Source organism: Saccostrea echinata, unplaced genomic scaffold (genome assembly GCF_033153115.1).
Source record: "Saccostrea echinata isolate AGI-Se365-2 ecotype Australia unplaced genomic scaffold, CSIRO_AGI_Sech_v1 ptg000001l, whole genome shotgun sequence".
Lineage (NCBI taxonomy): Eukaryota > Metazoa > Mollusca > Bivalvia > Ostreida > Ostreidae > Saccostrea > Saccostrea echinata.
Window position 1 is genome coordinate 46,671,864 of NW_026889750.1, and position 72,089 is coordinate 46,743,952.

Genomic DNA, 72,089 nt, shown 5'->3' on the forward strand with positions numbered 1-72,089 from the left:
ATATATCTTTGATCATACAGACAGAAAAGTAACATGCTAATTGCAATAGCTCTTAACAAAAATAATTACCTGAGTCCTAAAGTCAATGGATCAATTTCTTCCATATTCATAGTTCTTTTGATTATTTTGGACTGCATTACACTCAAAATGAAGGAACTTCCACTAACTATTACATTTTCAATAAGAGGATTGGGCACACTATTACATGTACATGGCTTTCAAATTTCAGTAGAAATCGAAAATCCTCAACAGAGACTTACTAAAGATTCCAATGGGAATGTCTTTATAGACAGAAAAGTGCAATTCTCCATATCTCAACAAAAAATTCAAAATGTTCCTATTTTTCAGAATAATTCTATGGTCGATACAATGTCCTTGTCAGCAAATACAAATCATCTTTGAGTCAAATGCTGACTGACGTTTTTCATACTAATTGTTAGGCCATTATTTACACATTGAATTGTCGACGGAGTTTCCCGTCGGCGGGTGTGGCCAGTCGGCAGGGATGATCACTCCTCCATGACACCTGATTCCACCTCTTATGTTTTGGAGGTCCGTGATTTCTCTGCTCCTATTTTGTACTGTTTAATGGACTTTTGAGCTTGAAAACTGTTCGTTATCTCCATATATTTCATTTGAACTATTTATAAAATTGTACCTAAACTATGTATTACTTTTTCACAATGATTACCTGAAAAATTTTGATCCAAATTAACTGATCCAAACTTCAAAATATTTCGACACTCTATACCACATCTTTGAAGTAAAAGTAAGAAAGCGTTTTCCATCATTTTTTTTTCAGAAATGATGATCTATGATGTATTTATGGAAGATTTGATTTCTCTTTAAGATTCTAAAAAAAAAAAAAATCAAATTTCACATCCATAATAAACAAAGACCGATGAGGTATAATATGATAATCAAAAGGCAATACCTTAAACTTAATGAAATATGGAGATAACGAACAGTATTCAAGCTCAAAGTCCAGTAAAACAATGCAAATCGGGATCAGAGCAAACACGGGCCTCCAAAAACATCAGAGGTGGGATCAGGTGCCATGGAGGAGTGAGCATACCCTGCCGACCGGTCACACCCGCCGTGTGCTCCTTGACATGATCAGTAAATAAAGGAGAAATCCATCGACAATTCAGTGTGTAAATCATGGCCTAACAATTAGTATGAAAAACATCAGTCAGCATATGACTTAATGATAGATTGTATTTGATGACAAGGTCATTGTATCGACCATAGAACTTACGAAATGATGACTTCAAACGAAACTGTTGATATTCTTGTTTCATCAACTTGTTTGTCAGTAACTTAACTTAGAAATTGTTCAAACGTAGAGCATGCTATTGCGTATCGAATCAACTAAGAGATATACACCCCACATGCAGGTGATAAGAGTTTATTGCTGCATAAGTAAGGGAAGTTGACGATTGAAAAGGTAAAGTCATCATGTTATCATAAAGCTTTGTTGTTAGATTTCCATTAACGTTTTTTTCTAGTAAAATATCTAAATTTGAAACAGATGTGTCAGACTCTGTGATATCTTTTATTTCAAGCTCACTCAGATATATCGTGTCAACATTTGAATGGAAATAACTATTGTTAATTGATAAAACGCTGTTGATATATCTAAATGCCGAGTTGAAGGCCACAGTAAGAGATTTATTTTTCTCATGTATAAGATTTTGAATAAATTCTGCTTCAAATGAATACAAAAATAGGTCTGTTAACAAAGTGACGCAATTGGTACCCATGGGAATACCAACAGGTTGTTAGAAGACCTGGTCTCCAAAAAACCACATAGAAACTCAAACATCTTTTTAATATCAACTTCAGATTACTTGTGTAAACAATCAAAATGTTTTTAACGCAATAATTTTGCAAATTACCAATGACAAGGTAAGTAAATTTACGAGTTCCAATTTTATTGAAAAAGCGGCTGTCAATGATGTCAAAAAGCCTGGACTTTAATTTGTCGTGGGAAATGGTTGTATAAAGTGTTGAAAAATCGTAAGTTTTTATGTTATTGATTTTGGTAAAATTTTGTGATTTCAAATTTTCCAAGAGTTCATTGGAGTTTTAAAGTATCCGCATCTGATTTACACCACTTCTCGAATATATTGTTGCACAGTATTCCTGAAGATTCTCCTTCACTTCTATTGATACTTTAGTGAGGAGTCAAGAAAGAGGCTTGGTAGAACATTTACTGGAACCAGCTATACATCCTAGTTTGTAAGAATTTTTATGAAGTTTCGGAATCCAATATAAATATTGTAATTCAAACTCATTTTGTTTTTTGATAATATAAAAAAATATTCATATTTGACACATGATTTTGAAGAATTTCCTCCTTAGAAAGGAGCTATTGGTATAAGTTGGATTGCCACTTGTAGAATGAAATCCCTGTTGTTCTAAAATGCGATCAAAATAATAAGCCTTACAAACAAAGACAATGTTGTTACCTGCTTTTTCAGCTGGGACCAGAACATACTGATCGTGAAGTCTAATTTCTTTTTTCTGAATTATTAAACATAGAAGGATAAATTCTTTTCATACGCTTAATGCCAGATTTTAACATACATGTACATCGATGCATATAATCCATTCTGATAAAGTGTCAAGGTCTTCTTTTTCATATCTGGCCCATCGCCTGGCATTAAGGAAATAGACATAGATTTTGTCCATTTTATTGTGTAATGAAATAAATGAATGGCTGGAATTTAAATATAGCAATCGTATTCCATTTTATTTTGAAAGATTTTCGAGGATATAACCTGATACGTTTCACTCAGACATTTTTCCACGAAGTGGTTTATCAAACATGTAAATTATGGCTTATACTTTAATTTCCAAAGCTAAAATTCATTTATAAATGGAATTCACATATGCCTTTTGACTTTGGAATGAATTCTTTTCATTTGTTGATTTCTTTTCAAATGTTAAAATTTTTAAAAATCTCAAACATGGCATATTTTGGGTTGCAGTGTTTTCCATAAAGATGTTATGGTCGACATGTTTATATGTTGTATGAAAAAGTGAAATTAACAAACACTTAACAGTGAATTGTCTAAAAAATCCTTCATCTTATCGTTTCTTAAATTTTTGAATATGAAAAATATGCAAGAACGCCAAGGGACAAATATTAAAAATAAATTAAGATTAAAAATCTTTCACATTCTAAATTATATTAAATAATTTCTATTTGAGTACGTATATAGCAGAAAGTTTTTGTATACATTTAGAATTAAGAAGAAGAAAAAAAAATTATATGAAAACATCTTTTATGTATAACTTTAGAAAAATTATCTGTTTTCCTCAAAAACAAGGAATGCCTGTAATGTCAATCGTCTAATTTCTTGCTTATCAAACTGTTTTGATACAGGTCAATTGAAGGAATGATGTTAAAAAACCCAAACAATTTCAATGTACAAACACCTTGGGTTTTCTGTGTTTGTGGGTGTTGTCCTAAAATGATTATTTGAACAAATATGTCATGTCTTTTCATTGACACCAAACAAACTGGTCTAGTACAAATAAACAAGAGAGGCTTTAAGAAAATTAAAGATTTTTTTTTATCATTTTTTCACGTTAGTATAACGTGCTCGAAGTTCCCTTTGGTAATAAAAGACGCCAGTCTGATAATTCAATTCATTGAATCTCCCCTTTTTGAATGTGTGTATGAATTTTAAATGTATTTTTACTGAACCCTTTCCTTGCTCTGTTTAATGTTTTATTGTTAATCAATTTGGTTTCTACAATAAAGACTGAGATATGTTCATTCCATAGACTTCATTGAATTCAAGGTGTATTTACTTTATTATTATTCCATTTGATGTTTTATTTCACTGCATTATTGACTTCATTCTAAAAATTACTTGAAACATGAAAAGACTATAATTCTTTGAAAATTATTCCTTTTATTTATGAAATCACGAACAGTATTAAATCAGAGTATTTATTGTCTGAAATAATGATATTCCATACATTGGTAAATGATAAAATGCATTCCATGTGAAGGTGCCTGCGAGCTTGAAATCAGAAAAAAATTTTCACCCAACATTTAGTGATAAAATGACGAAATCAAAATATTTAAGATTGTTCATTCTCCATTTGTTAATTATCATATTTAGTAACTATGACATATACAGGATATACAAATTGCTGTGAAAATGTGACGTTTAATATTTTCTAAAATATTAATGAATTAAAAGTGCTTGTTCTTTTTAATGCTAAGGTCAAATGAAAATTGTGTTAATCAGTTTCCCTTTTTAGAAAATTGAAATACTCATAAATTGTAGCATTATGTGTTGTGAAGAAAGAAAACCAAATGACAGAAATACATTATTTAAAGCACATTAAATTTAAAGACTCTTAAACTAACATAGCAGCTCTAAGTGAAGAAATGGTTATGTGTATCGGTATCGATCCTCTAAAAAAAAATCCTATGTCCAAATAGGTGTTTCTCACTTTCATTCTCAATGACCATGTAGTGAATTGCGCCGCCGCAAACATTCCATCGGCATCGAAAGCAAGAATTTCGACTTGCCTAGATGGCCAAGCGGTCTAACGTGCTGTTCCTGCACGTTTAGAGGACAGATTCCGTATGTCGAGAGTTCAACCCTGGGCCAGAACGGGAGTGAGTATCCTTATGAAGTGAATTACTCTGTGCTTTCCATATTAATACTTCTTCACTTAAGGTAGCTGACTTAGTATAAGTGTTATTGCAAACTAAATATGCTCAGATATATATATATATATATATATATATATATATATATATATATATATATATATATATATATATATATATATATATATATATATATATATATATATATATATATATATATATATATATATATATATAGCATAGCCCCTCGAATGTGGACTGACACATACTTCATGCTATTTTTTAAATCATTATTTCATACGATCATAAGAAAGGGCACATGGCCTGTGTGACTGGTCGACAGGGAATGCTTACTCCGCTGAGGTACCTGATCCCATCTCTGATGTTTCAGAGGTTCATATTTGCTCTGCTCATATATTATTTCATTAAACTTTTGAGCATGATCACTGTTGGTTATCTTCACATTTCATTAAGGATAGATTTGATAAATTATCTCTAAAACAAGATCACTGTTGGTTATCTTCACATTTCATTAAGGGGTAGATTTGATAAATTATCTCTAAAACAAGATCATTATTGGTTATCTTCACATTTCATTAAGGGTAGATTTGATAAATTATCTCTAAAACAAGATCACTGTTGGTTATCTTCACATTTCATTAAGGATAGATTTGATAAATTATCTCTAAAACAAGATCACTATTGGTTATCTTCACATTTCATTAAGGATAGATTTGATAAATTATCTCTAAAACAAGATCACTATTGGTTATCTTCACATTTCATTAAGGATAGATTTGATAAATTATCTCTAAAACAAGATCATTATTGGTTATCTTCACATTTCATTAAGGATAGATTTGATAAATTATCTCTAAAACAAGATTACTATTGGTTATCTTCACATTTCATTAAGGATAGATTTGATAAATTATCTCTAAAACAAGATCATTATTGGTTATCTTCACATTTCATTAAGGGTAGATTTGATAAATTATCTCTAAAACAAGATCACTATTGGTTATCTTCACATTTCATTAAGGGGTAGATTTGATAAATTATCTCTAAAACAAGATCATTATTGGTTATCTTCACATTTCATTAAGGGTAGATTTGATAAATTATCTCTAAAACAAGATCACTGTTGGTTATCTTCACATTTCATTAAGGGTAGATTTGATAAATTATCTCTAAAACAAGATCACTATTGGTTATCTTCACATTTCATTAAGGGTAGATTTGATAAATTATCTCTAAAACAAGATCACTATTGGTTATCTTCACATTTCATTAAGGGTAGATTTGATAAATTATCTCTAAAACAAGATCACTATTGGTTATCTTCACATTTCATTAAGGGTAGATTTGATAAATTATCTCTAAAACAAGATCACTGTTGGTTATCTTCACATTTCATTAAGGGTAGATTTGATAAATTATCTCTAAAACAAGATCACTATTGGTTATCTTCACATTTCATTAAGGGGTAGATTTGATAAATTATCTCTAAAACAAGATCACTATTGGTTATCTTCACATTTCATTAAGGGTAGATTTGATAAATTATCTCTAAAACAAGATCACTATTGGTTATCTTCACATTTCATTAAGGGTAGATTTGATAAATTATCTCTAAAACAAGATCACTATTGGTTATCTTCACATTTCATTAAGGGGTAGATTTGATAAATTATCTCTAAAACCTGAACTTCATCAGAAAGCTTTACCACAGAGACATGAGTTGTGAATCTTGTTTAGAGTCTTTAAAAGTATCCCTAACAACGGTTGTTATATACCGAAAATTTTAAAATTCCAAAAGAGAAAGAAGTTTACCATATTTTATTCGTATTTATGGTTTATTGCTTTTGGCAGTTATATCGATCAGTCTAATCAATAGGAATGTTTTTGTTCTTTGATGTCATGGGATTATTTGTAGTTATTGTGTTTTAGCAATGATGTTAGATATTAATTTTCCATTGAAACTGGCTTGTCAGAGAAAACAATTAAATCTTTCACGAGCATTTAAATCTTTCGTGAGCAGAAATATCATTGTTTTAAATTAAATCCATGTCCGCCATGCAGAAAGTTTAGTTTTCCTGCATGAATCAGTGATCGATGAAATGCACTTCAGCAGATTCATTCTAAAACACAAGGACAATGGCCACAGCCTTCCTTTCTTTGATGCAACAAATCAAAATACTTTACCATTCATACAATAAGGTCTTTTTTCTGGCATAGATTGTGTTATATCTATGTCAAAGATTCAAAGCTGTATATATCAAAATTGTAGGCCATTACAGTTATCTAACTAAAATCATCTGCAGCAACTCATCATAATGTATCAACCAGATCGGTTTCTGATGTGCTCTAATGACACTTAAACACATGTGAGACCTCGTGTAAGTTCGAAAAAATTATGGACTTCATCCACTTGTTAGAACGGTTTACCCATGAACCTTCATTTCAATGAAACTCTTAAAAGTACAAAGACAAATCTCAAAATTTAACCTAAAATAATTCACATTGTACATAATTATAGTTGCTCGATAATGTACTGAGTAATATCAAAATGCAAAAGCACATCCTTACTCTAGATCAAGCTATGCAGTCGATACAGCGCTCGCTCCGTGATCGGAAGGTCGCGGGTTCAAACCCCTTCTGCGATAGACCTAAGTCGATAATAAGTAAGTAGTAAATGTTCCTTAGTCAAGCCTTCGGCACTTTGAAGTGAAAGCTGCAGGTCTTTCGGATGAGACCTTTAAAAAGAGGCCCTGTTTCACAGTAGGCGATTACACGATAAAGATCCGTAACTTTCAATGGCCCTGAGTGCCGAGTAAAGGCCTTCATCGGTATATGGTGACGTGTATATTTGTAAGAAATACAAGAGGTGGACTTCAACATTAAATATGGTTGAATACAAGATTGAACCTTTTTGTGATAAGAATATAACTTATATTAACTGCGTCAATTTCTTTGTTGGCATATTGAAGTTTAAGGAACAAACGGGTTGTTTGAGCAGTATTTTCTTCCGTAAAACGTGGTGGATTAAAAAGTCTATGATTTGCAATATCTATAATCACAGATCCGAGCCTGTATTCTGGTGTTGAGAAATCCAAATATGGACTTTCCTTGTCTTTTTCAAGTAGACTAATTAAAACGCTAAAAAGAACAGAGTAAAGTTTAGTGCGAATGTGTTGAAGACCCAACTGTTTATTTATATAATGGAGTAGTGAATAAAAGGAGACGTTGTGTATAATACCATTGTCGATGACTGCGCTTACATCTTTCTGTATTGCTGAAAAGTCGCAGCATACTCACAATGCTACACTGAGGACTTGAAAAATTCTCAACACTATTGACATTTTAATTGTTACCGTATGGAAAGGCCGTGTTAGATTTCTAATCCAGTATTCTTCTCGGTGTCTACGGAAAGGTGTACTCAATGATGGGCTATCAATTTGATTGTAAATCTTTTTTAGAAGTAAATCACTCTGTGTTGCTGACTGACTTTTTCATACTAATTGTAAGGCCATTATTTACACACTGAATTGTCGACGGATTTTTCCGTTATTTCCCGATTATGACAAGGAGCACACGGCGGGTGTGACCGGTCGACAGGGGATGCTCACTCCTCCATAACATCTGATCCCACCTCTGATGCTTTGGAGGTCCCTGTTTGCTCTGCTCCAACTTTGTATTGTTTAATGGACTTTTGAGCTTGAACACTGTTCGTTATCTCCATATATTTCATTGTATTTGCTGACAAGGTCGTTATATCGACCATAGAACTTGTGAAATGACAACTTTAAACAAAACTGTTGACATTCTTGTTTCATCAACTTGTTTGTCAATAGCTTGCCTCGTTTTAGAAATTGTTCGTATGTAGAGCATGCTATTGCGTATTAAATCAACTGGGAGACATTAACTTCGTATGCAGGTGGTAAGGGTATATCGCTACATAAGTAAGAGAAGTTGACGATAGAAAAGTTGAAGTCATCACGTTTAAACTCAAGCATCTTTTAATATCAAATTCAGAGTACTTGTGTGTACAATCGGAATGTTTTTTAACAAAATAAATTTGCAATTGACCAAAGACAAGGTAAGTATATTTACGAGTTCCATTTTTATTGAAAAAGCAGCTGTCGATATATCTAAATGTCGAGTTGAAGGTCGCAGCAAGTGTCCATCCTGTAAAATGAATATTTTATTGATATTAAGTTTGTTTTGTATTAACAATGATTTTGACTTTTTGTGACATTTTTCAATGTTGTATAGCATTACCTTGTGAACATTGCAAGGGTTTCATAGGAGTTTTAATTTGAGTCAAATTAGGTACATGCATTTAATATTGTATCAAAAAAATATGACATAAAGGGTAAAATTGAGATCGGGCTATAGTTTCCTGGGTCCGACTTGTCGACCTTTTTGTAAATGGGTAAATTTTGCAACCTTTTTTTTTTGAGAAGGGAAGGAGCCATAAATTATGCTAGAATCTATAAGATTTGTTTAATGGTTTGAGTACCTTACTAGCTGAAAGTCTGGGTAGCCTAGGTCCAAGAAAGTCCGTGTAGGTAGATCTGTTTTTGTCAAGACTCTTCAACTTCAAAAACAAGTCAATTAAGTATACATTTTCTACATTAATCAAAGGAGTTTCAGTCTAGTTGTTCTCAAAGCTTTGATTCATTGTATCTTCATTTTTTTCCGATTCAGAACTTGTGTTCGAAAGATTAGTTAACAATTTACTAAGGATATATGCAAAATTCTCATTTAAAGCATTTGCGATATCCTGTAAATCATTCATGTCTAGGTGGTTGTTTGTGTTTGGGAAAGGAGATGAAATTTTGTCAATTTGGAGATTAGTAAGAGATTACTAAAGTGACTCTACATTTCCTGTGTGATAGAACTAATTATTGTTGTCCTATAATATGCAGATTTTGCATCATTTATCAAGGTGTGACTTTGTTTCTCACGAATCTAAACTTGTCCACATCTTCTTGTTTATGGAAATCATTTCAAAAATTCCGAGCGTCGTTTTTTTTCTGGAGTTAAATATTTAGTTCGACATTCTGATTTCACACTATTGTTTTAATTATCATATGCTTAATAAGAATAGAATTGAGAATTTCGTAAAAATAGGCTATTACATGTATATCATAAGGATCATGTAGTAGTAGTAGTATTTTAAAAAATCATCAGAATCTGCATTACTTCAATCATGCAAAAAATCATTTTCCTATTATCAAATTCTTTAAAGATCATCGATAATTGAAAATAGTATATATATATATATTTTTAATCCCAGCACGGTTAATCAGATCCCAAGTTTTCGTGAATAGAAATAAGATTTTATTAAAGTTATATGAATAAAACAGAAATAAAAAAAAAAAAAGAAACAGAAGGAAAAAAAGAAAGAAAACATATAAACATTTTTAAAAAGTGGTTGTAATCTTACCTACAAAACCAAAATAGAGCAAAATAAAGTTTATGATTTTTTCGCTTATATATGATTTAATTTAAAAAATAAACGAAAATACTCTAATTGCTAAGAGCTAAAATTATTAAATATATTAATGTAGTGTTTAATTGGATTACTTATAGAAGATCATTTTATCTCTATAAACTGTGTTATTTGCCAAAACTAATTATCACCTTCTTTCATTACTTATTCAAAAAAGCTTAAAAGCAAGAAACAGCCCTTTCGTGCCCAACCCAAGCAACATAGCTACTGCTACTCCTACAACAATCTTGGATCATGCAATAAAATCAACTGCCCCCACCAGCATGTCTGTCAGTACTGTGCGGGAAAGCACCCTCGTCAACGATGCTACAACCGATCAAAACAAGGCTTTTCAAAACAAAACACTAATAAACCCAGTAGCACATCCAACAAACCAGCACCTTTGTCCAAGTGAAAAAGATATAAGTATCATTACACCAATTAAGGTTGATAAATTGGCTAGTTATCTTGAGGGTTATGATTCCACGTTAACCTCATTTCTCATTCAAGGATTTACCTTCGGTTTTAAAATCCCATACCAAGGTCAGCGTGCATTTCGGATTTCCAAGAACCTCTCGTCTCTTAAGGGTAATGAAAAAATTCTTGATAGTAAACTCACCAGTGAATTGCGAGCTAACCGTGTAGCTGGACCTTATTCGAACCCACCATTCCCAAACATTCAGATATCACCCTTAGGATTGGTGCCCAAAAAAGCAGCAGGGGAATTTCGATTAATCCATCATTTATCTTACCCAGAGGGAAATTCAATAAACCATAACATTCCTAAAGAGTTCTGTTCAGTTCAATACCAGTCAGTAGAAACAGCCATTACCATAATTAAACAATTGGGGAGGGGTGCCTTGTTAGCCAAAACAGACCTTGAGAATGCTTATAAACAAATTTCTATTCATCCGGATGATTTCGAACTGCTGGGCTTCATGGTGGACAACAAGTATTACTTCGATAAAACCTTGCCTTTTGGCCTCAGTTATGCTTGTAACCTCTTCGAAAAATTCAGCTCAGCCCTTCAATGGATTCTTGAAACAAAATTTTCTGTTTTGCATTGTGTACACATTTTGGATGAATCCTTTTCATAAGTTCACCTAACTCCTCAAAGTGTTACAGTGCTCTCCTAGCTTTTTATCAACTAGCAAAAGACATCGGTCTGCCTATCAAATCCGAAAAAAACTGTTTATCCAACCACAACCCTCACATTCCTAGGTCTCGAATTAGATACGCTGAAGTTGGAAATACGATTACCTCAAGACAAATTAACACAATTAAAGGCAGAAATCAAAAAATTCCAAACAAAGCATTCCGCAACGTTGAAAGAATTGCAGTCTTTGATTGGTATGCTTAATTTCGCGTGCAATGTTGTACCTCCCGGCCGCACTTTCTTAAGACGTCTCATAGATCTAACAATTGGCCTCAAAAAACCTTACCATCACCGTCGGCTCAATTTACAAGCACAGGCTGACCTGCGTGCCTGGGGTGTGTTCTTAGAACACTTCAATGGCAAAGCCTTTTTCCCATCTGGCATAACTCATTCGTCATCTTCACTGTATTTTTTCACTGATGCAAGTAATGTAGGATTCGGATGCACTTTTGGTACAAAGTGGTTTTACTATGAATTCACTCCAGAGTGGTTGAAATACCATATCTCAATAAGGGAATTTCTACCCATTGTTATTGCATTAGAGATATGGGCCCCCCTTTTGGAAAACTGTACTGTGGTTTTACATTCAGACAATATAGCCGTGGTGCATGTTATAAACAAAAATACTTCAAAAGACCCCCATCTTATGCAATTAATGAGACGTCTTATGATCCTCTCATTGAAACACAATATCCATTTTCAGGCCAAACACATTCCAGGAATATCTAATACAGCTGCTGACTTACTTTCTCGCTTGCAGGTGAAAGAATTCCGAGGCCGCTTCCCACATATGGACAGCAGGCCAACTCCAGTTCCGGCAGCATTAGTGACAATTTGACCCAAACAGCTGACCTTTTAGTTAGAAATTCTTTATCACCGTCAACTCTATCTGCTTACAAGTCAGCCTTTTCATCTTACAAATGTTTCGTTGAACAGTCGTTTGGGAACCAAGCTTCTCCACTACCACCTTGTGTCCAACACCTATCAGGGTTTATTGCACAGTGCTATCAGAAAGGATTTGCCGCATCCACAACTTCCACACTAATTTCTTCATTAAGTTTCATCTTCCAGCTTGGAAACTACACAGATATAACACAGCATTTCATCATTCGTAAAATGCTCCAAGGATTCCGTAAATCTAAACCGACAGCCGACCCTAGGCTTCCAATAACCCCAACAGTTTTGAGGAAACTGATCCATGCTTTGGATTTTACCACTACATCAGATTTCACAAAATCACTCTTACGTGCCATGTTTACTCTAGCGTTTTGTGCGTTTTTACGAGTCGGAGAAATAACCAAGACAAACAATACAACTCAACATTTCCTTCTTTTTGGTAATGTGTCTATAGGATGCAACAGTCCACTTAACAGGTTCATAGACATAAATATACCTCACTTCAAACATTCAAAGGCAAACACAACTACACTACGCTTGCAACAAAATACTGAGGACCCATTAGTATGCCCGTACCAAGCTCTGCTGCATTACCTCAATCTCAGAAAGCATTCTTCACAGTCGGAGCCTTTGTTCTCATTCATGGACGGTTTGGCCATCTCCCGTCAGTACTTCACACAGCAGTTGCGTTCAGCCTTAGCTTTTTGTAACCTAGACTTACAAAATTACAACACGCATAGTTTTCGAATTGGCGCTGCCACCACAGCTGCCTCACTTGGGTTCTCCGAATTGCAAATTCAAAGTATGGGCAGATGGAACTCATCTGACTATAAAAAGTACATCAGAATCCCAACACTAAAATTTTAGGTGACTTAAGTGTTTCTATTCGGATTGTGAAGACAGGGGCTTCATATCCACTACAATAGCAACCATGTAGACAGGGGCTACTGGTTGTCAATTAAACCACATTGTAAACTTACTTGGAGTCAGGGGCTCTAAGTAATTAAACATTCTTTTAGGAACATGTTCTGTATTTTCTTTTATTGTATTGCTTCATATCAATAGTATTTTTCCATTTGCTTAGCGATAAAAAGCATATTTCGTACACAACCCCTTACTTTCCCTTTGTACATAGGCATTGTATATGATGTTGAATATGGGGCGTTAACAAGATAGCCTATACCTATAGGATAAAGCAGTTAGAGAACTGATAGATATAGCCTACCTTGTTAAGGTGGCAGATGAACACCCCATATCACTGCTTTGTTTAGGACATACTTTATATCTAGTCCTTCCAATGGCCAAAACTTTGTTGCATAATATTTTTACTAGTCCGTACATTTCCCAGGATACAACTGGGTGATAGTTTTGTAATGTTTTTGTATGTATATATATATGTTTTTGATTTATTGTCATTTATTGAAGGAGTGTTGTATTTTGTACCTGTCGCAACACATCACATGTTCTTGATTTTGGTGTAATATTCTTTTTGCGACTTTTTACATGGTTTTATGTTTTATGCAGCTCTTATGCTTTGTGCTCCTTAATAAATGACCATTTTTATTCTTTATATGGGAGTTGAGTCTTCTTATTTATATGGAATATGGGAAGGCAGGCATAAATGATATACATGTAACTTTAATTTACAATTTAATCAATTGAATGTAAATGTAATTCGCAAAATGTTTTAAAAATAAAACAATTTTAAAATCTCCAACAATAATCATTTATCATAAAACAGTTATTTGAAAAATACCACCACACAATCTTTATCTAAATTGATCGATTACACTACAGGGATAAACAAGTTGATCAAGTTGAATTAACAACTTTCATATTAAAGATATACACGCTATAACTTGCGTCAGTTAAAAATAAAGTTGGAAATTAATTTATTTTGTTTACCAAATAAAGTTACAAAAATATTGTAAATTATACAATTGGAAATGAAAGCATTATAAAGATCTCAAATTATAATTATTTATTATCCTACTAGGAAAGTAATGCCATATATAAAATTCATGCATCATGTGACATCGTCGCTACTTTTAGATTGATAAACAAAAATGGCGTCAAGAAAACAAGGTAGGCCGTTTGGTATACAAAATAGCTTTTGACATTGATGGCATACGTTTTATGTTTAAAGAAACTTATCTTTGAAAACAATCATTATTAACCATCTACTCTGTAATGACAGATATTAACTTTTATTCAAAATAGTAGTCAAAATGCAACGTACCTCGCTGTCTATGATTTCCGGCGGACATGCGTGTCTATATACTGTTTACGCACTTCCTTCATCAATATTCATGAATAGGCTGAATTCTTAATTGCAGATCTTGCTTAATTGTTTTGTAATTACAACGACTTATTTTAGTAAAAATTCATGGAAAGTAATTATTTTTTATTACACATCATGTTTCTCAAATCATTTAATCATTTTGTTTCACATAAAAAATCGCGTTTATATAGCGTGTATATCTTTAATGTTACACATAAATAATTTTACAGTATATGTAAATAAATGGCTTTGGAATGTTGTTCCAAATACAAACAAGTTTAAGTAAGTTTATGTACCTCTTGACCTATTCTCTCATTGAGATTATATCAAGTTTAGGATAAGTTTGTGATAGAATAACAATAATAAAGCCAAACTTTCGCTAAAGTAATGCCTACGTTTCATTACGCTAACTGTGAAGAGGGCACGACGGGACGAATTTTCCCGGAAATTGTTCGATATACTCTCTAAACATTTGGTCTTACCAAGTCCTTATCAAAATCTAATATTAAATAATTTTAAAATTGTGATCATAATTTAACAAAATGGCCTTTAAGATTTATGGTTATTAGAGGTATTATGAAGAAAACCTTGAACTAGATCTATTTTGCAGCATTAAGTATTTAACACGTAGTTTGAAAATGGGTTAAATTAGCGTGGATTTAGATAAAAATTTATTTAATCTGACTAATTCAACGATTAGCAGTACGTGTACGTTGAAATAACACATCTTTATAATTAATATACCAGAAACTCTTATTAAAATGTGAAGAAGTCCTCTCATCTCGGTCATCTATATATAAGTAGCAAATAATATATTATTCATCACCTGTTATGTATACAGAGTTTGCAGAAATACCAATATAAGCCATTTATTCAAGATGAAATAGCCTTTGCATTCTCTAAAAACTTTCATTGTGTATTCAAACTACAGATCTTTTGCCTTAATTAGTTTTCACTGAACTAGAACTGATGTAATATTGTGTATAGTCAATCGTTATGCTGATTGGCAGGGTATTCGCCTACTCTTTGTGATAAAAGCCACTTTCCAAACAATCTTGATGCATTATTTCATTACGATGTCGTACTTTAAATTTTCTTTATCCTTACTCTTGATTGTGGTTTGGTATCCGATAAATACAAGTGGTATTGGTGGAGGAGGTGATCAATGGAGACATTTCAAATTTATTGCCTAAATAATCATTTTAAATTTTTCTTTCAATTCAGTATGTACATGTATGTTTTTGAGATAATGCTAATTATATTTAACAGGTGTGACATTTTGTGAGCAATATCAGTTTTGGGGAAATTGTAACAAAGACGCGCTATGTATATGTCACAGTGGACTGTGGTATACTTCAAACGTGTCCTCAATCAAAGAAGTTCCAAACACTTGGGTCAATTCCTTCAGTGATATCTGTACTTGTAATGGTGGTGAGTATTGGTAAATAATAAGTCTAATATTATTATAAATAAATCTAAATAGCTGAATTCATAGCAAAGTTTACATGCATGAATGTTTTCATAACTATCTGAACCATTTCAGGTCTTTTGAAAGAGTCTCCCCTTACTTATGACATCAATTTTATAATTCCTTTAAAATTTGCTATGCCCCTGGAATCCTATCACGTAGAAATTTATATCTGGTTATTGTTTGTTGAACTTGATACCATAAATGGATTATACATGCTCTTGCTTGGTACAAATGGGAGACATAAACTCCATATGCATGATATAATGATATATTGCTAAATATGTAAGGGAAGTTGAGGATATATTCAATGAGGAACGCATTTCCATTACTTTAGAGAGGCATATATTTCTAAGCATATTGATAATATCTGTCTAAATAACCATTAAGTTTTGTACAGCTTCACGCACTTTTTAAATCACATGGTTTTCATACAAATTAAAGCCACATTGTTACAATGCGATATTGTGTAACGAGATAAAATATATTTTAAAAGTGGTTGTCTGTCTTATTTTATTTTTATTTCACCAACTTAAAACATAATTCACAGATAATATTAGGTAGGAATTGGATATACTCTAAGCTGATAAATTATAGCAAAACCCAAGTGATTTTTGTGTTTTCTTGCCGATTCCAGTGTATCAGTTCTTTTGAAAGCAGTAACTATTAGCAGAAACGTAGTTCTTCATTTTACTCTTTTGTATACTAGTATTTTTAATGGAATTGCTTTTTCACTTAATTAAGGATATCATGTTTCATTTTACAATCTTTTTCTTCAACTCTTGCAATGAATCGCCTTTCCTGCAATGCTAAATTCTCTCTTGACTATGGATGACGTACACAGGTAAAATTGTAACGTATGTTTAACATATGTTGAATATATGTTCTGAAACATATGTTCTCCATAAAAAAACGAGCAACATATGTTTAACATATGTTTATGAACATATGTTGATCATATGTTTAACATATGTTACTTATATGTTTTGTTTGAACATATGATTAACATATGTTTATGTTCATATGTTTTTCATATGTTAAACATATGTTAAGTTTATTTCTTACTTACATTTATTATATAATTATTTTGTATTTCTTTGGAGTGCAAAGTTAACTAAATAGTACTTTTGTCCTTTAATCATTTAATAATAAGAAATCAAAGAACACAATCTCAAGCAATAATCTTGTGTTTATTTTTTCATATTTTCACATAATTCTGGCTTTATTTCCACGACAGTGACTGCATTGCTTCTGAAATGATAAAGAAAAAATTATAAAAATTAAGAAGTCAATTACATGTATAGTTAATAAATATATATTGGTATTAGTTAGCACAAAGAGTAATTACTTTGAGCACTTACAATTTCTTGGCCTGTTCTTTGTTTTCTTCCATTTTACAACCCCTTAGAACCTCATCATAGGATTTGAAATTGTCACATGTTAAGGTAATGGGTGGCACTACAGTGGAGACTCCAATTTTAAGGTTCTGTTGATTAATACAGGTTCTCTGAAATACAAATTAAACTCTACAAGTAATTTAAGTTCATACCTTGAAGATATTTGTCGTGTGCAAACAAATGCATACTCCATTATCTTAAACAGTTATCCGTTATGATACGAGTTAAAACTAATTTCATAAAATATTATATGGTGTTGTATAACACCATATAATGTTATGTCCAAGACAAGTTCAGTTTTGGAAGATATGCTTAATAATAAAATCATAAAAAAAACAATTAGTTTTTCTAAATGTTTACAAATGAATTTGGAATGTTGAAATAGTATAATATATCAATATTAAATGGAAAATCAGATATAAATGTACAGGTAAACTTCGATATCTCGAACTTGGCGGGACTGAGGAAAAACTTCGAGATATCCGAGTGTTCGAGATATCGAAGTTGATGAATTTGGTACCGATATTGTTATGTTACATGTTCTATTAACAGGATCCCCCCCCCTTTTCCACCACGTGCATAATTCAAGCGGTAAATGTTTTAGTTCGTAGTTAGTGATTATCTTTTTAAAAATACATTACTACGGACTAACGGACACGTTCAACAGACCGTAAAATTAGCATAATTGGATTATTTTATACTAAGGTGTGAATTCAGCGGAGCGAGAAATTTGTTGGACTTCGAGATAACGCATGTGTTTATAGCACTTGGGACCGTAAATCTACTTCGAGATAAGCGTAGTATTCGAGATTTCCGTGTTCGACATACCGGGGTTTTTTAAAATCATAAATATAATAAAAACGGCCGGGACCGTTGATTCACTTCGAGATATCCGTGGTATTCGACATATCGGTGTTCGAGATACCGAAGTTTACCTGTATATTTGGATATAAACAAGAGGCCCATGGGTCATGAATTTAACAATTTAGAATCTACACAACCCCAGGATGCTTCGACATAAGTGTCAGGTTTTCTGGCCCAATGGTTCTTGAAAAGGAGATTTTTAAAGATTTTTCGTATATATTTCAATGTAAAAAATGGATTCCCTATTGTGGCCCCGCCCTACCCCCAGGGGTCATGTTTTTAACATTTAGAATCTACACTACCCCAGGATACTTCCACATAAGTTTCAGCTTTTCTGGCCCAGTGGTTCTTGCGAAGAAGATTCTTAAAGATTTTTTCTATATATTTCAATGTAAAACTTCGATTCCTTATTGTGGCCCCGCCCTACCCCCGGGGGTCATGATTTTAACAATTTAGAGTATACACTACCCAAAGATGATTCCACATGAGTTTCATCTTTTCTGGCCCAGTGGTTCTTAAGAAGAAGATTTTTTAATGGCCCCACCCTAATTTTTGCCTTTTCTTGATTATCTCCACTTGTAAGGGGACTTTGCCCTTTATTTTAATTATTTAACTTTCCCTTCACCCAAGGAACTTTTGTTTCAATTTTGGTTAAATTTGGCCTAGTGGTCCTTGAGAAGAAGTTGAAAATGTGAAAAATTTACAGGCGGACGGACGACGGACAATGAGTGATCAGAAAAGCTCACTTGAGCTTTCAGCTCAGGTGAGCTAAAAAAAATACAGGCATAAAATACAGGGTGAGAAATAGACATTTTGTTTCCAGTATATCCCAAAACTTTGTTTGGAAGAAAATAACAAAGCTTGTAATACAGGATGTACTTACCTATTCTGGAGCAAGCCTAGGATCACGGTGTTTTTCCATGTTATTCATAGGAGGGAGGGGAGCCTATAAGAATTGTAAAATAGATATTTATACAGTAAATATTTTCTAATCAAATTCCAATTTAAACTTAAAAGAAACTACAAAGAGAGTGATTACAAGTCTTCAAGTTTCTCTAGTGTTGAAAAAAATTCTACGTCAATATATAAATAAGTAATAAATTAGCTGATGCACTTTTAATACATTTACACTATTATCTTGAATGCCAGATTAGGCTGAAATTGAGTATCTTTTAGATATTTATAGTTTAAAAGCCAGAAAGTTCTATCCATATCAATATCTTCAATATTTTAGTAAAAAAAGAGTTTGATTAATTTTTCATAAAGTAAACCAGTCTAGAATTAGGAAGCAAAAAGAAATTTTTCAAGAAATATTTTGTTATTAAAGAGTCACCCTGTAATTACTGTGATTATTATATGTATTTATTTTCACCTGTAAAATCTTCAGTCAAATCAGCTTTGGGTTGAATCGTCAGTCTTAACAGCTTTGGGTTCTTTCAATAAAAACTGCACTCTGACACTGAACTCCAGTTGCTTAATGCACAATAAAAACAAACGGCATTATCCTGTTATTCGCTCCGCGGAGCGAATAATATTTGACGTTGTTGACGTTATTCCCATTTTGTTTTCATACTAAATTTTGTGCATTTAAATATCCCAGACATAAAAAATTACCTTTATTCCGTTTTTATCGCAATATTTTTTTCTAATAGTGATGCATCGCATCCATAAAACATTTCTTCTTCTTACTTAATTTTGGGGATTTTAGTCCATTCTTTATAAAAATATCTATATTTTGATTGGATAATGTCAAGTGCTTTATCCAATGAAAAATCATTTACCGATGCATTGTGGGAAAAATATTCCTAACGGTTCTTTCCGGTGGATGCCATATTGTCAAAGATGAATAGGTCAAAGATAGGAATGAAATTTGCAGCCATCGGGAATGTATGAAAGGTGAGAATGTAATTTAATTACGTCCAACAAATTTATGATAAAGTAATCTAATAAATTAAACATATTTTTAAATGTATCGCTGACTTGCCTGGGATATTTTTATAAATCAATTTGTATTCGTTGCATTGTAAGAATACCGCCATATTGATTTAAATAACGGACCTGAAGCATCACTAAATGTATCAATAACTGTAAGTTATCTCCGTTTTACCAAAGAACTTATGATTAAGACGATTTTTCTAAATTATATAGAAGTAATTGATTTCTTTCAAAATTCTATTGCACCTTTTCGTAGTTGAAGCAAGAATTATTTGCTAAACCATACTTCGATGAAGGGTCAAAGTCATAAGTTCTTTAATAAAACGCATAGGTTTACTTTAAATATGTTTTAAAAAACAAGTAAACAATTTCATTGAGTTAATAAAATTTGGCACATATTTATTGTAGAATAAACATTCCACTACTGGAAATCGTCATCATCTGACGTCCATACAAAGGATGTTTTGGCGTATGGGTTGGACAGAGTTGTCTTTCCTTTCCCTCGTCTTGATGGTTCCTTCTCTTTGAAGTCAGCAGGATGACATACTTTATCGGTGCACATCCTCTTTGTAACTGGAAAAGGGTTTAAAAAAAAGTACTAAGAATTTCAAATTTGTTTTGCATTCATTATGTACATTGCATTAAAGTAAATGTAAAACTACTGTGAAATTTAAGTAAATTTAGCTAAAAAAAAATTCACAAAAGTAATTGCACTTGTTAAAAAAAAGTAGTACCTGCTTTAGTTGTGTTTTTTTTTTGGAGCTGAAAGTGTTGATGGGACAGGACGCAACGTTGCTTCTGCAGATGGCCCTGGAATATCCTCCTCTGAGGAAATAATAATAGGATTTCTGCTCCCAGTACTCATTGGTTCTAAAAAATGGTAATGTTTTAATGCATTTGTTATTTTATTTAGTTAATTTAATTAATGTTAAATTTAAATTAATTTTGAATTGTTTTATACATTAAAATATCATGGATTTATTTAATGTATGATTTATTTCTAAGAAGATACTGCATACTTTTCCTCCCTGTGCTCTTTCTAGTTTGTATGGTGCTTGTGTCTTGCCCATTTGTAGTCTTCATTGCAGCTTTAATAAACAAAACATGGCATGTTTAATTTCATTACAGTGTTTTCATTCCATTGTGTATTATATTAAAATATTCATCTACTTTTTAAAATTTTCCTTTGGAAATGTGTATATATATTATAATTAACACATTTAAGAGTAATTTTATTTCAATACCTTTATCAGATGGTGCATCTTGGCTCCTTGGGCCGGCCTTCTTTTGGATTAACACTCGAGCTATGACGACAGAAATGGTATATTTGATTATTACTATTATTACTTAATGCTAATGCTATTACAGACACCTTGAAAAAATTTCAAAATGTTTTATTGTAATACCTTCCACATGTACAGGTCTTCCTTCTTGAGGAATGGATTTTGAAACTATAAAATAGAAATTAATGATTTTGGTAATTTATATGATGTATAGTTGTTAATATTCATTAATGGATTAAAGCCATGAGACACTAAAACTCCTAAATACTTTTTCTTATAGGCTTTACCTCCTGGAACTGTAAGTTCTGTAAGAGTGGTGTCCCCTTCATCCTCGCTCCCAGACCCTTCAAGCATCTCCTGCAACACTTTATCCAAACTGGACTTCTGCAGCAACTGCCGCTCCTGGAGTTCACTTGAAGAAAGTTCCCTGTTGGGCATAATAGCTGAACTATCTTCCTCCACTAAGCCTGAAAACAACTCAGCCGAAGTTGTCTCAATCTGCGATTCAGCCTCGCTTTCGGCATCAGTGTTCTCTGCAAAAAAGGATAAGAAAGTGAATACTTAATGACAAATCTATGTGCACATTATAAAATTTAAAATACTCAGCACATTAATACCTGGTCTAATTTCCCAGTCGTCAATTTTAGACTGGCTTTCTGGAATTCCTTCCCAAGTATTGAAGAGTGGCGTTGGGTATGTGTAATGAGGTGGACTATCCAATGGGTAGACACTTCTCAAAAGATTAAAAAAGGCCTCGTAGATGTTACCCCTCTCTGCCGATCTCCACATTATTTCCGCTAGATGCCCTTCAAATTGTGAGAGTTTGGTACCCACCAGTCTCCTGAAGTGATCTTTGGCATGTTTCCAGGCCCCTTCGATTCTGTTGGTGTGTACCTCAACTACTTCTTGTGACTTGGTGTTTATATACGTTTTCTTGAACGAGTACTTGTGCAAAACAGTGAAGTGGTCGTATCCTGCGTCGTTCAATTTACAGTAGGCGGACCACCCATCACTGTAAATAGTTGACCCTTTTTCTACGTGGCGTTCGATAATTGGAAGAAGTGTATCTTCTGTTCTGTCTGACACAGGGTACATGACCAAAGTATTGCTGTCTCTTTCGACCATCTCAAATATCCAAATCTACACAGAGTGAAAAAAAATTGTTACATATATAAATAGTATTTATTCTAAAATGTTTCTTAAATTGATATCCTGAAAAATGTTTCTTAAATTGATATACTGTAATTAAGTATCCTTGTAAATAGCTAACCTTTTTCATTTCTTTCTTTTTAAAATCATGTTATTTAATACTAATCAATATCTTTCAACTAATACCTTCTTTCAGAAAAATAATTTGTGTTCTTAACTTTTGAGCATGACAAATTTGTTTTGTGTCATATGAGATACATATTTGCATGCTCCGTTAAGGATTTCTGCATTGTTCTTTTAATCATATGTTTATTTGGTGAGGCACACTAAGCAACTTAATTTGATTTGTAAATGATTTCTGCATTGTATTATTCAATCATCTTTCATTTTGTACTGAAATACACACCTGCTTCAATTTCATGTTATTCTTGTTCAACATTACTTTTCATTTGGTGAGAAACACCATTCTAATTAATATTTTTTAACTTTAATACCTTCAATCCACGATTAGGGTTTCCTCCCCTTCACTCTTTTCACCCTTTTTTCACCCTCCTGCCAAATAGGGATTCGTCTATCTCCACAAGCCCCTGCATTTTTCTGTACCGCAGATTTGTGTAAAAATACTCCTTGAACAGTTCCCGAGTGAAGCTTGCCCAGTTGACAGCTGTTGTACCATAGGCCATACCTGAAAAGCGCGCACATTGCGCAAGGCTGCTCTTTTCAAGGTACGACTTGATGAAAACCATAATATCCTGCAGCATTAAATTACTTTTATCAAAGAAGGAATAAGTACGTGATGACTTGGTATGGTCCCTGTTCTTTGTACATCTGAAAATACTGCCTCCAGGAGCTCGAGCAAGGACCTTCAGGCTCATCTGTCCATCGCAGTTGTATGGGCACTGAAATGTGGTAGCCAAGATGCCATTTTCTCTGCACCATCTATGGACATCTTCTTCACTTCTTGAAAAGAGAGCGTAGAAATTCCAGGGATTTCCAAATTCTCTTGGTTGCACATCTAAGATGTTCTCCACTCGTCGTTCTCGGTAACTTCCGCCACCTCTCCTTGCCGACATGACTGAACTGGACGACTGACGACGGACAAAATCGCGCGTATTTATAAGGAGAGGGGGTGGAGCTTCTTCATTAATTTTAAATAACAATAACCTAAAAACTGGGTCTAACCAGATACATACCCTTAAAATCTGCTCACTAACCATTAAAAAACAAGGACTGTAAATAGAATTTTTGAAATTTATTTGTTATGTTTCAGAGTTTTTCATTTGTTGTTATTTCTGTTTTTTTCTTTCGTCACGCGGAAGATACCGCCTCCTCCTGCCATCCAAATACTGAAATTGTCTCTGGCTAACGTTCCATGCATATAGAGTGTAGTTACGTCCAGCATGGAATAATCTGAAATACGGATTAAATTCTAACCATAGAAGAAATTAATAAATTTCCAATTTGAAGGAAATTAACACACCTGAAAATGGCACGGAAATGACTGTGCGCGGCTCTGTCCCTAGCCAGGCCCATCAACATCACCAATCCATAAAAACATCTGGATTCAAGCCGTTCACGTACACAAACGTACAAATTAGTAGCCTCTCCCAGTGAGTTAAACACTGGCTCCAAAATAATCTTCGAACTAATGTCGGCCATTCCCTCGCAGGTCCTACAATGCCTTGGATAGAGATCCATAATTCAAATATTTCTCTGTTGCGTGTAGGCATTCTGTACATGGAAAAATAAATTCCCGCCGCACGGATTTTTTCATATTGCGCAGATACAGCCTTAAACCAAAATGCATACCCCCTTTTTTAATGTAAAATTGTATATAAATTGAGAGCGTTTATGATTAACATTTATTCCCTTATTTGGGGGAAAAAAAAACGAAAGAAATTTAAGTGTATCTTTTCAAGTTAATCTCTAAATAATTTTACGGAATAAACCGTATCAAAAAGTTATGCACCCCCTTCTTGTAATGAAATATATTTGGAAGGCTGTATAGCGTTTATTACGTGAAGAAAAAAAAAATGAGAGGAGGAAAACAAAAAAAGGAAGCATTTATGAGACTTAATAGCAGGCAAAGAATAGTGAAACCGGAGGCATATCTCAGCGGAATAAACTGTAAATTCAAATTAAAAAAAAAAGAAGAAAAGGATTTTTTTTTTGAGGCATTCATATGTCGCACAATTCCAATGCATTTTAAACCAGGCACTTTTGTATTTTACTTTTAATACATTTGCACCATAGTTTCAGTATTAAAATGCAGTTCTGCCTTTAGTTTATGGGTTTAGATAAAACTAATAGTTCATTAATTTCTTTTATTAACCTGTTAACATTGTTTTGCAGTTATTACGTTTTTAAAATTTTTACTGACATTGCCATTCCATTACTAACAATTGCATGAGTACTGTTCACCGTTTCTCTTTGTTCGCATTCAACAATTGTTTTCTATTCAAGTGAGGTACACTAGTTTTATATTTTCTTTTCTGTGGGGCATGTCAGATTGCGTGAGAATGGGGAAAACCATGCCAAGTCACGTACATGGAAAATCTTGTATGAGTTGCGCGGTGGATTAAACATTTTATGATATTTTATTAATAACAAGTGGAGGTAGACGAACAAATTACTAAAATTTATAAACACGCCCTAAATTCTTTGCATATATAAATGTATATACCGTGTACATTGTTTAAACAGAAAATGGACTTGAAAAATTCAATGTAAATATGTTAATCTGTAAATGTGTTGATCTGTAAATATGTTTATTTGTAATTTGTTATTTTCTAATTTTCTGTATTAAATATGCCCTTCATACTTGGGAAGGAATTCCATGCCCCAACTCCCCTTCCTGGTACTGAGATAGTTGGAGAACAAAAAGAAAAACGTGCACAAACAGCACTTTCCCATATGTATACAAATTGAAGTTGTTTTCCAATTTTAATATATTCAAATAATATAATGTAATATTTCAAAATTAAGGAAACATTTTCATTGTGTGTTGATTTGACATGTATATATTCAAACTTGTATGTATTTTCTTTATCTGAACATAAATAGATATGTACGTATGTGCAACTTTGTCTTTATTTCATTTTGGAAGCTGAATCATCTACATATTATGTACATATTATCACAAGTGTGAACATCCATGAAATTTTATACAGTAAATTTAGAAATTCGTAATACACTGAATATGTATATACTGTTGTTATTCGCACCGGTGCGAATAATTATTCGCACCAGTGCGAATAAGTATGGCTCTATATTCATTCATTAAGTATCCTTGTCAGTGAAATCTCCCCCCCCCCAAAATTTCCAAGCCCCATTTTTACGAGTTGATGGTATCAACTCATGTTATGTGACTTGTAAGGGATTCCCCAACGTATCGAAACTTATCACATTTTCGTTTGCGTATTTTGCGTACGGGTTCTTGTATAATATTGGTTTATTTACAATTTTCATAATCTACAGAACAAGAATATGTTTTCTGATATGCTTTGACGTGTTAATGAACTTAAATAATTATTATTAATTTTATTGAAATTTGTGTCTATCCGAGAGAAAAAATAGTGCTAGGGATATGCAGTCAACAAAAGTGACATGTCGTCCAAACAAAGTTTTGATTTATAAATCAATAAATGTTTTATATAATAAGAAGTATTTTGAAAACAGATTTTTGAAGAAAATTCACAAAATTGAACATTGTACAAACCAAGTTATTTTTACAAGATTGACGTGCTGGTGGTATATAAATAAACTAATATTCTTGCGCTGTGATGCCAATGAACAGAGCAGTTTTCTCGCACTAGTGGATGAATCATTCAACACAGATAACACTGTCTATGTTTGTAAACAAAGCGAAGAGTTTGCAGTAAAGAAGATCGAAGTAAACCAATTACTAATCTCAAACGAAAGAAATGAGCTGTACCAGCTGAACAAAACAATTTTGAAATTAAACTTCTTATTTACTGTACAAGCAAAAAAAAATTTCGATTGCTTAAAGGGTCAGATTTTTTCAGCAGCGGACAACTCTATGTTCCGATTTCTTTTTCCCTGTTAAAAACACTGTTGAGAATTCCTGTCTTCCACAATCTAGATCTGTTTCACAGCAAGCTTTAAATACAGTAGAGGTCACTTAACACGCCTGTGATTCTTATCTCATTAATTGTCGGCACTACACTGGAAAGTGTTTTCCTTTAATATGTCCAGCTGTGTTTTGCTATCAGATGCTGACCATGTCATAAAGTGAATTAATAGTACTGAAGGCAATAAATAAAAACAAAAAATTGAGTGGGGTGTTATTAATAAATTAAATGTGATATGCATATTTATAAATGTGAAGAGATTAAGAAATCAAATTAATTCATGTCAATAGTCAATATCATGCCATTGTGACGAATTTAAAGTCTTCAGTCGAAAAGCCGAAAGAATTGAAATAATAAACGAGCATACATGTATGAATGAAAGTCAAGTAGTTGAATGTCAAGAAAGGCTAAACTGAGAGAAATGATATATAAAATTTTCATATCAATTAAAGTCAAGTAATTATATATATTTCAAGAGTGACTAAACCAAACGAAATGACATATAAAATGCTCATTTCAGTTAAAAGTCAAGAAGTTGAATTTCAAGAGTAGCTAAATCAAGAGAATTAAAATATTTATTGTGCATATTAATGATCATAAAGACAGGGGGGCTGATTATCAAGAGTGGCTAAATCAAGAGAATTGAAATATCATATGTGCATGTAAATTTTGAAAGACAAGGAGTTGAATTTCAATAGTAGTTAAATCAAAAAAATTGAATTATATATATATATATATATATATATATATATATATATATATATATATATATATATATATATATATATATATATATATATATATATATATATATATATATATATATATATATATATAAGTAAAAGATATAAATAAATTTTAAGACTGGTTTCATCAAAAGAATTGAAACATATTGATGTGCATTGAAAATGTCAAATTATTTGTCAATATAAGACAGCAGTGAAAATATTCAATGAGCATGTTTATGAAATAATTCAATTTGCACTATTTGTAAGTAATAATTCCCTACTTGTAATAACTATTGTAAGTTTGGCCAATTAGTTTGAGATATGTGTGTTTAAAGTTTTTTTTCTTGTTTTTTGTCTATTTGAAGTTTTAGTTCTGCAATGATTTTACAACAGTTGTGCTATTTTTTCCTACTTGAAATTCCTAGTCACTTGATATATAATATTTCTGTCAAATGATATCGAGTACCCAAAAACTGTTACCGGTAGTTTTAATGGTGATATTCTGAACTCCATTACCATTTCAATGATGGTATCCTTTAATATTTTGTAAAAATATAAATTACTTTAATTTAAATGCAAGCTACATTGTCATTTTACAAAAAAATCACAAAACTAATTAGTATTACACTGTATTTGTTTTCTATGTTTAAAGGTTCGATTCCTGATAAATCATCATACATTCCAGTAGATATTTAAAAAAGATAAGATATACGTCTTAAAAATACATGATAGAAAGGTTGTAAATAAAATGATATAATTTTATTTCTCAAAGAAAAAAAAAATTAAAGTGATAGTTTTCATCATTGCACATATAACACATAATCCAAATATAGATTAGAGACCTCAACTCATTTAACTATTATATAATCAATACCATCAACTCGTAGTAGTACTTTCAGTACTTTGATTATATATGGTCTCCCCCAAAGAAACCCTTTTCCCGGGAAATCTTCCCTTTCCAGAGCGTATTAGCTTGAAATCCGAAACATCGTCTGTATATATATACTCCTGTTATTCGCACCGGTGCGAATAAGTATGGCTCTATATTCATTCATTTAGTATCCTTGACAGTGAAATCTCCCTCCAAAAATTTCCAAGCCCCATTTTTATATATGGTCTCCCCCAAAGAAACCCTTTTCCCGGGAAATCTTCCCCTTCCAGAGCGTATTGGCTTGAAATCCGAAACATCGTCTGTATATATATACTCCTGTTATTCGCACCGGTGCGAATAACTGGAGTATATAAAGACCCCCTTTTTCAAATTTCCTTTAATAAAATTTCCCTTTATAAAATGTGAAATAAATCTTTTATTTTTTTTAAAATGTTACAAATAACACAACACTTCATATTTGCAGTTTTATTATCTAGGTGTTTGTTAGGTATGCATTTCTGTATTCCTGTAATTAGTTTCACATAACTTATTTTTAACTTTGACCTTCACCTACAAATGGATGGTACTTCAGGTTTCTTTTAGTTTAATTTGCTATTTTTCATCCAAGGATTGCTTTGACGTAACGTCAACAACGTCAAATATTATCCACTCCGCGGAGCGAATAACAGGATAATGCCAAACAAACATTTTCCATTAATAATTTGATAAAAGAACTGAATGGATAACCATCTTAACATAGGCTACATACAAACTGCTATGCAACATTTCTACTTTCACTTTCATGTCAAGATCGTACATAAATATGCAAACGAAAGTATTGACAAAAGGAAAACAAATCTGAAAAATTAGTAACGCTAAATGGGTTTTACCCTGGCCGAAAACAAATCCAAAATAACGTAGACATTCACAGGATCACTATGTGTATCTCTTTATACGAACTGCATTAATTACAACTACAGTTAGATGTTATGCAAGTCACGAGAGAGATACTAGAAGTTCGTCATCTTCGCTGGCCAAGGGTTTCTGATACGCTACTCTCCTCATAAACCCTTGGCATACGGTGCTGACAAAAGACGGGATTGTTTTCGTCACGTGATTACGATTCTTACCAGGTTCGCACAGATTGCGTCATCGACAGAAATAAAAAGCGTATTTAAAAACATAATGTTTTTAAAGAAAAATTAACAAGAAGGTATTGAGTTATGTTAATTTGTTATTTAAACATGTTAAAATGCAAATCTACATCTTCAGTATAGATTCTTAATCACATATTTTGCACGTAGCTTAAGATATTGGATGACACCATACAGCTATTCATAGAATGGCATGTTATCTTACGGATCGTTGTTTACTTGCGTTTTTCATTCCCGATATTAAAGAGTCAAGATATATCCCGAACGCAAATATCGTCATTTATAAAAAACAATTTCTGATTGGTCGAACGATGTCGATCAACTCCAATCACAACCTGAGAAAAAATCCCAACTTTTTTTAACACCGTATGCCAAGGGTTTATGAGGAGAGTAGCGTATCAGAAACCCTTGGCTAGCGAAGATGGAAGTTCGTATGAAACTGTTACCCTAAAGAAATTCTCTCAACACCATGAACTAAATTCTAAATACATATCTGAGAGCACTTACTTGTTTCCAACAGTAAACAATATAATAGAAATAAGTGTGTGGAATGATTTTTTTTTCACTCATATAATAAATCCAAACAAAACGTGGTAAAATACAAATTTATTACTTCTTGATAAACTTAATTTGGGGAATACAATGTTCAATGACAAATTTTGATTTGAAGAAGGGTGTGGTGGGGGGGGGGCTGAATTTGGAGAAACGATTGGAGGAGGGGTGCAGGGTAACAGAGTAGTGAACCCATCCCCCTTTTTATGTAAGCTTCTACAAGAAATGATCATTCTTTTGAATAAATAAGTATTCAAATTGATCTTGAAAAATGGTATTGAAATTAATTTTTCAACATGCAGTCTACTTGCATTGGCAAATCCAGAAGGGGAGGAGAGTTGCTTGTCAACTCTGTTCGGAGGTTGCCCCCTTTGAAAACCATTGCTATGAGCTTGAAGTGCCTATGGTGCGATTCTATGCATGAGTGTTGGTGACACCGACCTGGAAACCCCCCTTTCAAAATTTGCTGGATCCCCCCTCCCAACGTGTTAAAATATAATATATAATGCATGTTATTCATATTAGGCTTAATATTAAATTATTGCTGGTTCACTGATTAACATTAAATTAATTAACATATTTTTTATCTCATTAAATTAAAATAAAATTAATTCAAATAACGATAACATTAATTCAATATTAAATGAAATAAATGCTTAAAGACTATTGGTTATTCTATAATGTTCAATATGAATTTTATGTGAAACTCAAAACATATGTTGAACATATGTTTGAAACAATCATATGTTTAAAATATGTTCAACATTTATTAAACATATAGTTACCTCAAACATGTGTTCAACATATGTTTTGAGTCTGCTATATGTTCAACACATATTTCAAACATATGTTCAACATATGCTTTAAACATATGTTCAACATACTGTCGAAAATTCATATGGTTAACATATGTTCAACGTATGGTCAAGATATGTTACTCGAAACATATGTTGAACATACGTTGCAATTTTACCTGTGTACTTCTGTCGCCTAGGCACAAGCGCAGTACAGCTCCTGAAACCTGTATTTTCTGTACATTAACATGACTCCATGGCGGAAGATGATAACAGTATTTCTCATCTGCTTGACTGCTTTTTATGTTAATTTCGGAATTGTAGCATCCTGAGAGATCCGTCCTACTGAAAAATTACAATGTTTCAAACCTCGAATCGAATTTTTCTTTCAATACTAACAATTAACCATTTTTAAAAATAAGCAATACCTCATTGTTCTGCCTTTTTGCCTGGTTTATATCCGCAGCGTTGTCCCTTTTCGGCTGTGTATTTCGACAAAACCAAAACAAGTGTGGTAAATGAGCAGAGTGCTTAGAAAAATACTCATCTTTAAGAGGTCAATTTAAAATTTTCAACTACATAGTACCAAATAAAGAAGCTCCATTAATTCAATTTGTAATTACCTATTATAGAATCTTATATTTGTTACATCGTACCATTTTTGGATAAATTCCCCGTTAAAACATCGACTTTGAAAACTTTGAAATGATTTTAAAAGACATGTATCCTTGACATGAGAAGTCAAATGCATCTCAGGGTTATTTTGTCGTACTTAGCTTAGATAATGTTAGCTTTATTTGTGCCACGTGAGCTTAAAAAGTACCCGGAGCTGTATATTGGTACACAAAACTGAAAAGATAGTAAAAATATACTCATTTAAAACTTTTAATGTAGTCATTTGACCAGAAATTTGATAATTGTCAAAGTTGTCATATTGTAGAATTTTATTTGATAATAAGAAATATGTCAGGAAGGACAGTATGGATCTTTAATTGGCCATGATATTGAATTCTTTTGTCACTAATTTGTAGCACACGACGAAATATTAATCATTTTCAATATATATTTATATTAATTTGTAAATTCTTTATTATCTTCATAAATACAGACACTTAATTCATTTTATTTATTCTTACAGGTAGCTCAACACAAAAGTGCACACACCAGTCACTATACGACAGTATGTATTCTTCATTTAAGACGCAGAATTTAACCATATTTTATGTTTAGCTTATTACTAATTTAATCAGTGAGATTTGTGACATATTGTTTTTTATATTAACGTAATGAAATGTTAATTTTCTTAATCTTTTAGCAACTTAAATATTTTAGATTTGGTAATGATTTCTAATTTTTGTAGCTGTCTCTTCTCCTCTTCTCAATTCATTGAAGATGGAACTAGCAGGCTAGTAACAATCAATATTTTGGTCAAAACATAACGCAGTTTATTCGTATACGTTTATCAAATATTCTAATAACATAATACAGTAGAGAAATCACGCTCTATTACATTTTATTATATTCTATTATATTTTTAGATTTCTGGTTAAATTCTACATACCTAGTATTAAAATATATGTGTGCAGTTGTTCGTTAATTAGACTGCTACAATCAAGAAAACTGTATTTCTTTTGTACTGTTGAATCGTATTATTCCCCACATTGATAAAAAGAGTTCCCTACTAACTGTCTTTCTGTGATGTTCAATAAATATATTCTAAAGTAATTATCCAGAGTACTTTATTACAGATGAAGCACGATGCACAGCGTTACTTGCAGGTAATATTCCATTGGTTATTAGAATTCAAAATATTACTCCTAAATGAGATTTATTGTTTATCTGATGTAAACCACCTTTCTTTTCATACATATTTTGAATGTATTTTTTAAATTAATGAATACTAAGACTATTGATGTTGTAATTTTTTGTAATAAGTGTCGTTTTTAAACCAAGATATTTTTACAGTCATTGTGATTTCCCTACAGAGTAAAAATGCTAATAATAACGACGAATTGTAATTAAAAAAAAAGAAACATTTCAAAGTACACATTTTTTGATACTTAAAATAAAGTCAGGAAAAAATGTTTCTTAATTGTCTCCTTCTTTAACCTCGAAGAAAATTGCATTGAAAGTTTTCATGTGTAATATTAAGTCCATTGTTTCTCTTTTAAAAAGTGGAATCTTGGAACACCTACCAGTGTCGTATCGAAAGTAAGAGGTTAAAGAAAAATATTCCGATAATTTGATTCTGATTGCTGGTTGCTTTACATGTTGTTCAAGTTCCAACAAAAGGGAAACTGATGATGTTTTGTATCGAATATTATTTTTACGTTCTTCCGTTCAGTTATGGAGAACTGAAAATGATATTAATCATGAAAATATGTTTATTGCGATGTACGTCATAGCAATCTCTAGCTATCTAATTTTCCTTAAATATTGCATCAGAAGAAGAAAACAAACAAATTAAAAAAAAATGTATATTTATTTTCTTAAAGAAAATTAGATAGAAAGAAAAAAAGTACAGAGAATATTTACAACAGACAAAATAATAATAAGAAATAATAATAATAAAAATAATAAAAACAATATAGAAAAACAAGAAATAGGAAGTGTTCACCTTTTGAATTTTTTGAATTTTATATGGCATTCATATATTTGTTTTTTTTTTTTTTAATTTTCTTTTCGCAGGGAAGAGGCGGAGAGCTTTATTTTTAAATCATCTTTTGTCAGCTTAGATTAACATTATACCGTAGCTGCTGATTTTCAGATCCTAGACTTAACATAAATTGTATCATACAATATCAAGGCAAAATTAAAGCTCTTATGTTAACTTTTATGAAATATTATCATACCAATATTATATTAGTCATTGTCAGGCTACTGTAACCTTTGAGTTCATTTTTTTTGCCAGCTCTTATCTTAGAAGTCACAAATAAGATTGACCTCATAGCTCAAATAATAGTTATCCTTATTGAATTGGTGTGTGAAATATATGGAGATAACGAACAGTTTTCAAGCTCAAAAGTCCAATAAACATTACAAAATAGGAGCAGAGCAAACACGGACCTCCAAATTATCAGAGGTGGGATCAGGTGCCATGGAGGAGTGAGCATCCCCTGCCGACCGGTCACACCCTCCGTGTGCTCCTTGTCATGATCGGTAAATGACGGAATGCAGTGTGTAAATAATGGCCCAACAATTAGTATGAGAAACGTCAGTCAGCATTTGACTCAATGATAAATTGTATTTGCTGACAAGGTCATTGTATCGACCATAGAACTTACGAAATGATGACTTTAAACGAGACTGCTGATATTCTTGTTTCAACAACTTGTTTGTCAATAATTTACCTCGTTTTAGAAATTGTACATACGTAAAGCATGCTCTTGCATATCGAATCAACTGAGAGATATAAACCCCGTATGCAGGTAATGAAGGTATATTGCTGCATAAGTAGGGGAAGTTGACGATTGAAAAGTTAAGTCATCACGTTTATCATAAAGCTTGGTTGTAAATCAATTCAAGTTAAAAGACATTGTAATGTTGACAAATCAGTTAGCTCAAAACTTTCGAAAATTATTGTTTTTTCAGACAAGTTTATAAAAAATGTTGGTCTATTTCCACGACACATCCAGATTTTAAAACCAAATTTTGCTTTTACATAAGGGTGATTTGATTTCAGGTAATATCTGATTGGTTCTAGTAAATGATTTTGAATTTAGATGTTATTCGTATGATACATCTTTTTTGACACAAATGACTTCACATAGAATATAATGCTTCACATTTGTACAATCCATACACTTTATGTTCTGATATTTATTTCATACAATTTTAAAATGTCTTTAAATGATCATTGTAAAAGGCTGGGCTTCTAAAGTTATTCGATAAATAATTAGTTTACATTTTGTAATAGATGACCCAACAACAACAGAGGCCCAGATTTCTACTACAATGGTCCAGACAGTGGAAAGTCAAGCAAAGACTACACCATCAACATCAGCAACAACTCAAACATTAACAGCATCCTCAGAATTATCAACAACAAATTTAATAACAACGTCAGCAATAATTACAACTTCTACTTTTGAAATGACGACGTCAATGAGAGATGAAACACAAACCTCATCAGAAGAGAGACCAACTAGTACAGTTACAAGTAAGTGTTTTTAAATTTTAAATTTGATACTCTTTATTAAATTGGAAATATTAAAAAAATATTATGATATTTCTCCCAAACGAAAGACCTTAATTTAATTTTTTTAATTTTTTTTGAGCAATTGTTTTTAAAATTGTGAACTGGATCAATCTAACATACTCAAGAATTAGATGCTTTATAATCTGGTATCAATCAAAGATAGATGCTCAAAAGAATTTGCTTGGGGTGTAGAATAATAATTTTGCTACAACAATCCATATAGAACTCCTCCATGCCACCTAATCCTACGTATACATCGGGTGATTCTAGGAAAACCTGTTTGCCCTGTTCTTAATTTTTATACATTCATTGTATAGTTTGGTTTAGAGCCTAACCACTTTTAGTTATCATATTTTAACCAAGCAGTTCCAGATGCCATTTTATGCAAGAAAAATTTTGCGTCTTTCAAAAGATCACATGAGTTCTTACTTGTATTTTATTTCTTGTTGTTAATTTCTTACTTGCGCACTGCTTTAATTATAATAATCTAAGTACTTAAACCTACATTTTAAATAAGTAACACAATCTATGCCCCTAAAATATGAATCTGAAAGTTTTCAGTTTTAATAATTTCCATCCCTTTAGAAACATTAGAAAAAGATAATTTATTTCGTGTAGGGATTGTTTATCGATATATACGGGATGATAGCGATTATTCACTTTAAGTTCCGTTACAGAAATCTTAGTATTTTCTTTCCTTGAGTACCAGCGTTTGTTTACTTTTGTATTGCATTACAGCGTTTGTAGCTATGTGCCCCTGTTCATGTGATTACATGGACAAAATCGAGTACTGGAGAAATGAAACAAACCAGATGAGACAGTACCATGAACTGAGTCAAAGGTTGGCTCAACTCAAACGCCTCCTCAGCGTGAACACAAAAAATCTCTCCTCAACTGTAAACAAGAAGATCAGCGCTGACGATGAGCGACCATCAGCCTCTGTAACAGGTTACGTGGGAGCTGCCTTTATAGCCCTAGTTCTTGGTGGAATAGTCCTGGCTGATGTTCCTGTGTTGATCCGACAGACTTGTAGACTTCTTAAAGACATCCGAAAACTGTGTGTTCGAAAATAAATTACACTGTTGTGTGGCATTTTGTATCAGTTACACTGGTCTCTATTTTTAAAATTTATTTTATGTGCAATGTACTTTCAAAGTTATTCTGAAAAGTTAAAGTACGCGAACACCAAATTCTTCCTAATCTATTTATGGGACTTACTTAATTCCCATCTCTATTTTTTTTTAAGTAAACAAAATATTTTTGGAGTATTTCATTTTTCTTTGGCTAATAAAGATAATATTGAATTAAACATCCAATGTTATTTTCAAGTTTTCAAAGTTTTCTTAACTGTATTATTATATGTGCACGAATTTATCTTTCTTTGACATAATATGTACATTTGTATAATAAAAATTGTTACAGGCCTTGTATAGGTCGATTTACAAAATATGTATATTGTATAAAACGAGCATCGTATATTCGGCATATCTTGACAACGTGAATTTCAAATGCTTGCATATTGTTAATTAGTATGGTGTACATGCTTTTAAAACATATATGAATATGTGTTCTTTGTTGTACTTGCAAAAGTTCAGGTTTCGTCAATTAATCAACATTTTTTATGGCAAAGATATGCATCTTCTCCTGTTAACAGGTACAATTGTTTCCGGTGAATTAAGCTTGAAATATTTCATTTGTATATTCAATATTCTTAATTTATCATCACTGTTATGGAAATTTGTTTTTTTTTTTTGTTTGTTTTTTTTTTTTTGTATTCATATAAAGCATAATTTTATTCAAAAACGTCTAAATGAAAAGAAGAAGTCTCCTGCTGTGGCCTTCAATTCGACATTTCGATATATCGACGACATTTTTATCGATTACAATATTCCTTTTCTTTCCTACGTTGATTCGATATATCTCTTTGAACTCAAAATAAAAGACACCACAGAGTCTGACACATCTGTTGCAAATACAATCTATCGTTAAGTTGAATGTTTACTGACGTTTTTCATACAAATTATCAGTGCATTATTTTCATACTGAATTGTCTACGATTTTTATTCTTTACCCGATCATGACAAGGACCACACGGCGGGTGTGACCGGTCGACAGGGGATGCTTATTCTTCCATGGCACCTGATCCCATTTCTTATGAATTTAGGGGTCCGTGTTTGCTCTACTCAAAATTTGAGCTTGGTTACTGTTCCTTATCTTCATATTTCATTTTTAAGTTTAGAAAATTGTTTCAGTGTAATGTTTGATGGTAAACGAAAGTAATTGAGTAAGGTAAAAAGTGTCATAGCAAAGTATAAAATGTAACAGTTATTTATGTATTTATATTCCACTAACACTTGAATATTGTGTTTATGCCTCCAAACTGATTCAATACCCAAGAACGATCAATTTTGAACCTAAGAAATGCTACTGAAAAATAAGTTGATATTACAAGAAATACAACAACCCCGTTTTGAGTTAGCATTTCGTAAATTCCATGGTCGTTATAATGACCTTGATTGCAAATACAACCTATCGTACTTTGAAATCTTTCATACCAGTTCTTAGGGTATTGTTTGTACTAAATTTAGCTATGGATAACTCCGTTTTACTGATCAATACATAAAGCTTACGGTAGGTGTGACCGGTCAACAGCTGACGCTTACTCCTCCTAGGCACCTGATCCCACCTCTGGTGTTTCCAGTAGTCCGTGTTAACATTTCGGAATTTTCCTTTTCAGGAAAGTCTCCATGAACTGTAGATTAAAACTTGTACAAATCATTCCATCAAGGTTGTAGGGCCAGAATATAGAGGGCCAAGAATATAAAGAGAAATTTAAATAGAGCTTATCAACAGGACCACAGTTAGTTGTGCAAAGATACTAATACATTCAGTTGGTGGAGATTCGTTTAGTTTTATTATATATCAGCAAAGCAGAAATTATTTTAACCACAGTAATTTAGCATGTTTTACCACCGATACGAATGATTGATTGATTGATGGTTGCTTAAATGACCATTCGAGAATTTTTCACTCATATAGAGACGTCACCGTATGCCAGTGAAGGGCTTCAAATTTAAACCTATAATCGGCACTCAGGGCCATTAAGCAGTGAGAGTTCTTGATCGTGCCAACGCTACCGTGAAATTGGACCTCCGCTTTTAAGGTCTCGTCCGGAAGGCCGGTGACTTTCGCTTCTAAAACCCGGCGCCTGGCGAAGGAACAATCCATACCTATGTTTATCTTAGGTTTGACTCGAGGAATCAAACCCCAGCCTCCCGATCACGAGGACTACCGATAGTAAAAACTGCTTTTAAGAAAGGGGTCACAATATAGGTTGCTTATAGACAAGTTGCTTATTGATTGATTCCAGTGATATCTTTGCTACGTTTCCTCTCGCAACGTAACAAAGTGACTACAGCTCTACCAAACTACAGAGGAATACTAAGAATTAAAGTAAATAAATTCACTTTAATTTTTCAACCTTTGTTTGTTCATTCAATTAACTAGTCCGGGGTACTCAAGATTTACATATCATTGCAACTGCTGTCAAACAAATTTTGTGATTTATATGTGTAAATAATATGAACAGAGTTAAAATTGTATACCAAGTATTACATTTAATGAAATCCGTGTGTATGTAAACTTTCGGATCATATAAATAGACCTACTACACAAGGTAGAAATAATTTTATGAAATATGTATATTTATAAAAATAAAGTTTTCCCAAAATTTCTAATATGGTTTGTGAAAATGTGGTATAAGATTTTCATTGTAAATATTTATGAATACATCACTTATTAAATAGAAAAAAGATGTATTAGTTTTGTTGATTTCTGTTATGCTATTCGATAACTTATTTACCTGAAATTCAGTTTGATTTCAGCAATGATGAAGTCAAATACTGCTTTCATTGATGTTCACAAAACTGAATTATGGCTTCAATTTTGGAAGAACACAGGAGATCATTTCACAAAAAAAAAAAAAAAAAAAAACAAACAAACAAACAAACAAACAATATGTAAATAAAAGACTGTGTATGGAGACGTTCAAAGTTAAAATGTAATCAGATTCTTTTTATTAATATTTATGACTGACAAGGATAACCTGCTATCTTCAAAAACAAACACACCAGCATTCATCTATTTTAGAAACTAGTTGTCAATTAATATACTTTATTTTTATAAAAAAATGAAAAATTTTCTAAATTGTTTTTTTTTTTTTTTGTCTTACAGCGTTTGCTTTACGGTGGATAACATATGTTATCAAGTATTTTATTTAATTTCTAAGCAATTCAGAAAGCAGATTTTTACCATAACCTTTTTGATTTTCCCCTTTTTGCTCAGCCTGCAGAAATTAAGTGTAATATTGGTTTGGGATGAATCATAGGATGATACTGAAAATCTTCTCTTTTTTGTGTACTTACAGAGAAAAGCAAATAATACATGTATATTCTTATCCAATATTTGGAAATCAATGTATTCATTAGGGAAGGCAATCGAATACAGAATTGCCAATCGTTACCTGCAAGACGTTCCGACCGATTAACCGTTTAATCTTAAAAACAATATACATTGTTTTTAGATATTTTTTCTATTCATGTACACAATTAACTGGAAAAGAAATTAGTAATATTTTGTTTCTGCTTGATCAGAATACTGTATATATTTCATTTCAATTTAAATAGGCAAAGAAAAAGAAAGAAAACCATGAATACGCCTGAGAGATGACAGTCATTAATTTAAATTAATCATCTTTTTTTTTTAGTCGCACAGTTTATGCTTCATTGTCACCATAATCAGAACCAAATCTGAACTATCACTTAATTTACAGTTTGTTTAATAATAAAATCTGATAGATATCTGGAAAGGATAGACAGGATTAGATACACATTATAATCAGTTCACTGTACTCAGTGGTGATTTAATTAATATCAATTAAGAAATACAGGACTGGCTTGGTATTGACAGGATGTTAAAATAGTAATTAACTCTTCACAAACGGACCAATTAACCCTTAATCTTAATCCAAAGAGGAATTATTAAATACATGTAGAAATCAATGATCAAAGATTTTCTGAAAATTGAATTTTATGGAAATTTTGTTCATATTTCAACATCTTACTTTTTTCGACTTTTCCAACCGACTACCATTGTTCCGATCCGACCGAGTAACCAGTTAACTGGTTACGAATTGCCATCCCAAGTATTCATTTATCATGGGAGTTTACAGTCTTTTTCGAGAATGCTAACCATGATTAAAATCTAAAAGCTAATATTTGTATATGCATGCATGAAAATAAATAAAAAATTATTCACATAATACTGTTTACTTTTTAAAATATTCTTTGAAAGAGATTGGATGTTTTAGTCTCTAGTGAATAATATCCATTTCGCTAGCTGCAGAACTGTAGCTCTCTGCTTGAGAAAATTCGGACAGACAAAGCAGAGAGCTACACATCCAAGCATTGTAAAAACCTTCGATTTACGCCGCCTCTTTTTTGTCGCTCGCTTCGGGTATTATTTCTTGTAATTAATGCTTTCCCCTGCTTTGAAGGTGGTATCCAATAGTTATCATATATTTTACTCCTATTCATGACACTTTATTTACCTTTCAACAGTTCCAGACGGCCGTAATATCAGTTTAAAAAATGCATTCCGACGTCGACGTTGGTGTCCTCCTGAAACAACACGCCCGAGTTTTATTTATCTCATTTCTTTTTTACATATATGTTGTATTCTAATCTTTATAGACAATATACATGATATTTAAACCTCCTGAAATTTTTATTTACATTTTCTTGACAAGTATATGTTCTTTGAATTACTTCTTTTCGCACAACCCCCAATAACATGGATATCGGAATGGGAATTTTTTTAACCGACATTTCAAAACCATAAAGAGCTGTTTGAGACCGTTGAAAGGTAGATAAAGCATCAGAAAAAGGAGTAAAATATATGGATAATTATTGGATACACTTTTAAAGCAGGGGAAAGCATTAAATACAAGAAATAATAGCCGAAGCGAGCGACAAAAAAGCGGCGGCGTAAATCGAAGGTTTTTACAACGCTTGGACCTGTAGCTCTCTGCTTTGTCTGTCCGAATTTTCTCAAGCAGAGAGCTACAGTTCTGCAGCTATCATTTCGCAAAATCTCAATACTCTATTTTTCAAATTTATCAGGAGTAAAAATATTTTTCAAATTTTCAATTTATTCGGTTAGCAAAAGCGTGTTCTGAGTACAATCAATTTTTAACCGAGTCAGGCCTCTGACAAATAAGGTGATGCTACAAGGCTTTCTTTTACAATCTTTTTAAAGTAAGCATACCACGAAATTTAATGTTCATTATAATGACTTTTTTGCAAACACAATTTATCCTTAGATCATATTTTGGCTGATATGTCTCATACTAATTGTTAGGTCGTTGATTTTACTATTGATGACTAACCGATAGTCTATTTTTTGCGACATTCATTTTTGCAAGATGGTGAGTTCGTATTTAAGGGCAAGAAAAATGTTTCTGAATTTCGGTTTTCACTGTAAGTTCGTGAGAATGAAATTTTTGCGAGCAGGCTGTCTCGTCTTATATAATGCGTTATAACGCAAAAAATATTAAAAAAAAGAAATTCTCAGGAATAAAAAGGTATGGTGCTGAATATCTAGGTTAAATAGATACAAAAATAAATTATTGTGTTTTAAGATATTATTCCAGCTAAGCCATCCAATTAGTAAAACAGTTCTTTAACGCATAAAATAATACACTTTTAGAATATATATGCAAGGGAACTCTCAGTAAGATAAATAAAAAAAGTTCTCCCAGCTCTTCAAAGATGATATTTTACAACAGTTTCTTTGTTCTTTAGAAATACCTGTATCTTTTGCTTATCAAAAATTAAGTAGCTCAAATTTTTAAAACTAAAAATTAATTCAATTTTAATATTCTTTGAACTTTCAATGTATCGTGCTATATAACACTGACCAAAATAAAACAATATTCAGGGTAAAAACAATTGAGACAAGCTATTCATGATTAAAAAATCATAAAATCAATCAGCTTTCGTTAGTTACTGATTATTGAACATAAGTACCAGCATTAAAGAGTTTGACCTGGAATATGGGATATTTTGTACATATTGTTATAAAATAATATACAGTTATGAAATGGGTGTGTGTGTGGGGGGGGGGGGGGATTATGATTCCTTGTGAGACCAAACTTTTTCCCGAGAAGGTGAAGCCGTCGAAGGAAATAGTTTCCTACCAAGGTGAACCATAAATTTGCTCTTTCCCGAGTACCTATTATATAACTGTTTAATTATACCGGAACAATCTAAGGAGATTTATTAAACCAGATATTCTCCAAAATTTCTAAGACAATATAGAGGCATTCAAATAAACAAAATCCATTTAACTAAAATTATGTTTGATATCTAATGCATCAATATTGAGGAAAATAGCATGTTTATAAAATAAAATAATTAAACAGTCATTTTAAAAAACTATAAAACAAATTAAGATAAAAGAAAAAATCTTTTTAACAAAATAAGTCTTCATATATATATATATATATATATATATATATATATATATATATATATATATATATATATATATATATATATATATATATATATATATATATGGCAGATTAATTTGCCCTTATACCAAATTAATCTCATTTAATTGACGGAAGCACATTACAATATCGTTAAAACTAATAGTGGAACGAATTGGTTATAATCCAAAAGGAAAAAGACTCATATTGGTACGAGTTGATTAATTAGGTAGCACTTCCTTTTCCCGCCATCCAGCAACAGGGCGAGGCAGGAGATCCACATCAAAATTATTATCGCAATCATCCGAAGGAAGTCCAACCTGGTCTCAACTATGCCGCCAGTTAGACAGACGATCACCTCACGCTCCAGAAAGGAGCGCGATCGTAATTTTGTTTCGCCGGGCAGAGGGCGAGGAAGGAGATACAAGCGGACCACACACGAGGCGGGACATCCCACCAACACAAGACCACGACTTAGGGGAAACCGGACCAGTACTGCAACATCAACGTCCCCAGCCACAGTAACGGTGGCGGAATCAACCCATAAAATTTACGAATACGAACCCACAGGACGTCCGGAGGGCCAAGACGAGGAGACGTCGAGCAACATCTCGGGTGAGTGTGACATTTTGCTCCCCACAGTAGATGCCTTAACACACCATACAAACAATAGCGAATTCGGTGGCCCCCCATTTAACATCTCGGATTACCAACCTGCTCAAACCCCCAGTTCTATAGATCCCATTAGCGCCCATGTTCCACTAAAAATTAAAAAAAAAATTTGGGAGGGAAAATTTGTCGATCTACCCATACTATTAAAATCGGCGCGGGAAATCTCAGATCACTTAGATACACAAGGCCAAATACAAATACGCAACGGCACAATGTGCCTTGTGAAGCATAATCCCCGCACCTTTTTGTCAATCTACAAATGGACTTCAGCCTTCATCATCTTAACAAGTATTATGTTAGAAAAATATAGATCTAGAGCCCAAGAATTTTTTAAATATATGAGAGATGTAAGAATGGCAGCCGACAGATCTCGGAATGGTTGGTTCACATATGATGAACAATTTCGGCTTCGCAAATGTCAGACTCACACTCATCTTGGGGAATCATAAACTCTGAACTGTGGTTGATCCATGTCACCAACAATTACACCATGCAGGCCCAAGAAAAGCCCATATCTCCCACACAAATTTTTTTCCCCCAACATAAACAGCCCAATATACCAGCAGCTAAGAAAAAGGTAAATTCAGCAGCCAATCGTTACTGTTACGATTTTAATTCAGGCAAGTCATGCAAATTCTACCCAAATTGCAGGTTTGTCCACTCGTGCAATTCATGTGGCGGATCACACCCCTCGATCAAATGCAGGAATAGAAATACCCAATTCTAACGAGGATATCAACAGTTTAGGAAAAACTCCAATTGATGTCTACAATTTGTCTGCTTATCTACAAGGTTACAGTGCTAAATCTTTTCTCATAAACGGTTTCCTACATGGTTTTCAACTCCAGTACAATGGCCCAAGAATTTACAGGGAATCAAAAAATTTAAAAAGTGCTATAGTAAACCCCAGTATAGTGGAACACAAAATACATAAAGAACTCCTGCTCCAGAGGGTAGGGGGACCATTTGAATACCCACCATTCCCATCCCTTCAAATCTCACCATTAGGACTTGTCCCCAAAATAGATGGAGATTTTAGACTCATCCATCACCTGTCCTTCCCAGAACATCAATCAATCAATTCTTTTATAGATCCAGCTGCATGTTCAGTACACTACGCATCAGTGGACGACGCAGCAGCCATCATCGCGACACTGGGGGCAGGTACTTTATTAGCTAAATCCGATATAAAATCTGCATTCCGGCTCATTCCTGTGGCCAAAAATGATTTTGATCTATTGGGGTTTAAATTCCAGTGTAAATACTTTTTTGACAAAATGATGCCATTCGGTGCATCCATCAGCTGTGCAATCTGGGAGAAGTTCGCAACTGCATTACATTGGATCATTCAATCTAGCTCACGTAACCCCCATATTCTACACTACTTAGATGATTTTCTCTTCGCGGGACCACCAAATTCTAATCGGTGCCAATCTACCCTCGACCTTTTCAAAAATATCTGTAGCCATATCGGAATACCAATAGCTCTTGACAAAACCACCGAGCCCAGCACAACAATAATTTTTCTAGGAATTGAATTTGACACTATCCACATGGTAATGCGACTTCCGCAAGACAAGTTAGTTTCTCTCCGACAAAGCATTCAAACAGTCATGATAAGTAAAAAGGTCTCCTTAAAGGCCTTACAATCACTGATTGGTCTCCTCAATTTTGCCTGCAAAACAGTAGCACCTGGCAGAGCCTTTTGCAGGCGACTAGTTGATGCCACTATTGGCATCAAAAAACCATATCACATGATAAGAGTTAATCAAGGTATGAAAGCAGACCTTGCAGTATGGCAGCAATTTTTGAAACACTTTAATGGGGTCACAGTCATATGCTCTGGTATTTGGTCATCAGATAACAGTCTACAACTATTCACAGATAGTGCAGGGGGGTTTAATGGGGGGTTTGGAATCTTTTTGCTGGCCGCTGGGCTCACTCAAAATGGCCTACCCATTGGGTGTTTTCTGATGTTATTCGTGACATGACATTCTTAGAACTATTTCCAGTATATGTTTCACTCCTGTTATGGCACCCATGGTTATCAAACAAACGCATACTTTTCCACATTGACAACATGGCAGTTGTACAAGTCATTAACACATTGACATCTAAGTCAACAAGGGTAATGAACATTGTCAGAAAACTTGTTCTCCTCACTTTGCAACATAACATCACAATTAAAGCCCAACACATCCCAACAAAACTGAACAAAATAGCTGACAGTATTTCTCGTTCACAGTGGGGAAAGTTTCGCAACCTGGCTCCAGAGGCAGAGATGTGGCCCACACAGCTCCCCAAGCAGATATGGGAAATTTAATTGCTGAGTCCAAACGCCTTATTCATAGCTCCTTATCACAAAACACCTACAAAGCTTACCGGGCTGCACTGAATAAATTCCAATCATTTTTAAACATTTATGGCTTACAGCAAACCTGGCCCCTGCACAGCAACATAATACTATATTTTATAGCCTACCTATCCATCCAAAAAATGTCACCCAATTCAGTGTCCCTTTACATTAGTGCATTGTCATACTTCCACAAAATAAACCATCTTCCTGACCCTACCAAGTCCTTCCAAATCAACAAAGCACTTCAAGGCTTAAAGCGCAACAACAGAGTTGTTCCAGACAACCGCCTCCCAATAACCCTACCAATTTTGGAAAAGCTTGTTATATCGCTACAGTCAGTGTGTTGCTCTACTTACGAGGTCAAACTGTTCACATGTGCTTTTTCATTAGCATACTTTGCATTACTTCGAGTAGGGGAATTCACTTTAGTCAACTCAAACACACAGAATTCATCCCATTGCATACAACTCAAACACATTCAAGCACATCCACACAAGCCCTATTTAAGGTTAACCATACCACACTCCAAAACTGACCAGGTTGGTAAGAATACCACCTTTATTATCCATAGCCAGCCACTTGCTACCCTGTGCCCAGTTAAAGCTACCTTGGATTTTATCGAGTGTAGGCCCCATACCCCTGTTAACCACTGTTTTCTAATTCATCTTAATACAAAACCATTGACGAGATACCAATTCAACGCAGTCCTTCAAAAGGCTATTGAAAACATATTACCAACACCAGGCCATTTTGGCACACACAGCTTTCGAATTGGGAGGGCAACAGACCTTGCATTACAGGGCACGTCCGATTCTGAAATTCAGAAGTTTGGTAGATGGAAATCAGTAGCTTTTCTTAAATACATAAGGATCATGTAGCTTGGTTCACAACAACATTCCCATACCTACTAGGACTACAGACATCTACCCATCGATGCGGGGAGGGGGGGGGTATTTGGACATGTGTATAGTCAATTTAAAATCCAAAACTAACCAACCCAAAGCATTGCAGGTCTAAAAATATGGATCATAGGATCATCCATTCCTTTTTGGGCAGGGGAAGCAGCCAAACACTACCCAGGGGGACAAAGCCTGAACCTCCCTGCCACACTGCTATGGAGATCACGCAGGGGGATGCAATGGCAGGAATTAGACCCACAAATCCTACAGCTCATCAAACATGAAGTACCCCCAAATTACTTAGTCATTCATCTAGGATCCAACGATTTGGTAACTCCAAACTTAACTAGCAAAATATTCATACAAGAGATTCAGTGCAGCTTCCTGCGATATAATGCTCTTCTCCCAAATACTAAACTGGTGTGGTCACACATTCTACCACGCCGTTATTGGCATGGAGCTCCTTTGAACAGTGGAAAAAAGATAGACAAGAAACGTAAAAGAATTAACAAAAATATCTCAAAATTTGTCACAGAAATGGGTGGGGGTGTAATTTCACATGCAAACATATCCGTTGCCAATCTGGACTTGTTTAAATTTGATGGTACCCACCTCTCCGAGCTTGGCAACAGAACTTTCTTAAATAATGTAAAAAGTGGATTGTGGTCCCTCATTCAAGGGAAGGGAAAAGTATCCTCTAATGTAAAGTAATAGAGGAACATCATATTGATGTCTGTGGCGGGTCCGGAGGGATGAGTGGGAGGGTTGTGAACACATCTGGCTCGTTGTTTCCCTGCCTAGCCATCAGACAAGTTGGTGGGCACATTGTTGGGTAGACAGGTTGTCTACAAAGTATCCAACCTATGGCAATGTGTAATAAAAGTCAAGTAAAAAGACAAGTAAAAAGTTTTCGATTGGGGTCGTAGCCAAGTCTGCAGGCCTGGGGCCCCCTCCACCTCTTGTAACAGGAGGGGAGGCTTAGTACTGGAGTACTTGGGTGTAAAAGTACTGCTGACCAGAAGCAATCACCGGAAGCAGGGTATACAGATGTACTCGCAAATCTCTCGATCCCTAATGTCTAGTACCTAAATTTGGGATCTCGGGCATCTGTGACCAACACAGGGCCACTGGTTTTGCCCGGTACTTATTAGTCGGTATGCCAACTATCCCTCCTGGACCCTATTTTTTGATTGTACATTTATGCAATGCGGCCATTTAATGCCAATTCCCTGATGTCCATCACAGTTATGAGTAATGCAAGATTGTATATGTTTTTGTTCAAGTCTTTAATAAATGTAACGAAAATTATACAGCTGTTGTCTATTGTAAAGCTGGCACCAAGGAAAGGTCATGATGACCCTATGTGTAAAAAGAATCGAGTAACAATGCATGTCAGGTCCTGCGGGGCAGTGATTACCTGACTGTTCAATTTAAATATATATAAAATCCTACTCAGTTTATATATGTTATAAACGTTCAATTATAGTTGTACTAAAAATCGAAGGCAGATGTTTCAGCGAGCACACATATCAAATCAATTTAGGTACTTCTCTAGCTTAATTTGCTACACTATGCATATGTTTCATTGTAGATATAGAATATTTGCCTCATCCAACACGAAAACAGGAAAATGTGTGTGTTCAAGTTCTAATGAATTCAGCTAATAATCCTAGAATCAAATTGAAAAATCATCTAGCAGATAAAACTTGATTTGAATAATGTTACAATTACATTGATAATAAGTTCAACTACTGCATTTCTGGATATCTTTGTTCTTTTTTATATCAATATGGCACTTGTAATTAATTACCGGTAAAGGGAAGATTCATTGTTTCTTTTAATTTCATCCCCAATCCGGACTCCTCTGAGTATAAACTTTGCTAAAGAAATCTGGTTTCCAAATTAATCTACTTTTATTGACATATTCCCAGAGACAGCCTTCCTAAAAGAAGATGCTGACATTATTAATTTTTTTTTTAAAAAGAAAAGCATTAACAATTACAGACTTTGAAATTATTGTTTCCTGAAGATATATTTGTACAAATAATGTTTAAAGGTTTTGCCTTTTCACAGTTGCTTTACCCATTTTTTAATGATAATTTTATTATTTTAATCAGTAGTTAAAGAGAGAGATAGACATTACGAATTATCCTCATTCCGACTTTTGACCAAAAAATTATCAACCGATTTTTTTAACGAAATAGAATTTTCATGAGGTGAAGATTATATAAATAGTGCACGTTTTTGAGGGTAACAGTTGAAATTGACACCCCAAGGAAAACCATTGTCAACCGACGCGTCAGCGGAGGTTGACAATGGTTTTCCGAGGGGTGTCAATTTCAACTGTTACCCTCAAAAACGTGCACTATTTATTTTATTATACTGAATGTCTTATTGATTTCGGGTGTCATAAAAAAATTCGGAGATCGTCGTTAAGTTCACGCTTAGAAAGCTTTCAAACTCCCTGCTTCTATTTTTCTCAATAAGAAAGCTTCGGAAAAGATTTACCAACCTCTTTATTGTTTGTTTGCTACTCAAAAAGTCCTTTATCATCTTAAGTTTGCACTCGCAAGGATGTTTCGTCTGTCGTTTGTTGTTTTCAAGTAAGCTACATCGGACGCAAGCTTATATTGACGTCGTTTATTCGGCTTCTTTCAAACGCACAACCGACGTTTTGAGAATTCTACGGTGAACCGTACGCGCATGATTTGAACGCATGTGATATTTTCGTAATGTTACCCGTTGTCAAGTGTGTTGCTAACGCTGAGGGTAACATTACGGATTGTTAAATGCGTCTAAACCAATCAGATTTTAGTATTTAACATGAAAGTATAATAAAATAAGATAGTTTACGGTTTTGTTTGAATATTTGTGTAAATCTTGTAATTGACTCCTGTTTTCCTCTACACTGGACCCCCTATCAACCACTCCTAAATGAAATTCAGTTTGCTTTATCCTTACAGGGACTTCCATACAAAAGTGTGTAAACGAGCAGCTATACCTCGGTATGTATATTCTATATTAAAACCTATGGTATTATTTCTATTATATTTCATTTACGGCGAGTTTCACGATTAAAAATGTAAGTTTGTCAATATTTTAAAGAAATATTAGGTTTCTTGACATTTGCATCATACCTGCATTCCTCCCATAAAAATCGGGAACAATAAATACGTTCATCCGTAACTCTCAAATATCTGTACTTTAATCTTTCCAATAATGTTTGATTGTTGTAGCTGTTGTACTTCAACTTGTCCTCTACGGAAAAATGATACAAGCAGGTGAGTGGGATTTTTTTCTTTCAAAACAAAGAGAAGTATTGCTTTTCTATATTGGTCATATATTTTCGTATATTTACCTTTAAAAAAAGTGACACTGAGAAAGTATCACGTCATTTATCACGCAATTGGCTCGGAATTTCTGTATTGCTAATGATGTACCTATACTGTAGGTCATAAAATTTTCGTGACGCTTTATTTACTTGGTATTTTAGTATTTATAAGCGAAACAAAATTTTCCTGATTTCTGGTTATTGTTGTACATAATCTATACTTATACAAATTTGAGAGAGAATAAAATTTTCGAGAGCACACCTTCTTGCTAATTACGCAAAACTAAAGTTCTTGCGAATAGAAAGTGATTTACATAATTTCAAATGATTTGGAATGGAGAGGGCAAGGTCACCAAAGGAGACACCCCTAAAACTGACCATATAACTTTTGTGGTCTAGCAGCAAGGAGATCAACAATTTTGTGCTATAATTTGAATCAGTGATGAGATAAGTGTCACTGTTTATGATCTAGTGTTTTAAATGGGATTTATATATTATTTCTAAATTCGTATGCCTAAGAGTCAATACTGAGTGCATTACTGAGTTCAGTTCACGAGACACCTTCAGAAACCTGTCCAGTCCATAGTAAAGCAGCGTCACCCATATCGATACTGACTGATTGACATGCCTGGACATAAAGCTCAAAACCGATTTAGGTATGGACAAGGTGACGAGTTTTCCCTTTCGTCACCCAATTATGGTGACCAGAACCCTAGCAAACTCCAGCGTCCAAACTCTGGTTACTCAAGCTCTATAGATCAGGATATTTCTTTTTTAAAAGTTATACTAGAAAATGCCAGTGAATACCCCGAATACCCGAAGAAAATTACTTCTTTGATTCTCAGTAACTCTAAAATAAAAAAAAACCTCCATAACAAAAACTTTATAATTCCCAAAATCATTATTCTAGAAAATAACTGGCTCAAGATTTCTGGGATCCAGAACCTTTGAAGGGCAAGAAGAAGACACGGAAAAGATTGGACTAAATATTTCTTAACAAATGCATTTTAGCATGCTGAGGGGTTTTTTTTTTGTCCCTTTGACCTCATGTTTGGAATTCACCACGTGCCACTCATAGGCTGCAAATTTAAACCAGTACTAAATACTCATGGTCATAAAGCTGTGAAAGATCCAACCAGCAACGTTATTATAAGGATCAAAGCCTTACTTCGTAACTCTAGAACAAAACGCATTCACCACAGCGTCACCAGGACGACCTGCATCATCGGGGAGTGCAGATTCAAGGTTGTTTAAATCAAAACCCCTGGATATTGATAGGACCTCGGTGTCAAAAGTTTATACGAGGGCATAATTAGTACAAGATCTTTAAAATACCAGAAGTGCAATATCTTGAATCATTTTATCATTCAAGTTTCTCAATATAAAGCAGATTCAAATTGTTCAAATCATGCCTCTTGATCGAATAGTTTGGGATAAAATTTAACAGTGAAAAAATTAATATAATAAAAAATATTAGGAGCCTGTTCTTAAAAACATTAGGGACACAATTACTCATTACAATTTGTTATTTCAATTGTAGTGATAATTCCATGTTCTTAAAATCATAGTCCTGGGTCAGGATGAGGCTGATTAGGGCTTTAATTTATATACCTAAACAGGAAGTTAAGAATAAATTGAAAAGTAGCAGGGGTAGGGTTTAATAATATTGATATGCAGCAAACATTTTCATGTTGTGTGGATGCAAATTTTGTTTCATTTTTTACGTAATTGACTCTATGGTAATTACCCTAATGACGAATATTCTGGTGGCAAAATTTTACATAATACAGTATTCAAGAGAAAAATCTTCAGAATACAAAGGTCACGTTAAATATATTGATCTTCAGTATTCCCTTGTATTGTGGATTCAACTTTGGTTAGATCATATTTCCTTAGAGCTAGGATGTAGATAAAATACTGGATTACTTTTTTATGTAAGTAAAAGAGAACACATTTTTTTAAAAATCTGCTGAAGAGCAACAAGCTTAAGGTAGGTGACTAACATTGTAGCATTGTAGTCCATCGCCCTCTTGCCTTAAATTATCATGATGATACACTGTGTTTCATTTGTATTTCCATAATATCATTTATCAAAATTATTATATAGTTAGGCCATCTTTAAAAAGAAAATGTTTGTCCTCTCTCGACCGACTGACTGCCCAACTCAAATCTCTTTTGAAACCTCCAACGATTTTTTTATTATTCATTCATGAATTTTCCCGTCCAACCAACAACTATTTTTATCATATTAAACCTTCAATTTAAAAAAAAATTATAAAATTCAGCACTGATGTTAAAATTTTCTTGGAAAAAAAACTCACTACCTACCTACCAACCCAATTTTTTAGCTCTACTGGTCAGAGACCAGAAGAGCTTATGAGATAGTAAGGTGTCCGTCGTTCGTCCGTCTCTCTGTCTGTCTGTCTGTCCGTTTGTCTGTAAACAATTTTTCAAAACGCTACTCCTCCTACGGTTTTGGTCTGATTTCAATATAACTTGGCACACAAGTAGTCTACACTAAGATTCATAATTTAGTGCATCGGTATTTGATTTCGATGAACGGTGTTGCCACGGTTACTAAAAATAGAAACTTCTGTAAAATTCATTTAAAATGCTACTCCTCCTACAGTTTGGTCTGATTTCAATATTACTTGGCACACAAGTAGACTACATTAACATACATAATTTAGTGCATCGGTTTTTGATTTCGACGAATGGTGCTGCCATGGTTACTAAACATAGAAATTTCTGTAAAATTTCTTTAAAACATTACTCCAGCTACAGTTTTGGTCTCATTTCAATCTAATTTGGCACACAATTAGACTACACTACGATACATAATAGTGTGTATCGGTTTTTGATTTCAGTGAATGGTGTTGCCAGGGTAACTAAAAATAGAAATTTCTGTGAAATACTCAAAATGCTACTCCTCTTACAGTTTTGTCAGCTTTTATCAGCTTGGCACACAAGTAGACTACATTAAGATACATAATTCTATTTAGTGCTGCATGTTGCAAAGTTTCAAATCCGAGTGCTACTTTTCCTTTGGTATACTTACAGACCAGTAGAACTACAGTCTCATCAGAGACTTCTGGTTTTAACCTGATTCGGGAGAGGGAAAACAAACATTTTTTTTTTTTTTTTTTTTTTTTTAAAAAAAAGATGACCTTACCATACTGCTAAACATCTCCATTATTTTTTTTTGTAGATGTCAAAAAAGATAATTATAATTATAATAATTAACTATTAGAGATGAAACAAGTTGCACAGCGTTACTTGCAGGTAATTTCTTATGGGGATTATAGACAGATGTAAATATAATCGTAATCCAGTGCGATTTTAAAAACACATTCAATAATAAACTGACTTTTATTATACATTTCTCAAATATGTGTTGTTGATCTTTTTCTTAGCTGAATATTTTCCCTATTGATGACTCATTCATAGGTTATTTTTGTAGTTGTAGAAGCATAATTAATCTTCCAGCCTTCCTCTTATTCCTTGAGCAAAAATCAAAAAAACAAAAAACAAAAAACAAACGAACCAAAAAAAAAAAACTAAACAAAACAAACAAACCAAAAAAAAAAACAAAAAAACAAACCAAAACAAACAAACAAACAAACAAAACAAAAAACAAACAAACAAACAAAAAAACCAACAGATTTTATAAGGACTGTACGAACAGATGTTATTATGAAAATAATCATCCCTTTTAAGAAATATGATGATTTCATTCTTTTTTCCGTATTGATAATTCATTCAAATGATATTTTTGTTACAAATGTTATTTTTGTAATTTGGGAAACTTAGTCTGATTCCTTAAGTGAAAAAAGAACGATACGATTTCATAAGGATATTGATTTATTAAAAAAAGTTAACATCGAAAAATGTATAGTGATCTGTTAGAAAAAAAGGCGAATAAAGTCGTAAAAACTTGTATGAAGGATTTTCAATTAAATGTTATACTTACCATTGTTCAGCCACGAAAAAAATGAGTAAAAGTGCTAAGTCATGCTATTGGAACATTTATAACTGATGCATCAAGTTTGATTTTGTTATAATGTTTTATGAGGGTCACTTACTTTCGTTATATATAATTTAGACATATCACAAGCTTCAACGATGACGTCCTTACAATGTAACAAAAGGAATGAAAATTAGTTTGTTTTCTTTAAATATTATAATATTGTGCATTGAAATAGATTCTTACTTTTAAACTGTAATACTGTTTAGCGGGAGTTTTAGCGGGGTGCTAGTTTTGGCTTATTTTAGCGGTTTGGTAGCAACACGCTAAACTTGTAATCGCTAAATTTCCACCCTTGAATGTAATTACTGAGTACAAGAAATATATCTTTTATCAGCTTGCTATTAAATATTACACTTCCCTGAACTCTTGGGTATTCAAACGTACAAGACTCATCTGGATGATATATATACGTGTACATGAGTATTCTACCAAATTATATAACTGGCTTGCAACTTCGTGGAATCCGGTGTCCGCTAAAAAAAATGTCCAACGTTATTGGTATGAGCAAGCAAAAGGCAAAATTTTACACCCGTTGAAGAAATACGCAATATGGTACTAATGCAAGGGGGAAAACAAAACAAAACAAAAAAGAAATGACAACATAAATTCTAATGAAAAAATGTAATTTTATGCTTCTTGTCACAATAGACGGAGAGTGTTCAAAGTCGATAATCTGAGGATAAATTGCTTCGTCGGATTTTTCCCTGTTTATCATTTGGTATCATATCAATAGTACATTTCTAAATTAGATGATCCAACAACAACGCAACCACCATTACCCTCATTAGAATCAGCCACAACATCAGCAAATGCTATCTCTACTTCCACGATGACGTCAGTGGAACATCAAACACAAATCAGCACGAGAACAGGAGAAGAAACAACGAGTTCTGTTATAAGTAAATGATGTTTTGTATTAAATAATGAAGTTATTTAAATATTTTAACATTTATGATGATTATTTATACAAACAACCTCACAAGTTTTGATTTGTTGCAATATTCATCTTGTGAATTGATAAATTATGCAATGTATTGGCTGTATCTGATCATTTTGTATTAAATATTGAAGTTATTTAAATATTTTAACATTTCTGATGATTATTCATACAAACAACCTCGCAAGTTTTGATTTGTTGCAATATTCATCTTGTGCATTGATAAATTATACAATGTATTGGCTGTATCTGATCATTTATAAGCGTGCAAATGAATTTGCCAGCGATATAAACTCTGATTATACACCATAATAGTATACAATAATTTAAAATCACTAATGTATCTCTAAAGTCCTCCCACGTTTAAAAAAAGATTTGTTCAAGTCCTGAATTTCGTTAACATGTGAAATTGTTTGTTTTTTGAATAGTCAAGATATAGGTAAAGACAGCTAGTATAGGACACCATGCATTAAATAAGAAAGAAGGGTTTTTTTTTTTTTTTACAAGTTTCAAAAGATTTCATGAATATTTATCATCAAACGCTCCTCCATGGCACCTGATCCCACCTCTGGTGTTTGGAGGTCCGTGTTTGCTCTGCTCCTACTTTGTATTGTTTGATGGACTTTTGAGCCTGAATACTGTTCGTTATCTTCATATATTTTATGAGACAATCGGTACAGAAAATATGCTTAATTTTTTCCTTTTGCATTGAATTTATCCTGATTAATTTTTTTCTGTAAAAGATACTCTGTTTATAAACTCTTGTGCATTGCTTCAATTGTCCTGATCTCAGTAGCAAAAAGCTGTATCTGATTAACTTTTGCGTGATTAATTTTGTTCATGATACCTTAGATAGTAAAAAATTCCTAATTAAGAAAAAATGCCACATTTTTTTTCAAATTGGTTTATAAGAAAAAAATATATATATTTGGGTACCATTTTTTTCTTCGTCGATATACACGCTACGATACAGTTTAATGATTTCAAGTCAAATTACTGAAACCATGGTAATTTCTTTCCTTCAGTACCAGAGTTTGTTTACATTGTTGCTATGTGCCCCTGTTCATGTGACTACATGGACAAAATCGAGTACTGGAACAATGAAACAAACCAGATGAGAGAGTACTATGAACTGAGTCAAAGGTTGTCTCAACTCAAACGCCTCCTCAGCGTGAACACAAAAAATCTCTCCTCAACTGTAAACAAGAAGATCAGCGCTGACGACAAGCGACCATCAGCCTCTGTAACAGGCCTAGGTTACGTGGGAGCTGTCTTTTTTGCCTTATTCCTTGGTGGAATAGTACTTTCTGATTTTCCTGTGTTGATTAGACAGACATGTAGACTTCTTCAAGACATCCGAAAAATGTGTTTTCGAAAATATATTTTACACTTCTGCCTGCCATTTAATATCAGTTTAATCTTACACCGCTGTTTCTTATTTAAATCTATTTTCAAACTTAATTTGAAATTTTTTTAAAATTATTTTAAAACTTAATCTGAAAAAAAATGAGCACACACAAACATACAGGAAGTTTTTTTTATGATAGAAGTTGAAAATTCAACCATTTAATAAAATCCTCTCTATAAAACTTTGTAAAATAAATTTCATTGATCTGCATCTTCACTGGATAAAATGGAATGGTAAAGGCACTCAGTCTGCACTATGACGTCACGTTTCATCAAATGTTAGTTGCAATTCCATAACAGAGGTTAAATTAGTGCAATTCTTTATCAAAAGACATTCATTCTATTTATTAATTTTTTTAGTAAATGAAATTAAAATTGTTTCCTTTAAGCTCTCTCTAAGAAATAAATAATCAAGATGATATGGTACTGCTATTATATAAATATTGCATGTAGTTGAGTGTAACATTGAAAATTTTCACCCCAATAAAACCATTGTCCACCGAGGCGCAGCCGAGGTTGACACTGGTTTTCCAAGGGGTGAAAATTTTCAATGATACACTCAACTACATGCAATATTTATTATATTTTACTGAATGTTTTATACAAATACATATACATTGAACCTTACGCGCATAAATTCTGCGCAGTCACTATTTTTTGGAATATCACCCGTCGTCAAGCAATGTTGACTGTTGCTATGCTGAAGGGCGTGGCTTCATCATTCAGCGGGTAATAGTGTTTTTTAACAAATGTTTCTCGACGAATCAGATTCAACTAATTTAAATGAAGGTATCATATTTGCAATTATCACATGGAATTGTGGTAACGAAGGAGTTATTCAAAGGCTTCACTCAGAATTTTGGCTAAGGAATGTACAGATTTCAGTTCGAATTTTGGCATTCTGTATCTCTTGCTGCACTCCTTCTTATAAAGGACTACAAATATCTTGATGTGTTTGACTTTTGAAAGAAAAAAATTGGTGATTTTAAATTTTCTAAAAGTTCTTTGGAGTTTTTGAGGATCAACGTCTGATTTACAACACTTCTAGAATATGCTGTAGCACATTACGTCTGATGTTTCTCCTTGACAGCAGTCAATATTTTTGTGAGGAGCTAAGATAGGGGTTAAGTAGAACATTTGCTGAATCCTGCAATGTATCTTTGTTTGTAAGGATTTTTATGAAGATGAAATATATGGAGATAACGAACAGTATTCAAGCTCAAAAGTCCATTAAACAATACAAAATAGGAGCAGAGCAAACACGGATCTCCAAAACATCAGAGGTGGGATCAGGTGCGATGGAGGAGTGAGCATCCCCTGCCGACCGGTCACACCCGCCGTGTGCTCCTTGTCATGATCGGGAAATAACGGAAAAATCCGTCGACAATTCAGTGTGTAAATAATGGCCTAAAAATTAGTATGAAAAACGTCAGTCGAAGGTTAGGAATGCAGTATAGGTAGGTTAGATCGAAAATATATTTCAAGTTTCATTTTGAATTGGATATTGACTATGCAACACCTGTTATGGTACATTCAAGTTGTACCAAATATTAAAGTAAAATACTAAACAAATCAACTTATTTGTTTTCAAGTCATACTCGAAACTGCAAGTCATGGGGGTATTATTGAGATACCACTTTCAAAGGATGATGTGACATAACAGCTATCTGGGGGTCCTTTTTCTACGACGAATTATATTTAATCTACAACGATTTTGATAGTTTTCATACATGAGTGAATAAATACGACGCCTTTTGAATAGTTTCAATAGTTCCGACAAATTTTAATTATAAGGATTACTGCATTATCTATGATTTTTTGACCCTATGACAGCAAAATTCGGCCTGGTTTGTGACAATACGTTCTTTTATGAAAAGAGAATAGGCGGGTCTTAGTACAATAGAGGGATATACATGAGGAATCTACCTTATATGGCTATTGTTATTATTCGCATATAGTCGCTTACCGAGAACAATTGTCCAATCCGATGACAGAACGACAAAACATGTTGGTTTACTATACATGTTTACATTTTATCACAGGCACATGGTTTAGGTCAATTTACACAATATCTCTTCTACAGTTCAAACTTTTAATGGTCAGCCAAGGCTATTTATACATAATAATACGCATGGAACCGCAGTGTTTACCGTTTAGGGGTCAAGAAATGCACATGAAACTTCTATTCACTGATTCTCGGCAATACGTGTAGACCTAGCGAATTGCCCACCGAACGCTTTACAAAACTTTAAATATGCATATTTATAAATCAATTGTTTGTAAATGTGAGCTGGGAAATTGTAGATCCGTGTCTAATCTGTGACTCAAATGCATAAAAAATGTTTAACGGAAAGCAGGTTAAAAAAAACATTTTTTTTCCAAGCATAAAATGTCCTTAGTATTTTTTGTGGTACTCACTAGTTATGCAACTCATTTATCTGATTGGTCAGTTAGAAGTATCGCCAGTGCCTCGATTGGCATATGAATTTATTCTTACGTCAGAAAAAAGAGTTTCGTCGATCTGTTCATAATGGGAAAGGCCAGCTAGATTTTACAATTTTCTAAAAACAACATGTGAGCGCAGTTAGGTACATTTTTCTCCTTTCACATATAGGTAGATTTCAATAAAAGACAGTGATCAGCCAAAGGAGAAAAATGTACCTACTTGCGCTCGTATATTTTAAGGGCTTAAAAGAGTGGGGCGGGGCCAAAATTCAATGGGAATTGGATGTAAACATGGTACCCCTACTCAAAATAAAGACATATATCTTCCAAATTATGTTTCTGTTTTCGGTAAAGGTAATATTTTTTGAGGGTATAGATATCAGTGATTAAGTGCATGCAAAAATTAGAGTAAATTTTAGATATTTGATTTTTTGTCAATTTACCGGGGGCCGTATGTCACATCATCCTTTATTTTCATTTTACTTTTGAAACCAATGATATATCATAACCATTGATATACTTTTTATCATCAAAGAGAAAAAACACGGATACAGATTCAATTATGGTACATTAGTACGGAAGCCCATTTAGGACCTATCAAAGACAAATTTTGAATTCGACATAACAAATTGACGAATTCGTTATAACGAAATTAATTCGTTATAACAACTTCTTTGAATTCTTTATGACGAATTTAATCTGTTATAACAAATTGGTTGAATTCGTTATAACAAATTCAAAAATTTGTTACAACAAATCAAATCCGTTAAAACGAATTCTAAAATTTGTTATAACAAATTAAATTCGTTTAAACAAATTTGACAATATGTTAAAACGAATTAATCAAATTCAACAAACAGGGCCTATAGAAAAATATATATGAATTCGATATAATGATTTGTCGAATTCGTTTTAACAAATTTAATACGTTATAACAAACTAAAGAATTTGTTTTAACGAATTTAATTCGTTATAACAAATTTAACAAAGAACAAGGTATGGTTTCATTACAAATCTTGCCCTGTGTTTTTCTTAAAAATGAAAGTGATGTAAAATATTAAAACTCATGCTTTCTGAATCATTGAAATTCCACCCAGAAAGATCTTGTAAGTCATTTTTCTCACATGACCTTCTAAAATGCTAATTGTGACGTCATAAACTTGTGCAATTTCCCGTATTTTCTTAAAAAGCTGCAGAAGACATCAATTTTCAATGGAATTTTCTTTCAGATAATATTGTCCACAGGCATCGCCCACAAAGATTTTGAGATATAAGATTTTTCAAAGAATTTTACTCAACATATCTGAAAATTAAAGTGGGCGACGGCTGTGGACACTATTTTCTTAAGGAAAATAACCCTTGAAATGAGTCATTTTGAGGCTTTTTCTGTTTAAAATAGAGAAATGCATCAAATTACTGACGTCATATTTCCAGAATGGTATTTCTTCATGGCCCATTCTTTCCTGATTTATCACAGTCATATACTCACCTAATATTTAAGCCAGTTTCAAAACTTTTTGAAAACATTAAATTTTTAGGGCACAATAAAGCTAAAACCGTACCTTCTTCTTTGTTATAACAAATTAAATTCGTTATAACAAATTCAAAGAAATTGTTATAACGAATTAAATTTGTTTTAATGGATTCGACAATTCGTTATATCGAATTTGGACAATTTCTATTGTTCGTGTCGTTGGTCATTTTTATATATAGTGCTTTATATATATATATATATATATATATATATATATATATATATATATATATATATATATATATATATATATATATATATATATATATATATGACTTTTTAGATATTGTCCTTGAGGTAGTATAGTACATGTATAAACCAATCGAACGCATAAAACAAATATATTTCTTGCATGCAAACAACATGTCAGAACTACCTGAAGTAAGCATTTGAATGATTAAAGCATTCAACACCCAGTAAATCAATAACATCATGCAAAGGGAATATACAAATATGAAAAATTTACGAAATGCAAATTCTAGTGATAATGGTTTGTAAACTCTTCACAATATTCGGAGATACACGTGTAAAAAGTTTCAATATAATTTATTCGTATTTTGTTTTTTCACGCTCTCCAAGTTTAGATATTTTGCTTCAATCATGTAACAAATTTTACTTTAAGAATATCAGGGACAATAAGTCTAAAAATTATTATTTAAATGAATGTCAACGCGAAGATTGAATTTGATTTTTTTTTTGGGGGGGGCAACAATGTCCATGTATCTTAATATGATTCAGGTTCTGTGAAGAATTAGAAACGGTCTCGTTTAAAGTAGACATTTAAACCCCATTAAAAATACCACAAAAATCTTATTTAGAGAATTCGTATCTCCTTTTAACTTGTCTTAGCAACCTTTTATTAGCGTGAAAAGAAATCGGAAGTGATATATGATCCTTGCAATGATATCACGTTTTTACACTGATATGTATTACATACCATGTACGTACAACTGAAGTTAATAGAACTAAAATACCGCACAAGTAAATAAAAAAAAATCCCAATGCCTGGATATCTGTAGTTTTTTGTGATTCTAAAGTATACGTTTTGATCATTTTCTATTAGTAAGTGCATAATTATGTTTTTATTCACCTTTACTGAATATATATTTGAGATTTGATGATATTTTCTATGTGATATGATTAACTATAATGATCAACTTTGAAGACATAACATGTGTTTTTTTTTGTGAGTATTTTAAATAACTAACTTTTGATTTTCAAAACCTTATGAACAGACTTCCTTAAGACTCCTTACATTTAAAGAGGCTGGGGGGTTGTGGCCATTTTTAGACTATATTGATCTCCTTTAGAAGAAGAGATCCATATGAAGATATAGAAAATGATCAAATTTTAAAACTAAAATTTTTGAAATTTTTCTTTGCCAAATGATAGTTGGCATCTTAAGATATCATATCTAAAAAATTAAGTTAAATCTGGTGGTTAATTTGTGGTTAATTTGTTGACCCCCAGCCTCCTTAAGGCTAAAACTCTTTTTTAAATAACAAACACCCCTCCCCCCCTTCAAAAAAATTGAATTTCTTTTCCTTTTATCAAACTTTTCTTGTACGGCCTTGACTAATTAAACAGTACATAAAAACTAAGAAGCCGAAGAAACTATTTATAAATCCAAATAGAAAAAAAGTCCTCTAATGCAAAGATTAAACACCAGAAACTGAACAAGGGAAATTATATTAACTAGAATGAAGCTCGACGACTTCGACAGCTCGATTATAGAGGCCTCACAAAATTGTAAAGTTTTTGTTCACATGAGTCTAGAATTGCAATTTAGGGTGGGACCTAAGTTGTCATGAGAAACTCATGATACCCAGTGATCATCAAGGTATATCAGTAGCTTCTTGTTATTTATATAGTACATTTCAAACTTAAAAACATCAGGATTTGCGTACATAATATTCCAATAAGTATGTAAGGCTAAAATACTTTATACTTCATTCAGTGCAATTTAATAAGATATGCAATTCATAACAAGAAATAAGAACATACATTGTAAAAACTACATTATAGATACGAAAACACATAGGAGTAAAAACATCAAATGTTGTACAGTCTGGTCGTCAGGCAAGTTTCAATAACCCTTCAGAATGGTGTGACAAGTGAATATTTGAGGTATTCCGATAATAAATATTCAGAAGTCTTTTAATGGTTATGATATTCTTTTTTACTTGCAATTGAACATGTTTTCAGGTCCATGTTTAACTTACATTTTTCATAACTTACAAAATTTAATGTGTTGATTTGTTTTGTGCGTGTACATCCACCTAGATCTATCTGTTTATAACTTATATTGAAGCTTTGTTATTGATTTCCCTATGGAATCTGTACCTTATATATACAACTTTATGATTGGCTTTCATCATTCTAAATTTATTAATAAATTTGGCCTGTGTTGACCCCAGTTTTAGCACTGCACCTACCTGTAATTAGCGAACGAAAAAGTGCAATAGGTTCTAAGTAATGAGATCATTATGAAGTAAAAATTTAGTGATTAAAAAAATAGCTTGGTCCCTTTCTTTCCTCTGTCCCCATCTTATTAACTAAACTTTTATTTAATTCTACCATACTTTTTAAAACTACGAAGATTGAAATTCACTTCACTGTATTATAAGCGTGATTCAATATAAGCGTTAATTACTGTGTTTTACAGATATTCACATTATTGATTCCGCGGCAAAGGCAGACATTTTGACAAAGTTAAACTCCAGAAAGTTAGGGAGACACTTTCACTTATACATGTATTAAGCAGTTTAAAATACATTAAGAGGAAAAATAATCTAATTTTTAAAAAATCCCCTTTTTTCCATAACAACTGATTCCACATTTTTTTGCTGCAGAAACTACTTTCGCATGTTACAAGGAATAATGTTTGTAGAAAGCTCTTGACATTGCTCACTGTAGATTTGTAATTCCATGGTATGTGGTTAGAGTGTTCTGTCCTTTGATGTAAAATGAAACAATCGGAAAATTATAGTAAATAACACTAGTTGCAATAGATTAATGTATTCCTAACAGTATATAAGACCAAAATAAGATAATTGAAAACATTACTTGCAAGTATTTTCCAAATGTAAATAAACTCATGTGAATTCTGCTTACTAATACTTCATTGTCTTTAAACATTTTTCCTATTAATACAGGTGCCCTAAGTTGAAAAATGAACTAGCTAAACTCAGTATGTATACACATTTTCTCAAAGTCGAAAAAAAATATTTCATTAGTGTTTAGCACTTCATATTATTTCCATGAGATTTGCTGGGCGACTTCATTCTCGGGGACATAAATATTCCAGAATAAGAAAAGAGTTTATGGTCTCATTTTCTGTCACAATTATTCATCGGTAAAGTGATCAGCCCATTCTATTTAAGTATTGCAATACAAGAATGGAAGTACTGAATATTTCAGGATGTTGATAAAATGCTAATACACAAGTATTGCTTTCTGTTGGTAGTTTCCTGCTTTAATTTTAATGAGTTTGATCGAAAATATTTTGTTGACTTGGGAGCTGAAAATGTTTTAATTGGAAATTTACAATGGCAGAACTGAAAGCCAGTTTTCTGTTCATTTTGTCATTTTTTGTAATTGAAGTTCAGGGTTTGTATTCTTTATTTGAGTTAAGGGTGAGGTTATCTTTTTGACCATCTTCGAAGATAATAAGTTACATGAGTTTATCAATTTCCCATTATAATGTTTATTTTCTTACATATTCTTATGAGAAAAAAAATGTTCACTTGTTATCACTGTAATGTCTAAGCAATTTTCAGGTTGTGAGAATGGAAGATTCTGGGAGAATTGTGACACAAAAGAATTCTGTGTTTGCTTCAATGAACAGTGGTACGGATCAACACATCAAAACATCACTGAATACTCTTTTTTTAGTGGAGAAATTTGCAACTGCCTTCATGCAAGTGAGTATCTAATTACATCGACAATTGACATCGGAATCATTAAATCATTATAAATCTGAATCATTATACACGAGAATAACCTTCTAACCCCGGGATCATGAAAACATCTTAAGTTTAAGTCCAAATCTTTATGTTACACTGAAATTTTGTATAAGTCAAACATGCCAAAACAAAATATTTTATCAGTATTGTATTACCAAAATGCTGTCATCTGCAAATATAGAGAATAAGCTGACAAGTAATCAACATTTTACAGGTGATTGAAAAATTGAATTAAGTCTGAGTCTACTTCATGAACCTGGGACCTGATGATGCAATTATATTGTCCTGATGAAGTCCCTAGTTCAATCAGAACAAGAATATTAGGTCATACAAATAAGAATGTCCAATTGTCTTTTTTTTTGTTTGTTTGTATTTTTGACACTTATTATATTTTTATAGACGTAACATATGGAAGCATAGTTCATAACAATTCATAAATACTGATTGCATGTTTTCTTTCATGTGGTACATATCAAAGCGAAATCCAATGTCAGTTTTTGTATTAGTTTGCTGTAAACTCTGTTTTTTTTCTTTGTATGAAAAAGGTCACCAGGCGATTAAGTACCTGCCAAAAGAGACAATGAACCCCAGTTTCGAAGTGACTCTCTTTTCCTTTTTAAATGAAAAGTGATATAAATTACAAACTGCAATTTTTTTAACTTTTAGATGGTCTGTTAGAATGTACTAATGACTATCTGTTTGAAAGTAAGTACTGCTTCTAATCCTTATTTATTTAAAGGTAAGTATTGCTTCTTTTACTAGTCTAGTCTAAAATCATGAAATTAATGTTAATTTGACTATATTCAAACCACTGTTTAATATTAAACGTTCCATGACATATCAGATAAATTCAGTACATGTCAACATGTTAATAAAGTAATTGTCAATTGTATAAATGGAAAAGTCATTATTATTTATCTATGATATATTAGTTCTGGTATTTGCTCTCCGATACCATCATAGTCAGTATTGGAAAAAAAAGGATTTATGGGTCTAAGAAACCTATATTTTTAGTGACCTATTGCTATCCGTTCTCGTCCGTCGGCGTGCGTCGTGCGTTAACATTTGAACATTTTTAGCTTCTTCTCTGAAACCGCTTAACCAATTTCAACCAAATTTGGCATATAGCATCTATGGGTGATGGGGAACAAAAATTGTGAATTTCATGGTCCCTGCCCCCCTGGGGCCTGAAACCACCAAAAATAATGCAATCTTTAAAAATCTTCTTCTTTACTCCTGGACATCAAGCAGTCAAACTGTTGGAATCATTGTAATAAGCATTGAGCCCTCTACCAAAATAGTGAAATTCATGGCCCCAGGGGCAGGGGTTCTGGCCCCAGGGTGGGGCTATATAGATCATATAGTGAAAGTGCATTATTTCCTTGAAAATCTTCTTCTCTGCTCCTGGGTATTAAATTAAGTAATTAAGTACATAGTTATGAAGAGCAAGAGTGCCTCTTCCAAAATTGTGAAATTCATGGCCCCAGGGTCAGGGGTTCTGGCCCCAGGGTGGGGCTATATAGATCATATAGTGAAAGTGCATTATTTCTTTGAAAATCTTGTTCTCTGCTCCTGGGTATTAAATTAAGTAATTAAGTACATAGTTATGATGAGCAAGAGAGCTTCTTTCAAAATTGTGAAATTCATGACCCCAGGGTCAGGGGTTCTGGTGTTAGGGCGGGGCTCTATTGATTATATAGTGAAAATGCATTAATTCTTTGAAAATCTTCTTCTCTGCTCCTGGATATTAAATAAAGTAACTAAGTACATAGTTATGATGGGCAAGAGTGCCTCTTCCAAAATTGTGAAATTCATGGCCCCAGGGTCAGGGGTTCTGGCCCCAGGTTGGGGCTCTATAGATCATATAGTGAAAGTGCATTATTTCTTTGAAAATCTTCTTCTCTGCTCCTGGGTATTAAATAAGGTAACTAAGTACATAGTTATGATGAGCAAGAGTGCCTCTTCCAAAATTGTGAAATTCATGGCCCTGGGGTTAGGGGTTCTGGTGTAAGGGCGGGGCTCTATAGATTATATAGTGAAAATGCATTAATTCTTTGAAAATCTTCTTCTCTGCTCCTGGATATTAAATAAAGTAACGAAGTACATATTTATGATGAGGAAGAGTGCCTCTTTCAAAATTGTGAAATTCATGACCCCAGGGTCAGGGGTTCTGGTGTTAGGGCGGGGCTCTATAGATTATACAGTGAAAAAGCAATAATTCTTTGAAAATCTTCTTCTCTGCCCCTGGGTATTAAGTAAAGTAACTAAGTACATAGTTATGATGAGCAAGAGAGCCTCTTCCAAAATTGTGAATGTCATGGCCCCAGGGTCAGGGGTTCTGGTGTTAGGGCGAGGCTCTATCTATTATATAGTGAAAATGCATTAATTCTGTGAAAATCTTCTTCTCTGCTCCTGGCTATTATTTAAACAAACTAAGTGCATGGTTATGATGCATAAGGATGCCTTTTTAAAAATTGTGAATTTCATGGCCCCAGGGTCAGGGGTTCCGGTGTTAGGGCGGGGCTCAATTGATTATATAGTGAAAATGCATTGATTCTATGAAAATCTTCTTCTTTGCTACTGGAGATTATTTAAACAAACTAAGTGCATGATTATGATAGGCAAGGATGCCTCTTCCAAAATTTTTAAATACATGGCCTCAGTTTTTGGGGTTCTTGAGGAGGGGGGGGGGGGGGGGAGGGCGGCTCTATTGATTATATTGTGAAAATGCATTAATTCTATTAATTTATCATTAACTAATCCTGTATGCTCCCTAGTGTTGAGCTGATAAATAAATTGCTTAGCTATGATGAAGATGGGATCTTCGAACTGAATTTTTAAATCTTGTGGTCCTAGGGTCAGGGGTTCTGGCATAACGAGGAAGGGGGGGGGGCTTTTGATAATATAGTGGAAAAGTGTTAATTCTTTGAAGTCCATAGTTATGATGATGAGGGTAACTCTTCCAAATTTGTAAATTTCTTGACCTTTGGTCTTGGGTTCTGGTGTTAGGGTAAGGCTTTGTTGAATCTGTAGTGAAAATGCATTGTACCTGTGAAATTCTTCTCTGCTTCTGGGCATATCGAAAGCAAACTGAGTAAAAGTTTAAATGATATAAGTAAGCGTATTTCTACCAGATTTTTGAACATCTGGACAATTCGTCTTAGCATTCTGGTCCTGGGCAGGGCTCTATTAATTTGTATTCTACTGAGAGAAGTTATTCCCCTTTTCCATTCATCTTTGATAATTAATCACTGTAAATAATGTTTTTGAAAGGTTAATAGAATAAGATAATTATGCAAGAATGTTTATTGTATAATTCAAAAAGTACTTTCTTAGTTTTAATAATCAGGTAGACCTGTAAGTAATAGATAAATAAAAACGAGACAAAAATAACTTATCTTATTAAAAGTTCTTCAAAGACCATAAGAGAGGTCAATGCTAGAGGTCTTAATATGGGTTTAAAAATAGTACAGAAGGACTAATAGTTTGTTAATAGTCTGCATGGTGATAATATTAAGTGGGGGACAGATTAGAACTTAAGTTATGAGTTGATACTGAATACTAGACTAATTATTTTGTTGATCCTGATCTTCCTACTTCTCTTGCTTTAGGGCAACAAAGCTTCATCTGTCAGTGTATTTAACTTCTAAATTGTTGTATTATACTCAGGTGACCGTTAAGGACCTTGGGCCTCTTGTTATATTTCTTCATATGTTATAATTTCATGCAACAATGATTTCCTTTTAGAAATTACTTCAGTGGCCAATCTTTTACTCTCACAAACAGGTAATACACAAAATACAAAGGAAAATTCATTTTTCAAAGAATCTATTTCAATAAATATTCTAAAAAGGGGGATGAAAGATCGTGCAAAAAGTGATATAAAAACAAGCTTAAGGTCTGACATGTTCCTCATAAATCTGTTATGATTCTTCTTGTAAGATATAAGAAATATTCATAATATTAACATTATCTCGTGATTTCTAAATTGTTTTCAACATGTGTAAGAAAATAAATACAACAAAACTTGTGATATTGACAATTCAAGTGATTTCAAATAGGATTATATAGGAAACACCACCCTCTGGTATCTTACACAAATGCCTCGTATTAAGGTAGCTCAATTTTTTGTTAGGAAACTTGTTGAAGTAGCAGTACTTCAATGACAAATTCCTGAGAAAAATTACATATAATTGAAGAACGTGTCGTCTGATCTTTAAAAAAATATAATTCTTGTGGTATGCGATATATCAGTATCATTCATACTAAGCTTAGATATTACTGTATACCAAACTATGATTTATAAAAACAAAATATTATAGATAGTGCTTTATGCTCTTGTGGAAAACACGTCTAATGCTAGAAGTAGTCTTTTCAATCGCTTGTTCATGCTTGAATTAGTCACTATAGCTAATGATAATAATCCGTTATAATGTGTGACGTAATTTTGCCTTTACAGATGAATTACATATTTTGCTAACTGATGTTCATGAATTTATTGACGAAACATGTAGATTCTCTAAGTTAATATGTTATTTAATAGCATTTCACTTGTATCATTTGTATTATTTTTCTTTAATTTGCATGACATATTGTAATATATAAGCAGAGGAACTACAAGTTCCAAGAAGTTAATTGCAATCTTTTTCAGTAGTCAATATAAAATGTTCAAATCAATTGTTCCGGTACTATGTTCATAAAAGGGCATGTCTAAAGTACAATGTTTATAGACTTAAATTTCAAATATCATTGACTTCTTTAAAAATAATTGGTATATGCATAAAGTTGTGTTTCCAAATGATTTTTTTTTAATTATAATAATTAATATGAAATAAAAAAAGTATTTTTTTCTTAATATATCGCCCCTACGGAAGCCCGTTGATGCCAGTTCAAAGAAAGAAATATTTTTATTGCGTTTAAACGCAATAATTATTGCGTTTAAACGCAAAACATTGCGTTTAATCGCAATAATCCTTGCGTTTAAACGCAAAAGATTGCGTTTAAACGCAATACTTTTGCGATTAAACGCAATAATATTTTTGCGTTTAAACGCAATAATATTTTTGCGTTTAAACGCAATAATATTTTTGCGTTTAAACGCAATAATTTTTGCGATTAAACGCAATACTATTACGATTAAACGCAATAATATTGCGATTAAACGCAATATTTTTTGCGATTAAACGCAATAATCTTTGCGTTTAAACGCAATAATCCTTCCTTATAAGGATTTGTTTTGCATTTAAACACAATGATACTATAGTTTCAAAATCAAACATGAATCAGTCAAAGCTTATAATTACATGTACATGTACTAGGACCCGACACTTCAACATTAAGAAGATTCGATTTGTTCTGTGTCTTTTTGCAAAATTTTCCAGTTTTTGAAAATTGTGGTAAAACAATGGCATCCTAAAAACCTGAATGTCTTAAATGTATTAGAACCCAAAACTCTTAATGAAGTGTCTGATCAATTGCTTACGAATATTACAACTTACAGAGAATGTTTCGGTGGTATTAATAGCACTTGTCAGTTTGATACATGTAGTGCACATCGATCAATCTATTTTCAATTGATTTTGATTTTGATCTCATATAAATCCATCACATATGTTCTTTTGTTTACTGTATGCAACCATAGGAAGGATTATGAATGTACATTAAAGTCTAAATACTTTATCATGTTGTACGTAATTACAACATTTCCTCAGTCCTTTCAAAAAATCCCTTTATACATGGGTTAAACTTGTGACCACAACTTAGGGGACAGTTTTTTTAACAGAGCAACTGACCAAAACTTCATGTCTCGTTCTTAGGTTGCCTTTGTTTTTACAACCCGACATTTTTTCTCCTCTATAAATTCTTATTAGTGATTTATCCTTTCAGAGAGCGTTTGCTCGGAGAATTCTGATTCTATAAAGCTAAACAATACGCAATTTCCTCATAAGAAAAAAGAGAAAGAAATAAAAGATATAAGTATGCGTGGGTCCATTGCACTCTGCAAGGTTTGATACATATGACTGCCTTTAAACACAAAGATTATTGCCTTTGAACTAAAAGATTATTGCGTTTAAACGCAAACGTATTGCGTTTAAACGCAAAAACTATTGCATTTAATCGCAAAAATCATTACATTTAATTGCAAAAGTATTGCGTTTAATCGCAATATTATTGCGTTTAAACGCAAAAACTATTGCGTTTAATCGCAAAAATCATTGCGTTTAATCGCAAAAATATTACTGCGTTTAAACGCAAAAACTTTTGCGTTTAATCGCAAAGTTATTGCTTTTAAACGCAAAAGATTGCGTTTAATCGCAATCTTTTGCGATTAAACGCAAAGTGTTTTGCGTTTAAACGCAAAGTGTTTTGCGTTTAAACGCAATATACATTGCGATTAAATGCAATCTTTTGCGTTTAAACGCAATGATTATTGCGATTAAACGCAATGTTTTGCGTTTAAACGCAATACTTATTGCGTTTATTGCGTTTAAACGCAATACAAAAAATTTCTTTTTCTGAACTGGCTCAACGGGCTTCCGTACGCCCCAACTATTTCAAATAACCTTTTTACGCCTTCTTAAAAAATTCTTTGTTTGCCCTCTCCCGACGGAGTGACTAAAACGGCTTTACTCAAAACTTCTTTTACCTCCTGGAAAAAATTATACTTTTATTCATTCCCAAGTTTTCTCATCCCATTAATAACTATTTTACCTTCATATTTGCAAGTCTTTTTAAATAAAAAAAATGCTTCCTATACCTACCTACCCAATTTTTTTTATCGGGAGAGGGCAAGCAAACCTTTTTTAAGATGACCTTAAGATGACCTTAAATAAATATTCTGTAGAGGTTGTATTTTTTTTTTTATTGCAGACGAAACAAAGTGCAAAGTGCTAATTGAAGGTAATTAAATTTTATAGAGTTATTTGCACCAAACTTTACTCTGTCCCTTTGAAACTTTTAAATAGTCTTCTTGAAAAGGTCAAGGAAAGTCCATTTTTTGATTCCTCGACACCAGAATATAAGCTCGGATCTGTAGTTATGGATATTGCCAATCATATTGCCAATCATAGGCTTTTAAACCCCCTGAAGAAAATGCAGTTTTTTCCTTAAACTTCAATATGCCAACAAAGGAATTGACGCGGTTAATATAAGTAATATTCTTAATCACAAAAGGGTCCAGTCTTGTATTCCACCATATTTCAAGTTAAAGACTACACCTTGTATTTCCTACAAATATACATCGACTATTGCTTCCAAACTTTTTAATTACAAGAAAACTTTACAGGGCCTGGATATCGAATATCTGAAACATAATCCTCCATCGTGTTCATGTTCTTCTTCGCCCTATAACTATAGTCCTGCTGGACACGTTTTTACTGGTGACGTAAATATAGTTAATAATGAGGACCTTAGATCACTAATTTTAAAAGGTCCTAAATTTAGGGAACCTTGATCCTTCAACTGGCGTAAGAATTTCATAAATATTATGGATTCTGTAGAGGACTACGCCAGGCAATGGGCCAGACATGAAAAAGAAGACCTTGACACTTTGTCAGAATGGATTAAATGTATCAGATGTATGTTAAAATCGCGCATTAAAAGATTGAGAGGCAATATGAAAACCATCTTTCCTTCTGTATTCAATAATCCAGAAGTGAAAAAAGAATTAGATAGATTACATGATCAGTACGTACTGGTCCCTGCTGACAAAGCAGGTAACAACATTGTCTTTGTTTGTAAGGCTCATTATATCAAATGTATTTTAGAGGAACTTGGATTTAATTCTACAAGTGGTAATCCAACTTATACTCATAATTCCCTTTCTAAGGAAGAAATTCTTCAAAATCATATGTCAGTTTTGAATATTTTTAATATTCCAAACAACCAAAATGAATTCGAATTACCATATTTATATTGGATTCCGAAACTTCATAAAAATCCTTACAAACAAAGATACATAGCGGGTTCCAGTAAATGTTCAACCAAGCCTCTATCTTTACTCCTCACTAAGAT

The 72,089-nt window shown here is 32.9% G+C and overlaps 2 protein-coding genes and 1 long non-coding RNA gene across 3 annotated transcripts; 2 read left to right on the forward strand and 1 right to left on the reverse strand.

Moving 5' to 3' along the window:
* Positions 1 to 20,555: 20,555 nt before the first annotated feature.
* On the reverse strand, positions 20,556 to 23,639 carry LOC133181499 (uncharacterized). Its single transcript, XM_061315991.1, is given in 6 exon segments — positions 20,556 to 20,707; positions 21,154 to 21,222; positions 21,541 to 21,585; positions 21,705 to 21,950; positions 22,035 to 22,557; positions 23,061 to 23,639. Coding segments are annotated over 6 exon segments (1,614 nt in total).
* An 11,048-nt stretch (positions 23,640 to 34,687) lies between these two features.
* LOC133180167 (uncharacterized) lies at positions 34,688 to 36,135 on the forward strand. Its single transcript, XM_061314736.1, has 2 exons — positions 34,688 to 34,915; positions 35,693 to 36,135. The coding sequence occupies exons 1-2, from the start codon at positions 34,711 to 34,713 to the stop codon at positions 36,025 to 36,027; spliced, it is 540 nt and encodes a 179-aa protein (XP_061170720.1). The 5' UTR covers positions 34,688 to 34,710; the 3' UTR covers positions 36,028 to 36,135.
* Positions 36,136 to 64,742: 28,607 nt separating this feature from the next.
* Positions 64,743 to 70,978, forward strand: LOC133180174 (uncharacterized). Its single transcript, XR_009720278.1, has 3 exons — positions 64,743 to 64,781; positions 67,824 to 67,862; positions 70,947 to 70,978. It is a non-coding gene; the product is annotated as an uncharacterized LOC133180174 (long non-coding RNA).
* Positions 70,979 to 72,089: the final 1,111 nt, after the last annotated feature.

What these genes read in the sequence shown, in the direction of transcription:
- LOC133180167 (XM_061314736.1), top strand. Translation starts at nt 34,711, where the DNA reads ATGGTCCAGACAGTGGAAAGTCAAGCAAAGACTACACCATCAACATCA. An exon ending in ACCAACTAGTACAGTTACAA is followed by an intron (nt 34,916 to 35,692) that starts GTAAGTGTTTTT and finishes ATTGCATTACAG; the next exon opens with CGTTTGTAGCTATGTGCCCC.